Source organism: Lepus europaeus, chromosome 5, assembly GCF_033115175.1.
Source record: "Lepus europaeus isolate LE1 chromosome 5, mLepTim1.pri, whole genome shotgun sequence".
NCBI classification, from domain to species: Eukaryota; Metazoa; Chordata; class Mammalia; order Lagomorpha; family Leporidae; genus Lepus; species Lepus europaeus.
Genome location: NC_084831.1, coordinates 104,121,308 through 104,185,750, shown reverse-complemented (window position 1 = coordinate 104,185,750; position 64,443 = coordinate 104,121,308). Strand labels below are relative to the sequence as shown.

At 57.1% G+C, this 64,443-nt stretch overlaps 2 protein-coding genes across 2 annotated transcripts; both read right to left on the bottom strand.

Annotated features, from left to right (window-relative positions):
• Window positions 1–10,091: 10,091 nt before the first annotated feature.
• SLC6A17 (solute carrier family 6 member 17) lies at window positions 10,092–60,991 on the bottom strand. The gene is made up of 12 exons (XM_062191935.1): window positions 60,713–60,991; window positions 43,530–43,902; window positions 40,214–40,371; window positions 37,516–37,642; window positions 36,600–36,781; window positions 35,096–35,206; window positions 20,620–20,861; window positions 20,190–20,382; window positions 18,204–18,396; window positions 17,432–17,591; window positions 14,388–14,550; window positions 10,092–13,936 (listed from the first exon to the last, which is right to left on the bottom strand). The coding sequence occupies exons 2-12, from the start codon at window positions 43,813–43,815 to the stop codon at window positions 13,568–13,570; spliced, it is 2,184 nt and encodes a 727-aa protein (XP_062047919.1). The 5' UTR covers window positions 43,816–43,902; window positions 60,713–60,991; the 3' UTR covers window positions 10,092–13,567.
• Window positions 28,125–34,832, bottom strand: LOC133760504 (eukaryotic translation initiation factor 3 subunit M-like). The gene is made up of 2 exons (XM_062193038.1): window positions 34,789–34,832; window positions 28,125–28,741 (listed from the first exon to the last, which is right to left on the bottom strand). The coding sequence occupies exons 1-2, from the start codon at window positions 34,830–34,832 to the stop codon at window positions 28,180–28,182; spliced, it is 606 nt and encodes a 201-aa protein (XP_062049022.1). The 3' UTR covers window positions 28,125–28,179.
• Window positions 60,992–64,443: the final 3,452 nt, after the last annotated feature.

Sequence of the window (64,443 nt, the reverse complement as noted above, 5' to 3'; positions counted from 1 at the left end):
AACACGAGGCGGCGGCGGCGGCATGTGGCCTCTTCCCCCCATTCATAAATCCAGCGGAGGGCACGGATGCCGGGCGGGGCTGCGCCGAGCGCGGCGGACCGGCGGGCGGGGGCTGCGCAGGGCGAGGCGGCAGCAGGAAAACAAGCGCGCCCGCAGGAGCGAGCCTCGGGTCCTGCGTCCGCGGCGGGGAGCTGCGCGGGGCTGGGCGCAGCGCTGCGGGGGCCGCGCTGGGGCGGGGGGGCCTCAGACGGGGCGTCCTGCGCGGCGCCGAGCCTGGGGGGCGGGGCCGCTCCCGGGAGCAGGGCTCTGGGCACCGGCGAGGGAGTTCCTCGGGCGGCGGCCGGGCGGCCAAGGACACCTGCGGGCTTCCCGGGCCGCGCCGAACGGGAGGCTCAGCGCAGCGCCCCGGCGCCCGGCTCCTGCGATCTGGCCGCGCTGGGAGCCACGCCATCTACGCGTCGGCCCATCTCCGGGCGGGGCGCCGGTCTTGGCTCGCAGCAGGGGGCGGGCGTGAGGTGGCCTTCGGAGGGGGCGCCTCGGCGCCGCCGGGCTGGGGATCAAGGGGCTCTCCGTCTCCCTCCGGCGATGGCAGCCGATGCCACGCTCCAGTGGCGCCTTTTCCTCCCAGCCCCGCCTCGCCTGGGCGCGCCCTCCGCCGGGCGGGGTGGCACGGGTGCGGCGCGGAGCCGACCTGGCTTGCTGCAGGGCCCGGTGGCCGAGCTCAGCCTTCCTCCGCTGAGCCGAACCCCGCCGAGGCGCGTAACCTGCTCGCCGCCAGTGCCCGGCCGGGAGCGCCGCCCCCTGCGCGCCTCCGAACCCATCCCCTCCCGCCCGGTTCGGCCCCGCTCCCCGCCTCCCCTAGCCCGCAGCTCCTCCCACTGCAGCCCAGGCGACACCGAGGCGTTCACGACCTCTAACCTCTAACCTGCACTCGCTTCTTGGTGCTGCGCCCTCCCCGCCAGGCTGGTTGCATTGCTGCCATTTCATTGCGGATGACTGGAGGCCGGGGAGCAGGGAGCGTGGAGAGTTGGTGCCTCGAGGAGACAGACCCTGGTGGGGCCTCCTGACCACCGTGCCTCCATCCAGCACATTGGAGTCCCGGTTGAACCCTTCGAGGCTCAGAGCCACCAAAGTCCCCGCGGTGGAATGGGAGACGGTGGCCTTGGGCAGTGAAGCAGCTCCTGGGCTAGGTGGAAGGCACCATAGCTGTGGCGCTGTCCATGGTGAAAGATGTTACAGGGTGTGGGGCAGGTGGCCCTGGGCAAGACCCTTAGGCTGCAGCCGTCCCTGGTTCATAGTAGTCCTGGGGACGGCTGGGAAGTGCCCTTTCCTGCCCTGCAGCCCCTTCCCGCAACTATATTGCCCTGGGTCTCCCTCCTGGATCCAGCATTGCCCTGGGACCCCCTCCCAGATCCAGCACTGCTCCACTCATTGCGACTTGACTTTGCCTGTTTGTCTCCTCTTTCCCTCGCTGACCCCGAGTTCCTCCAGGCCTCAGGCTGCTTTTTCATTTCATAGCTCCCACAGTGCCTGCCTCCAAGAAACCTGTTTGCTAAGTGATTGAGAAGCTGCCATGCCCAAGACATTAGGCACCGGCCCGACTGCACTGGCCCTGGCCCAAGAGCAATTTCCAGATTCATTTGTTTTTAAGTCCAGAATGTCTTCAGCATCTTTAAAAATTGTTAACAGCTCCAGGCTGCTTCCATGTCTATCTGGATGAGGTAAGGAAGATTTGAAGGCGGAAATGCAATGTAACTGACACACCTGGACACCGGGGCACCCCCTGATTTCCAAATTAGGCAGTACCTCGGTGTCCAAGATGGGGGCTTGTGTGTACTCTCAGGAAAGGTCTAAAGCCTGTTGCAAATGCACAGAACTTTTATAAGCACCAATCTCATCGTTAATGAGGTCAGAAAGCCAAAATAATGATGATCTTTGATGAGCTGTACTAACAAGCAGGAAGGGTAGGGGTATCATTTTGGACTGTGGTGAGAAACACATGTGTTTCCGGGACCCCTTGTGTCCAGTCCTCCCCACTTCCAGGAGCTGATGTCTGCTTTTCAGAGTTACAGGCTTGGAGTTTGCTGCAGTACAAAGAAAGATCCCAAATTCTGCTGGGAAGAAGATACCCAGGACTGGCTGGAAGCTGGACAGTGGCTGACAGAACCCCGCCAAGGGTACTGAAGCATGCACTGTTACAATAGCCTTAAACTCTCCTCTGGACAAGTCCCAGCGACCCCCTGGGGTCTCTCCCCTGCTCTCCGTTCAGACTGGCTGGCCTGTCATCCTGAGAGAGGGGAAAAGTGGAGGGGGGATCCCACACCTGACTCATTTGTTCACTCAATGCATATTTATTGACTACCTACTACATAGGCACCGGAAATACATCAGCGACAAGACAGAGCCTCCGCCCGCATCCGTCCGCCCGGCTTCTAGCGTGCTGTACTTGTGGACGGCGATGAGCGCCTGGGGAACGGGTGGATGGAGAAGCTATCGGGGAGGAGGAAAGGAGGCCAGGAGGGAAGGGAGGGAGGGAGGGAGGGAGGGAGGTCGGAGGACCCAGGCTGGGAGGGGCAGTGGGGTAAAGGTGCACCAGGAGGAGAGGGGAGAAGCCTCCCTGCTTGCCAAAGTGCTCGGGGCTAACATGTCACCTGGGCCTTCTGAGGCTGGCTCAGGGTGTCGGTGTGCTGTGGTGGGCATCATGGGCTTGTCTCCATCAATTCTGTGTCTGTGAGGTCATGCTATCCCCCTAAAACAAGGAGCCCAGGAAGGAGAGGAGGGCCTCCTGCCTGCTGTGGGTGGGAGGGTGCTGCCCCCTGGTGGTGTGAGGAGGGCCTGGCTCTGGGCTGTGATGGGGAGGAGAAAAGGGCTGGTCTGGTTCCTGATTCTGGGTTTGCTGCTGGTTCTGGGGCCAGGGATACCTCCCCCAGCCCAGGGCTCCCAGGCCGAGAGGAGCTCTGCCTCCTCTCTCCTCCTCCATTCCTTCAAGACCTCTGTAACTTCACGAGCTTAGCCAAGGCCACAGGCAGCCACAGTTCCTGACTTGCTTCTTCGAACCCTTTCACCTTGTCTCCACCTTCCTCTCCTGGGTGACCTGGTGCCTTCTGGCTGTAGGGACAAATACCTGTCTGGGAACCAGTTCACACGAAGGTGTCAGCTACGATGGGCTTCCCCTCTTCCCCCAGGGATATGGCCAGGGGAGTGGGAGACAGGGCAATGTTTGATTCCAGAGAGATGCTGGGGTGGGGGACAGGGAGGAACAATGCTAAGCACCTAAGCCTTTCTGGAGACCCTCAGATAGGGACCCCACCCCCTGAGTGCTGAGGCCGATCCTGCCACTGTGACGCTGACAGCCTGGAAGTGAAGCCACTTACCCTCCATCTTTCCCCTCTGGGGGATTTATGTGGGCTCAGCTCTTTGAGGGGACAGGATCTATCCTCCCCCTTCCTTCTTTGGGACATACCTGCTTTGGAGGGCCTTCAGCTTAGGAGCAGGCTCCATGGCTCCCGAGGCAAAGTGCTATCCTTTGGTCCTCTTGTCCCCACTTTTGGCCTTCTAGCCCTTGCCAGGGACCAAACCCCCTCCCCTCCACCACCCCTGCAGGTCCCTGGGCCAAAGAGTCAGCATCCTTTCCCAGCATGCCCTGCTCCCTCCCAGCCCCAGTTAATTGAGTTGCTTTATCAGACATCACAGGGGTGGAGGGTGATAGGGCCTTTTCTCTCATGGAGGGGGAAGAGAAGGGACAGCAAAGAGGGCTGGAGGCTCCAGTTTGCTTATCAGCTCATTTTATCCTGCCTCTCACTGCCACCCCCAAGCAGCCTGCCAGACTTGCAGGCTCCAAATCCAATGTGGGAGCCTTCCTGGGAGGGCCCTTGGGGAAAGCCAAGCAGCCCAAAGCAGTCAAAGAGGTCAGGGAGAGCTGTGCTGCCACAGGCTGAAGGCAGGCCTGGGTGCTGTGAGGATCCCAGAAACTGTATTGGGAGCCCTGGGCAACACCAGAGATAGTCTTAAAAAAAATTGATTGACTTATTTCAAAGGCAGAATTGCAGAGAGGCAGAGACAGAGAGAGAAGTCTTCCATCCACTGGTTCACACCCCGGTGGGCACAATAGCCAGGGCTGTGCTGATCAGAAGCCATGAGCCAGGAGCCTCCTCCAGGTCTCCCATGTAGGTGCAGGGGCCCAAGGACTTGGGCCATCTTCCACTGCTTTCTCAGGTCACAGCAGAGAGCTGGATCGGACGTGGAGCAGCAGGGACTCAACCATAGCCCATATGGGATGCTGGCACTGCAGGCAGCAGCTTTACCTGCTAAGCCACAGCACCAGCCCCCAGAGATGATCTTTGATGGGTCTGCTCTGACACAGAAGATACTAGAAGGGTACCCAAGCTCTGGTCCGGCTGGAACTCAGGGCTTCATAAAGCAGACTGGGAGTCACAGTGCTGGACGGGACCTGAGTGCCAGCTCACAGGCACATTCTCCCCGAGGAGCTCCAGGCCTGCACACGTGCAGCGAACTGTGGGAGACTGAGCCGGGGCTGGGGTTGGGCCAAAGGCAGATGATGATGTGGGAGCCCACATGGCCTCCGCATGTAGAACAGAGTGCCTGGGAACCACAGGACCACAGCCAGCTCAGGGGACCCCCAGAGGCCACCTTGCTCAAGACTGCTGGGTCCAGGGAGTGTCCCACAGCCCCCAAACACAGCGCCCACAGCTGGGCGCCCGGCTGGCCAGACCCCTCGGCACCAACATGTCTCTGTCTAGACAAGCGCAGACTCCTCCCACCTGGGCCAACTTCCAGAAAGAGTGGTTCACTCCAGTGCAGTCGGCCCTGGTGCCCTCCAGCAGCGTCCTGGGGAAGGGGGAAGTGGCCAAGCTCTGGCTCCTCTCTGCTACTCACAGAGCCCGGGGTCCTGCCTGGCTTGCATCAGCCCTGGGCAGGGTGGAAGGAGCGAGACTCCCGCCAGCCTGGACGCAGAGGGCCCGAGGGCCACACCCACTGAGTCTTTCTGTCCTGAATCTGGCGCTGTGCTTGGCGGTGGAGCTCTTCCTAATGGGTTGGTTGTGACTGAGGGACAGACGGTCTTCTCCCCATCTCCTGGGTGTTTCCCCGCCCCACCCCTGGGGATACCGGTGGCCAAAATAGCAGCAGTGCGCCAGCCTGCCCTGACCGTGCCTGCGGGGGACACTCCAGGTCAGACTAGGATGCTCCCCTGCCTAACCTGACCCTTCTTTGCACATTCCTGCTGCCTAGCGCCATCCTGGGCCCCCACCCAGATACTGGACTCATGCTGGATGTGTGGAGTTAACGTGGCCCAGGGAGGGGATGGAGCCCCTTCTGTGAGTCCGCTGCGGAGTGGCAGAAGGTGCCCTGGGCTGGGAGTCAGGAAGCCGGGTTTTGGCCCCAGCTCCCCACTGTTTGGTTGTTGGGGTTCTGGGTAGCTCTCTTCCCCACTCTGGGCCTCAGGTTCTCCGATTGTTTTGCAAGGGATCTTCAGGAGATTCGTGGAAAACGTGTATTATGGAAAAACTATTCATGCATTTCAAAAAAATTTTTGCACCAAAATCGGCTTGTCTTTTCTTTCCAGTTCCAGGGACTCTTGCAAGTCCTCTCACATAGAAGTGCTGGGACAGACCATCGCTAAGGTCCGTATTCTGACTAATCTTGCTATGAAAAAATAGTCTCCAAATGCCTGGTAGTGGCATAAATCTAACAGACATTTTCTTTCTTTCTTTTTAAAGATTAATTTATTTATTTGAAAGTCAGAATGACACAGAGAGAGGAGAGGCAGAGAGAGAGAGAGACAGAGGTCTTCCGTCCTGTGGTTCACTCTCCAGATGGCTGCAATGGCCACAGCTGCGCCGATCCAAAGCCAGTAGCCAGGAGCTTCTTTCAGGTCACCCACATGGGTGCAGGGACCCAAGGACTTGGGCCATTTTCTACTGCTTTCCCAGACCATAGCAGAGAGCTGGATCGGAAGTGGAGCAGCTGGGACTTGAACTGGCGCCCATATGGGATGCCAGCACTGCAGGTGGCGGTTTTACCTGCTAAGCCAGAGTGTTGGCCCCATGTTTTCTTTCATTCATGATTTTATGGGTCAGGAAGTTAGAAAGAGCACTGTTGGACAGTTCCTTTTTTTTTTTTTTTTTTAAGGCTTATTTTTATTTATTTGCAGGCTGGGTGACGGAGAGGAAGAGGCAGGGATCTTTCCTCCAGTGGTTCACTCTCCAAATGTTCCCTACAGCTGGGGTTGAGCCAAGCTAAAGCCAAGAGCTTGGGACACCATCCAGGTCTCCCACATGGGTGGCAGGGACCAAGGTACTTGGGCCATCTTCCGATGCTCTCCCAGGAATATTCCCCAGGAGCAGGATCAGAAGTAGAGCAGCCAGGATTCGAACCAGTGCTTCAGTATGAGACCCCAGCACCTTCATGCTTGAGGCTGGGTGTAAACTGGAGCTGCAAACAGCTGGAGCTCAGCTATGCGAACCATTATTTTAAATTAATTTTTATTTATTCGAAAAGCAGAGAGAGAGAGAGAGAGAGAGAGATCTCACTGCTGGTTCACTCTCTAAATGCCCACAATAACCAGAGCTGAGCCAGGCCGAATCCAGGAGCCTGGAACTCCAACCAGATCTCTCAAACGGGTGGCAAAACTCATTTTGGGTCTTCCACATGGCAAGAACCCAACTACTTGAGCCATCACCGTCTGCCTTCCAGGGTTTGAATGAACAGAAAGCTGGGGTTGGAAATAGAGTTGGCACTCAAACCAGGTGCTCTGGTATGGGATGAGAGTGTCACAGTGGCAGCTTAACTGCTGCGCCATACCTGTCCCCAGGCTAGATGTTTGACCTGGTGTGTTCATGTGGCTGCCTGTCAACACAGGTCTCCCAGTCACAGCTCAGCACATGCAAACACACAGCCTCTTATGCCCAGCAGTCTCAGAGTGGCTGGACTTCTCACATGGTAGCTGGTGACTCCCAGAGCTTGTGTCCCTAGGACATTGCATGGCCTTTCCCATGTGGCCATGGGAGCCACTGCCACCGTGCTCTGTCAATGAGGGACAACGTTACTCATCCAGATTCAGATGAGGGGCACAGACTCCACTTCTTGATGGGAAACATGTTAAAAGAATCCGGGGCATTTTCTTCTAACATGAGACCCCAAAAACCAGCCACATCCCTGCCTGTGGTCTGTGGACTCCTTCAGCATTCGTCCAGGTCGTCATGGCTGGAGCTGGGTAGGATTGTCTGGCTGGCTGGCTGTGGTAGGTGGGGGGACAAGGCAATCACACTCCGAGCACCCCTGCCCTGCAAAGGGCCTTCTCACTTCTTCCTTGGCTTCCTTGGGTGGTGACTGAAACTGTCCCTTTTGGATAGCTCCTGAAGACATGCTTATCGCACCATGCCACCCTTTGGATTAGTATGGATGTTGAATGCCACTCAAAGGCCCTGGGTTGAAGATCTGATCCCTGAAGTCTTATGTTACTGCTACATAACTGGTCCAGTTATGGCGTTTGGCAGGGGCAGGGGGGAGGGCCTTCAGGAGGTGATTGGGTTATGTTGGGTCACTGGGATGGAGCCACATGATTATGTCCAGGTGGCTTTGTGAGACAGCTCTCTGCCCCTTGGGACTCAACCAGCAAGAAGGCCATTAGCAGATGCCCAACTAGTGGGGTCACTTAATCTTGGCCTGTGAACCACCAGAACCAGGATAAATCCCTTTCCCTCACAAACACCTTGACTTGGGTATTTTGTTGTAGTAATGAAAAGCTGACGCATCCCCTCATCTCCAGGCAGGAGAAAGGAAGTTACTGTTAATGAGCACCTGTTGTGATCCCATCTTCAGAGTTCTCTACCACATTCCAGTAGGCACTACAGAGGAAGTGCATTTTTTCCCCTCTACAACATCTCCTCAGAAAGAGATTATGCTGCCATCCTCCTTCCACAGGTGAGAACACAGAGCTTCAGAGGGTTAGATGGTTTCCCAAGGTTGGTGACAGACTCGATTCCAACCACTTCATGCCACCTGCCCCAGGGCTGAAACGGAGCAGAAGCAGCTGTCATAGCTCTCTCATCTTCCTCCCTGCCTGCTCCGTCCACCCAGGGCCCAAGTTTGGTTTTCTTGTAAATGTTTATTTATTTTCATCTACTCAAAAGGCAAAATGACAGAGAGAGAGAGAGGGAGGGAGGTATCTTTCGTCTGCTAGTTCCCTCTCCAAATGCCTACAACAACCAGTACTGGACCAGGCCCAAGCCAGAAGCCCGAAACTGCATCCAGGTCTTCCATGTGGTTTCCAGGGCTCAAGCACTTGGGCCATCATCTGCTGCCTCCCATGATGCACCAGCAGGAAGCTGGATCAGACGCAGAGGTGACAGGACTTGAACCAGCACTCCAATAGTGCATGCGGGCACTGCAAACAATGGCTTTATCTGCTGCACCACAGCACGTGCCAGGGCCCAAGCGTAGCCACTCATCACCCTATCAGAACTCACCTGTTGTATGTGTGGCCCCGTTCTGGGTCTCTAAGCTGATGTCCCATTAGGACCTGGTTTCCATCTAGATGCCAATGATAGATGACCCCCAGGATGGGCCCATCATATAGGCAGCCACAAATCTTTGCCCCACCCATCAACAAATGGCAACTGTTTACCCTCCCCTTCATTTGGGCTGAGGCTGCTGTGACCATTAGGTTATGATGGCAATGAGGCTGTGCCATTTCCCAGGCCTAGGCCTTAAGATTCCGGCAGCTTCTACCTCTTGTCTCTACCTCCACCAGTCTCTGGGCCCCCCGAGCCATCAGGTAAGAAGTCTGGCCACCGGCGATGAGCCCTGTGGAGAGGCCAGTCGTAGACACTCATGCTGGCTGGCAGTGCCTGCAGAAGCCAAGCTTGTAGTCTTTCTCCCTGAGGAGTATGAGAGGGGCGGGGCTGCCCTGGGCCCTCCAGCTCGTGACCCCCATTGCACTGAGGAGTTGTTCAGAGAAGTTCTGCGCCAACTCCTTGACCCCAGAAACATCAGATGTGATAAAACTGTTTTTATCATGATAAACATTGTGAGGAAAATGATTTTTATTACATTCTGTTGCTGTAACTATCCTGTTTTATTTTTAGCTGTTGTTGTTATCTCTTACTGTGCCTAACTGAGACATTAAAGTTCATCACAGTATGTGTATACAGGAGAAAACACGGTCCACGTGGCCTTTGGTAATCTCCATGGTTTCAGGCGTCCGTGTGGGCCTTGGAGCAGATGTAGGGTGGATTGGCAAGACTCCTGTCCTGTGTCTTCTTGGGTCTGTGTGCCCCTCCTGCCAGGAGGGTTGGCATTTCAACCAGAAACACTACCTGCAGCCAAAGGACTCACTGACCTGGAAGAGGGATTTTTCACACAGCAGGAAACTCTCTGGGAAATGCACAGGGAGATTGTGGGGAGATCTGGAGTCACGCAAAACTCAGGGGAGCGGCACCAACATGGCTGGCATGAAGCCTTCTGCAGAGGGGTCTTAAATAAATGTTTGTTCAACAAATGAACTAACCCAGGAAGGAGTAAGACAGGTGGTGGATTGGAGCGTGACTGGGTTAAAATTTGGAGAGAGGTTTTCTCGCCATCTGCTGGCTGTTCCTGGAACAACACTTTCATCTCCATGGCAGAAGATGGAGGTTCCTTTGGGGTGATGGGCTGTATGTGTCTTAGATGGGGCAGCACCATTATAGACTGGGGGGGGGACTCCCTCCTGGGGCCAGACCCCTGGAATCAGCACCCTCCCAGCCCTGCCCCCGAGATGCGCCTCCATGTACCCCTTCCTGTGCTCTACTGACAGGGGTAGCCATCCTCACAGTGGGTGGAGCCTCACTCTCCTCACCTAGAAAAATCCATTGCACAAAGGACGCTGCAAATGTAGTGGTCGAGCTGACATGTGGACTCAGACCTGCTGCAATGCCTGACTGGCTCCCATGCCCCCTGTGCCTCCCGCCCCAGCCCTGCACTGCCCAGCCTCTGCCTGCTCATGCTTTGCCCCACAGCTTCCCTCGGCTTCCCCCAGTCCCTCTGTCTTGGGCCCCAGGAGCAGGTAAGAAAGGCAAGTTTGAGTGGTTGGTAAGAACAGACACTTTATTGTACACCACGGTGAGGGAGAGAGGAAGGAGGACCCCTGGGGGTGACAGTGCCTCGTCCTCTCCCCTGGGCTGAGTGGTTCTGACCCAGGACTCTGATCAGCCATGGACTTGATCTGTTCTGAACCCAGAGTGATGGTCTGGCAAGTGTGCTTGGGTCTGTACAAAGCAGAGCTTGTGATGAGAAGGGAGCCCGGGCCCTCTGCCCCCAGTACCAGGCATCAGGCCCCAGTAAAGGGACACCTGACCCCTGTGTTTCAATGCTGCACGTGGGGCAGGTGCAGTCCCACCTGTTCAGTCTTGCTTCTCTTTTCCACAGTGGGGAGTCCTCGGGCAGGGCGTGTGCAGCTGGGAGCAAGGGCCGAGAGCAGCCCCCTGCCTGGGGATAATGCAGGCCTGCACAGGGCCCAGGACCCCCAGCCTGTGGCCTATGCAGGCTGATTCAAGGGGCGCCCACTGGCACTGGGAAAGCAGCAGTTCGTGCAGATTTATTGCTGGAGGGTAGAAGCCACCCTCCCTGGCATTATCTAGTGTGCCCCACCTGTCTACTCCCCTTACCTCTGGCTCCCTGGGCCAGAAGCTGGTGACTGGGGCTGGAGGGCAGGCAGGGCCAGGGGTCAAGGGTCGGGGCACCCTTTTAGTCCTACCCCTGTCCCTGCCCTGCCCATGTTGGGAGACGCATGGCCCTGGCGTCCCCTCTGCCTCCTGGTCTGCACTGCACGGACAGCACCAAAGCCAGTGGGGCAGGGGGGGACTGGGACAGGGACACAGGAGCCTGGCCCTCCCCAGCCACTGCCTGCCCCTCCAGGATCACAGCAAGTCGGGTGACCCTACCTGCCCTGGGCTCCCCTGAAGAAAGAGTGGCGCTGTCCACCGAAGGGTCAAGACCAACCCAGGACAGGGGTGCCTGAGAGGCCCTTCCCTCCCCGAGGGCAGCCTGTGAGTCCACTGGGAACAGCCAAAGGCATTTGGCCACTTCCTGCCAAGGCCCTCCTTCCGGTTTCTGGCACCTCCAGCGAGGTGGAAGGGGGCTGGGAGACACTGAGTCACCAGCACAGAGTTCATGCCTCTCCCCATAGCAGGAGCTCCCCCTGGGGACCCCACGCTGAGGCCTCACCCTACCTGGCTGAGTGGAGGAGGAAGGGCAGAAAGGTGGTGAACACAGGGAGTCACAAATCAGCACCCTACACGTAGCCACACCCACATATGCACACACCACACGCGCACACACACGCACGCACGCACACACCCAAAGCTCTGGGCCCTACGTCTAACACACAGCAAAAACACAGCCAGGACAGGGCCCGGCCCACGGCAAAGGCCTCAACAAGTGCAACGGAGCCCACAGAGAGCAAGCAGGTGGCCCCCACCCAGCCTCTCCTGCAGGCTGGCGACTGAGGCCCGGCCCAGCACACGCTACAAAATTAAAAATATATCAAATATACAATGAAAATAGATCTGTACAGCACTGAGGATGAAAATAGTTCACCAGCCACAGTATAATATTGGGTTTGTCATTTAACAGCATTTACACCCACATGTACAGATTGAATATACAATAGAAATAGAATATAGAGAAGAGTATACATAGCAGAGTCTCTCCCTCGGCCTTGCTTTTCCTGTTGCTAATTCTGCCGGGATTAGGCGTGGGGCCCAGTGGGAGGTGTTGGCAGGTGAGGGAGGGGCCCACAGCAGGAGACAGCGCTCCAAGGCAGTGTGGGGACCCTTCTCCCCCTCCCCAACACTCGGGATGGACAGGTGAGGCTGAGAGAGCTGGAGGGGGGAAGGAAGGTGTGGGGGAAGGAGGAGCAGGGTGATGGGGGGGGGGCACGAACCCTCCTGGGCTAGGCGAGTGGGGCAAGGGACTCTGGGCTGGGCCTCGTCTCTCCCTTCTGGTGCTGGCAGAAGTCAGAGCCACAGCTGTGCCCTTAGTGAGGAGCCCCGGCCTGGCACTGTCCTGTGCTGGCCCTGCCCACCAGAGCTCTCAAAGGTGGAGCTGGCCTGCCTCCCCTCTCCTCTCCTTCCTTCTTCCCTTTTCAACTTCTTTCCTTCCTGTCTTCCTTCCCCCATCCATCCATCCATCTACCCATTCATCCACCCACCTGTCCATCTGTCCATCCATCCATCCATCTGCCCACCCATCCGTCTATCCATCCATCCATCCACCCACCTGTCCATCCATCCATCAGCCCACCCATCCGTCTGTCCATCCATCCATCAGCCCATCCATCCATCCATCCATCCATCAGCCCACCCATCCATCTGTCCATCCATCCATCAGCCCACCCATCCATCTGTCCATCCATCCATCCATCTCCCCACAGATGCTTCCTCTCAAGTCAGGTTCTGAATCCTCCCAGACGCTCTCCAAGGGCAGCCCCTCCCCCAGGGGAGGCCCTGAAAGTATGAGTGAGTGAAGATGCTGCTAAGTGTAGTCCCCCGCAGGCGCCAGGCCTCGGGGTAGAAGCTGAACCTTTGGCCTGGGCAGCCTCCCGAGCCCACAGCACTGCCCAGTGCAGGCCAGGGAGGCTTGGGAGACATCCCCAACGTGCTCGTGCGTCAGGTGCACACCGGGGGACTGTGCTTGTACAACAAGAAGAGAGGACGGGACCCCAAAATCTGTCTTTCCCCAGGAGTGAGGCTTCCTGGGATGAGCCCCTGAAAACTCCAGGACTCCCTGTTCCAGGGGAAGCTGCCGCTAGAGAGAAAATGGGGCCTGGTGAGGGCAGGGGGCGTGTGCTTCACAATTGTGCTGCAAAACATCTGTGCTGTGCTCGGAACTATCACTCTGTGCTCTGGAAACCTCTCCTCTCTTGGGGCTCCAGGCTGGGGGCAGGGATGGGGAGGAAGCCAAGCCCCCACCGAGGTGGGCAAGGACAGAACTTGGCTTCTGCACTCTGGCTCTCCAGCCTGAGCCCCACCCCCTGGCACACTTGTCCCCACCCCCGGCCGTCAGTTAAGCAGCCTCTCGGCCCAGGAGTGATCCAGCCAGGTATGGGCAGGGTGATGGTCCCTGTGCTCATCCCGAGCCAGCGGACACCTCTCTGCCCCCCTCCATCACAATGGCAGCTCAGGGGTCCCCTCCAGATCTGAGAACCACAGGTGGCAGGTGCAGGGAGAGGGAGAGGGTGGCGTGGCTCCTCAGGGGCCACTTGGAGCCCCGCCCCCACCTCCACTGGGAGCCAGGACTGCTGGACTGCCCCCCTTGCATGGCTACAAGGTGAGAGGCCCTCAGCGGGGTAGATGGGTCGGGGGCCTGGATAAGGAATGGAGCTGCTCCCTGCCCCTGCTTGGGATTACAGAGCAGGGTCTGCCAGGGCTGGGGTGGGCAATGGGGCAGGGCAGCCCCCCTCTCCTTGGGCAGTGGGCCTGGTGCCCACGTTGGAGGAAGAGACCAGGCCCACACAGGTGGGCAGGTTGGGCACGAGGGGAGAGGCAGTGGGGGCAGGATGGGGCAGTGGTCACAGCTCTGACTCAGGGGTGCCAGCCAGGAGGTAGCCGCTCCCGTAGCGTCCGTTGGGGTTGCCGCTGGTCTCCAGGGGCGACGCGCTGCCAGGCCCCAGATAGGAGCGGTGGGTGGGCATGGGGGAAGGCGCCTCACTGGGCACCTTGCTGAGGATGAAGCGAGTCTCGTCGTTCTCCTCCAGGTTGGAGATGTCCTTCATCATGCGGCCCTTCTTGTAGGACACCGAGAGGGTGTTGGAGCCGTCGGACAGCAGGTGGAAGTGCCGCAGCACGAACGCCACGGGGATGGGCAGCGTCGCCACGACGATCAGGGTGATCAGCAGCGCCATGGCCCAGTTGGGGAAATACAGGTAGCGCTCGGCAGCCTGGGGTTGCAGGGGGCGGTGGTGAGGGCTGCCCTGCCCTCGGTGCTGGGCCGGCCTCCACCTTCCCAGCCCCTCCGTGACAGCCCCTCCCTGCCCTCACCCACGGCCATCCACTCCCCTCCCCTCTCGCCATTCTGGCCAGGCGCCAGCAGATGGCAGTCATCGAAGGGGACCACTTGAGTTTAGCTGGTCACTTTGGTCTCTACACCTGTAAGACAGGCAGGCAATTCCTTTCTCTCTCTCTCTCTCTCCCTCCCTCCCTCCCTCCCTCCCTGTGTCAATCTTTCTGAGCCTCAGTTCCCCCACTGGAGCTACAGGAATAATGCCATCTCTCTGTGAGTTGGTAAAAGGTCACAGATTCGGTGCACAAAGCCTCCCTGCCATGTGGCAGCTGCCCTGTCCCTGCCCCCGTCGCGGAAAAGCCTGGGAAGACGAGGGCCCCGGTCCTCACCTCCTCCCTGATCCAGGCACTGTAGCCAGGGGGTGTGACGCCCAGCTGGATGATGCTGGCTGTGGTGAGCACAGCCATGCACAGTGGAGACACAAACTTCCACATGTAGTAATAGAAGCGGTAGGGCCGGAAGCCCAGCATCTCCGTCAGCTCCTGCATGAACCTGCCAGGCACGGCACAGGGACCAGCAGTCAGCATTTCCACCACGCACCTCCCTCTTCCCCTACAGCCTCCTCCTGCTGAAAGCCTTCAGTGGCCTCGTCTGTTCCTCGCAGTCGAGTTGTAGGGCCTGGCCGGCCCCAGAAGGCTCTGCTATCCTCCCTGGCCTTCTGTGACTACATCACACCCGCTCTACCCAGAGATGTGATAACCACAGGTCAGACCCACCAGGTAGACAGGCTCCCTCACAGCGACCTGGTGCGAGACTCCCCCTGCTGGAGAAGGGGTAAAAGTGCACCTTCCAAGTCTGCAGTGGTTTCTAACCATGGGGTCGGAGGGAAAAGTCCTGGGGGAGTGCAGGCTGTGTGCACTTGAAGGACAAAAAAAAAAAAAAATAATAATAATCATCTTTACCTCAATTACAGCTAACTGAAATCTAGCACTGCTCTCCATACTATGTACAGACAACCACAGTAGTAGTAACTGCACATGCAACTTTGTCACCAATACATCAAATCACAGGACAATTGTTGAACACCTAGAGACATCATGTATGCACATCACTATTTCAAAATCCCCATTGTTATAGACCCACACCTACAAATTGCCGCTTTAGGCAGTAAAAATAAAGTAGCATATCTGGGTTTTAAAGTGGCATTTTGCTACTCGCTTCGTTATGATTGGTATCCATGGGAGTTGCTTCTAGAACCCCTAGAGGACATGAGAATCTGAGGGTGCTGAGCCGCTGTGCAGACCCCCACACGTCCTCCCAGACACTTAGTTTAAACCGTCTCTAGGTTGTCTGCGGCACCTGGCACAAGGCCAAGGCTCTGAATCGTTTGTTCTGCTGCGCTGTCGCAGGAGTGGTGACCAAGCAAACAGTCCGGGCACACTCAGAACAGACGCAGCGTTACGATTTGGACCAGAGGACCCGTGGTTGGTTGGATCCATGGGTGAGGAGCCTGTGGATGGAGAGGGCAGGTGCAATTCTCTGTGTACTCCTGCATACTGTGTCTCGCGCGTTTACCCTGGTGTTCTGAGCACGGGGACTAGGGCTGCAGCAGGTGGCTGAAGGTGTCTTTCGGGGAGTAGGAGCCCATCCCGGCAAGGTGCTGCCCCCCACCCTGGCTCTCAGGGTGCACTCAAGGGACAGATGGTTTTCTTAGCACTCCCTGTCCTGGCTGCTCCCTCCCGGGAAGCAGGGAGCTCCCATGGCCAGCCCTGATTCCAACACCAGGTTCAGACATCCTGGAGATCAGACTGGGCCAGTGAGCAGAGACCCCAGGCCAACAAGAGGCCAAGGACAGCCCAGGCTGAGTGAGTTGGTGAGTTGGAGGGGCCTGGGCCTTCAGCTTCCAGAGGCACAGATTTGTCCTTGAATGAGGCCAGGAGCTGATGGCGAGTGGAGGTCTGCCCAAAGCTCAGGCCGTGAGAGCAACCCCTTCTTAGGGCTGAACCCTCCTAGCTTCCATGGCCCCGAACCTGGGACAGAGGCCACGCCTACGAATTGTGACTCGAGGGGCAGGTGCTGCTTGAGATGCCAGCATCCTACATTGGATTCCTGATTCCTGGCTGCTCTGCTTCCAACCCAGGTCCCGGCTAATGTCCCTGGGAAGGCAGCAGAGGATGGCCCAAGTCCTTGGGCCCCTGCACCCATGTGGGAGACCTGGATGGGGTTCCTGGCTCCTGGCTTTAGCCTGGCCCAGCCCTGGCTGGTGTCGCTATTTGATGAGTGAACCAGCAGAGAGAAGATTCTCTCTCTCTCTCTCTCTTTTAAATAAACAAATGCTTTTTAAGAATTGTGGGGGCCAGCGCTGTGGCAGAGTGGGTAAAGCCACTGCCTACAGTGTCAGCATCCCATATGGGTACCAGTTCGAGTCCCAGCTGTTCCACTTCCACTTCTGACCCAGCTCTCTGCTATGGCCTGGGAAAACAGTAGAAGATGGCCCAAGTCCTTGGGCCCCTGCACCTACATGGGAGACCTGGAGGAAGCTGTTGGCTCCTGGCTTCAGACAGGCACAGCTCCGGCCATTGCAGCCAATTGGGGAATGACCAATGGATGGAAGACCTCTCTCTCTCTATCTCTCTCTCTGCCTCTCCTCTCTCTGTGTAACTCTGACTTTCAAATAAATGAATAAATAAATCTTTTAAAAATTGTGAATCTCTGGGGTTGGCTCTGTGGCATAGTGGGCCAAGCCTCCGCCTGCAGTGCTGGGAACCTTTATGGGCTCTGGTTCAAGTCCCAGTTGCTCCACTTTCGATCAAGCTCTCTGCTGTGGCCTGAGAAAGCAGTGGAAGATGGCCCAAGTCCTTGGGTTCCTGCATCCATGTGAGACCCAGAAGAAGCTCCTGGTTCCTGGCTTCGGATTGGCCCAGCTCCAGCCATTATGGCCATTTGAGGAATGAACCAGTGGATGGAAGACCTCTCTCTCTCTCTCTGCCTCTCTGTAACTCTGCCTCTCAAATAAAATAAATTTAAAAATCTTTTTAAAAACTTGTGAATTGCGCTGCTGACGTCTACAAGACCTTTGAGGGCAGGACCCTCTTGCGCAGCTGCCAAGTGCTTAGCGAGCGCTACAGGATTCTGCAGGGAGCTGGCACCTGGGGCAGGTGCCCGGTTACCTACAGTGATTTGAGATGATGCCAGAGCCAGAACCCAGGACTCCCAGGCCCTCTCGCTGCCTCTCCTTGGCCTTGGCCAGTTGCGTCGACTCTCCAAACCTCAGCTTCCCGAAGTGATCTAGAAGGGCACTTTGGGCTCGGCCTCTCTGATTCTATGATGCCCGTCCCCTTCAGAGGCAGCCCTGTGGACACAGAGCCCACCAGGGAGTCCTCACGGGACGACCCCTCCACCGGCCCCTCTCCTCGCTCCCCGCGCCCCTTACTTCTTGGTGCCGTAGATCCAGGCCACAGCGATGTTCTCAAGGATGACGATGACGGTGAGCGGCAGGGTGGCCGAGTAGTCGTCAAACATGGTGACAAAGTAGTTTCCGGAGCGCTGGACGAACAACAGCCCCACGAAGAATGCAAAGACACAGCAGCCCACTACAGAGAGCCGGGGAGGCCGGTGTGGGGGCAAAGGTGCGGGTGGGTGGGGCCCCAGGACAGCCCTCCCCCTGCAGGCCTGCAGCCCACCCTCCAGCAGCCCAGCCCTGCACAGGAGGTCCCAATCGGCTGGGCAGAGAGCACCCTAAAGAAGGCATTGTCTCTCCAGTCTTCTCCCATCCCCTCTACCCTAAGCACAGGGCCTGGCCCGTAGCAGGTGCTCCACTTCCGTGCTCCATTTCATTTAAATGATTCATCTGATGGTTTCCAGTCTTTTTCTCCACCTGGAGAAACCAGTCCCTGACACAGGTGAGGGGCAGCCCCACCTGGAGCCCAGATCAGCCCAGGTGGGGCTGCCTAGGTCTGGGCGTGATACAGGTGTAAGGCTGGTGCTGAGACAGGGCACCATGCCCTTGGAGAGAGGGCGAGTGAACCCTGGATCAATCCCTGTCTCCTAGCTCCGATTTGGCTCAGATTTCCAAGTGGCTTCCTCCCCCTGGCTCTGCAGGGCTCGTGCCAAGGGGACACATGGCCCAGTCAGAACCCAGTCTTTCTACAGGGAGAGCTGGAGCCTGGCCGTTGCCCAGGGGGCAGCCTGCAGGGAGGGGTTACCTGTGAACATCTCCTTGGGCACCTTGAAGGTGTCGATGATGGGCGTGGTGATGCCCGCCATGGTCCCGATCATGCTGCCCAGGCCCAGGTTGATGAGCATCAGGAAGAACATGACCGACCAGAACGGGGAGGCGGGGAAGTGCGTCATGGCCTCAGTGAAGGCGATGAAAGCCAGGCCTGTTCCCTGCACGGACTGAGGGCGTGGCAGAGTGAGGGCCGCCCCTCCCCAGGACCCCTACCCCCCTTCCCTCGGCCCTCTGAGCTTCAGAAGTCAACATTCCCTCCTCCAGAGGGAGCCCCAGCTCCACCTGAATCCCATTGGTTTTGGCCAGTGGGTCTCAAACCCCAGCGGGCAGCAGAACGCCCTGGGGAGAGCATGCCCCCAACTCAGGAGTCTCCCAGAGGGGCCGGCGTTGTAGCAAAGGAGGGCAAGCAGCATCCCATATGGGCACCGGTTTGAGTCCCAGCTGCTCCACTTCCCATCCAGCTCCCTGCTAATGTTCCTGGGAAAGCAGCGGAGGACGGCCCAAGTGCTTGGGCCCCTGCTACCCATGTGGAAGACCTGGATGGAGTTCTGGGTGCCTGACTTCTGCCTGGTCCAGCCCTGGGTTCTTGTGGCCATTCGAGGGAGTGAACCAATAGATGGAAGAGCTCTGTCTTTCCCTCTCTCTGTCGCCCACCTTTTAAGTAAATAAATAAATCTTAAGAGTCTTCCTGGGGTATCTGGAATCTACAGGCTACACAAAGACCCTGGGATGACTCAGAAACCTGCTCAGCTCAAAATCTTCCTCCTCCAGGATGTCTTCCATGATTGCTCCAGCCACACTGCGCTCACTCCCAGCTCTGAGCTTCTGAACTCCAGACAGTACAGCAGTGATAGCTCCAATAACTGGGTCCCTACCACCCTTGTGGGAGATCTGGATGGAGCTCCCGGCTCCTGAGTTCCAGCAGCCACTGGGGCCCTGGGAGTGAGCCAGCAGCAGGGAGCGTGTGGTTGCTCTCTTTCTCTCCAGCTCTCAACTAAATCCATCACACTTGAAAAACAAAAGTGATGCCTGGGTCTCATCCCTCGAAAGCTGATTTGGTGGTTGTGGGTGCTGGGGCTGAATAAAGCACAGGCAAGGTGGACGGCCACGGCTTCAACACTTGGGCCACCACGGCCCTCCCTGCCGTCCCTTGAAGCCAGTGACCTTGGGGGACGGTGTCCCGGCCAGGTGAGTGTGGAATTCCCGAGGCCTTGATGCAAAGCGAGGGGACCCCGGGATGGGCTCTTCTGCTCTCGATCCCCTGGGAAGGCGTCAGGGGCTCCGGGTGCAGCACCCCAGCACAAGGACGGTGCTGGGTCAGTGGAGTTAACTTGTAACAGCACTCAGGCTTCGGCTCAGGGAAAGCAGATTTCCCTGGAACCATGGAGAAGGGTGGGGCTGGCCCAGGCTGCTGTGAGCTGGCTCCGCCCCTGTGGGCCCTGGCTCCAGCCAGGTCTCCAGAACCTTCCGGCTACAATACAAATAGCAGGTGGCCACAGCTGCACCTAGCATGAAAGACAAGGCTGCTTCCCCTGGCCCCAGCTCAGGGGCTCAAGGTCACTGGGGCAGTGGGTACAGCTGGGGGAGGGGCAGAAGCATGAAGGGGACCAGACTGCCTGGCCTTGAACTCCGGCCCCTCCACCACAGACCGTGATCAAACCCCTCCACTTCCAGGCCACTCATGTGTCAGACAGAGCTAGCCATCATGAGGGTCAAAGGGCAGACACTCTGCGCTTAGTGACCATGGCAGTGAGTGACAGGTGCACAGGAAGCCAGTTCAGTGAAAGGGGCGTTCACTGCATGCAAACTGTCACTCCTCATGAGACCCATGCCTACCTCGGGCTGGGGCTTTGGCTCGCACCTTGCCTTCCTTCCCCTCTCTTGGGACACACAGCAGTCCCGCGGGACTCCCTGTGTGTCAGCCTTGGCCTGTCCTGGGAAGTGCGGTCTGTCCCCTCACCTTGTCCAGCTCGTCCTCCAGGAGGCAGGGGTCCAGGCCCAGCGCTGAGAACTGGCCCTCCTTCACGGTCTTGATGACGTTGTACATCTCCGCGTAGTCCTTGGTGGTCAGGTGCGAGAAGTTGACGTGGGGCGGGATGAGGTCCCGGCTCAAGACGTTGGAGTTGAGGTACCCCAGGATCTTCTCGGCGTTCCTGCAGCACAAAGCGGGACAGAGCCAGGTGAGACGATGCGGGGCCGGGTGAGGGGAGGGAGGTGAGCCACCAGAGGTACCCCCACACACCCAGGCAGGACCCCCACGGGCCAGGCACTGGAGACGGAGGCTGCTCCTGCGACGTCTACCCATCAGCCCCCCCAGGGGGTGGGGGAGGGCTCCTCCCTCCACGTACCGCCCACCTGAGTGCGGGGGTGGGGGGGTGGGGGGCACCTACTCGACCACACACTTCTCATTCATGATGTTGGCCTTGAAGCCCAGCACGGCAAACACCACGAGGGTGGCCAGCACTGAGGTGAAGAAGTTGATGAAGGACACCAGGGCGGCGTCGAAGTGGCAGTTGTTGTCCTGCTTGTTGTAGCTGGAGAAGGCGATGACGCCGCCGAAGCCCAGCCCCAGGGCAAAGAAGACCTGTGTGGCCGCCTCCCGCCACACCTGCGGGTCCAGCATCTTGTCCAGCTGGGGGGAGGGGGAGGGAAGAGACACAGAGGTGACGGCTTTATCCCGCTGGGGTGGGGGTCCCGCCACACCCCCTTCCTCAGCCTCAGCGGGGTTCAGAGGCAGCCTGGCAGAGCACTGAGCTCCGGCTGTGTGACCCCGGCCTTCACCTAAGTCCTCAGCTTCCCCCTGTGAGAGACACAGGTGACAGGAATGCCAGCTGCAGACGCCTCAAGGTGAGGCCCAGGGAGGAGGAGATACACGCCAAGTGTGCACGCGGTGAGATCTCCACGCATTTCAACTGCTGTCATTGCTGACTGTGAACTTGCCGCCCAAGGACCATGGTCAAGGCCATCACCTGTGGCTGAGCAGTGCACAGCTCTCGGGAGAGCCTTTCTCCTAGACTGTGTCATGAATGGTGCCTCCTGGAGTTGCACAGTGAGCAGCCCGCACAACAGTACATGACAGCTCAGAGCCCAGAATCTCACTGGCACCTCCCTGCCCCAGATTGTGGGGTACACACACACACACACACACACACCCTTCTCCCTTCTGCCAGTCTCATCTCTCTTTTCCTGGGACAAAAAAAAAAAAAAAAAAAGGCCAAAGATTCATTCTCACATGTCCACATGCTCCAGGCCACAGACTGGCCCCTCCGACGCTCTGCTCCAAGCACAGAACCCAGACACTGCCAGAGAGAGGCGGCTGCCGGCCAGGCCCCCACTGCCCTCAGACCTGAAGACAGCTGGGGCCCAAGCGTCTGTAGCGCGTGCAGCAGCTCCCAGAGCCCTTTTGCATCCACTTCCTTTTCCCTGCTTGTTCCTCGAGGGGAGCAGAGGCGGGCAGGTGCCAGTGCTCCGGGAGGTCAGGTCTAGCTGGAGAGATGGACGCTGCTTAACGATCCCACAGACACTAAGTTGTGACAAGGGCTGTAACGGCCAAGCACGCAGTGCCCATTGTGGAGAGCCTGTCCGGGGCTCGGAGAGGAAGGATCCTGGAGCTGGCACCCGGCAGGCGATGGAAGCTGGGCCACCAGGGAGGGAAGAGGCAGGGGCCGGTGTGGCTGCAGCAGTGAGGACGGGTGGGGTGGCACAGAAGAGGCAGGGGAGGTGGAGGGAGGGCTTGCATGGATCCTTGTCTCAAAAAGACCACTTAATCCAGGAAACCAGCGAGGGGTCTGAAGGAGACACACTCAGACGTGCACTTCCTAAAGCGGAGATGCAGCAGGAGCGTGGAGGGAGGGGTCCGGGGGGGAGATGATGGTGGTTTTGGTTTTGCCTAGGGTCCGGCAGTGCTGAGGGAGGGGCTTTATCAAGAAAAACCAAGAAGGTAAGGACTGGTACTGTGGTGTAGGTTAAGCCTCTGCCTGCAGCACCAGCATCCCATATGAGCACTGGTTTGAATCCCGGCTGCTCCAGCTCTCTGCTAGGGCCTGGGAAAGCAGTAGAAGACAGCTCTAGTGCTTCGGCCCCAGCACCCAGTGGGACACCTGGAAGAAGCTCCTGGCCTCTGGCTTCGGCCTGGTCCAGCCCCGGCCACTGTGGCCATTTGGAGCATGAACCAGCAGATATAAGATATCTCTCTCTCTCCTTCTCCCTCTGTATCTCTGATTTTCAGATAAATAAATCTTTAAAAAGAAGGTCTTGGTGATGGGCTGGAAGAGAGGGATGCTGGGGAGGGAGGGGTCGAGGTGGTGGTTGCATTGCTGGCCTGCACACCTGAGCAGGTGTCGATGGGTGTAGTGGCAAAGAAACAGGTGTGTGGACTTGCGAGGGAAAGATCAAGACATTAGTTCTTGGGACCAGCGTTGTGGCATAATGGCTTAAGCCACGGCTTACAACTCCTAGCTGCTCCACTCCCACTAATGCATCTGAGAAAGCAGCAGAAGATGGCACAAGGACCAGGAGGCAGCCCCTTGGGGCTGCGAGGCGGGAGAGGCAGGGCTGCTCAGGCAAGAGCCACAGACCGCACAGGAGGGAGGGAGGCAGCAGCCAGGAGGTCGCGGGCGGGCTCAGCGGAGGGGCCACGGGTCAGAAGGGGTGAGGAGAGAAGGGCAGCAGGGGGAACAGGGCGGAGGCCCTGTGGGCCAGTGCTGGGAGACGCCAGCCTCGTGGTGGGAGGGAACTGGGCGTGGTCAGGAGGCGGCTGTGAGACCCAGGAAGGGCTGCTCTGGCTGTGTTGTCTTGCTTTTAGTGGGGTGACAGGGCCACATGCAAACACGGATGGAGGACAAGGACATGGTGGCGGTCAGCAGTGGTGGTGGGGGGTTGTCTTCCACGAGAGACCCTGGGGTTGCTCATGTGAGAGAGGTGGGGGCGGGGACAGGATGGGGCATGTCTGCATGTCTGGATTCTGTCTGGAGCCTGACTCTCAGGAGCTTCCGCTTGTGGCTTCTGTGTCCCCGTGAAGCAGGAGGTGGAGTCATGTGCTGGGACGGGGTAGAGGGGTGGGGAGGGGGTCAGGGAGCTCAGGCCACAGTGGCCATCTGAAGGGTCCAGCAAAGCCTGGGAGAGCCCAGTGGCCAGGGAAATGCGGCCGGGCTGACCCACGCCACTGTGCAGGGCCTGAGGCCCCATGGCCTGCACAGGGAGAGCTGGTGTTTAAGATAAGGCGAGGGGCTGGTGCTGTGCTGCGGTGGGTTAGGCGGGTGCTGTGGATACCCACATCTCATATCTGAGAGCAGGCGGGAGTCCTCGCTGCTCTGCTTCTGATCCAGCTTCCTGCAATGCTCCTGGGAAGGAAGCAGCTGATGGCTCAAGTGCTTGCCACCCACACGGGAGACCCAGGTGGAGTTCACACTTCTGATTGCAGCCCAGGCCGCTGTGGCCATTTGGAGAGTGAACCCGTGGATGGAAGATTCACTCTCTCTCTCATTCTTTCTCACTCTCAGTCTTTCAAACAAACAAATAATCAATCTTTATAAAAATGTGTAGTCTCTGGCTTCACACAGAGCAGGATTGTACATTTTGATTTTTTAAAGAACTTCATCTGGGTCTCCCATGTGGGTGCAGGGGCCCAAGTACTTGGGCCATTTTCCACTGCTTTCCCAGGTGCATTAGCAGGGAGCTGGATTGGAAGTGGAGCATCCATTTGGACTTCTGGCATCACAAGTAGTATCTTAACCCATTACACCACAGTGCCGGCCCCAGGGCCATGCTTTTTAAGGTAAGATGAAAGCTATTGTCTTTACAAAAGTGACATGGGCCACAGTTCCTTATCTAGAAGCCTGGGAGCCAGACTGGCTTTGGAATGCAGGCTTTTGTTTCTAACTTTATTTTAGAAAAGATAATATGGCTCATATGCCACCTGATGATGTAACACCCCCGGCTTGCCCTGGGGCAGCCCCCGGTTATCAAACACATCAGGATTTTGCTGCAGAATATGAATATTCACACCCAGTGCAGCAACAAACTCCACAAATAGCTGCACATCTGCACAGGTCATTTTGCTTCCAAATGAGTTCAGGGGTGGAGGGGAACCAAACCAAGCCAACTTGCGTTTTTTCAGGGTGATTTGGATTTGCATTTGGATAAGGAACCAGGGGCCTGTACTGCATCTAATAGAAATGTGGAGACTATAGAATAGGAGACAATCACAGTCCCACCAGGACAGAGATTCTATAACTTCCCTAAAAATTATGCCCCCAGAAGATCTCTAGAAATGGGTGGAGGAGCAACGCGTGCCTGGGAGGCATGCCGGCCGCCACTGGTCATCACAGGTGCCAATCACGGCTGGGTCCTGGCCACTTCTCTCAGCCTGGACACCAGGATGCGATGGGAGAGCTCTGGGCAGCCGGGTGAGTCCCACCGAGCAGGAAGTACCGGAACTGGGAGGAGGACAGGTTGAGATGGACGAGCTCTGATCACGTCGCTTGCACGATGAGAGTGACGGCTCCCCTCTACCCTCTGGGAAATGGCTGGCACTCTTCTGTGTTCTCCACACTCTAAAGGCAGGAGCTTCCTCCTCTTCAGAGGCACCAGGGTCCTGCACACGACTCGCCTCTGCCCAGGCTGTCCCCTCCACCTCGAATCCCCTTCCTCCGGCTCACTTCCAGTGAACACCTCTATTTCTCAAAACGCAGCGGACTATCACCTCCTCCTTAAGGCTTTATTGCCCTGTTTTTGCCGCTTTCGCGGACGGCGTCTGGCTGAACTAGTCCTGGATCCCGGTCTCACCCGGCTCGACGTCAGCACCTACAGCACAGGTTTCTGTGTCTGACTTTTCAACACTGTGCTTGGGGGTGGGGCTTCTGGCACATGGAGGAAGAGAAGAGTGGGGAGCTAGAGAGAGAGACAGACAGACAGACAAAGACGACCTGTGTCCTCAAGGTTTGAGCAGAGCAGGAAGGATCAGACAATCGGCAGTGAGGTTGTACACGTGCTGGGCTAAGATCTGATCTTTTAGAACAAGATCTATAGCGTTCTAAAGTTCTACTTTCTGAGGCCAGGGCTGTGGCATAGTGGGCTAAGCCTCCACCTGCAGCACTGGCATTTCATTTGGGTGCTTGTTCAGGCCCCCACTGCCCCTCTTCTGATCCAGCTCCCTGCATATGGCCTGGGAAAGTAGTGGAAGATGACACAATGCTTAGGCCCCTGCACCCACGAGGGAGACCTGAAAGACGCTCCTGGCTCCTGACTTCAGATCAGCTCAGCTCCAGCTGTTTCAGCCATCTGGGGAATGAACTAGCAGACGGAGGACTTTTCTCTCTGACTCTCTCTGTGTCTGTAGCTCTACCTCCCAAATAAACAAATAAGTAAATATTTTATTTAAAAAAGTTCTACTTTCTAAAACATGAATACTTTAATGCTGGCTTCTCTCTCTCTCTCCTCTCTCTGGTAATTATTTCTTTTTTGATGTACATCAAACACATTAGAATCCAGACTAGCTGTGTGAGCCAAACACTTGCCATCACTGGGATTCCTTTTTTTTTTTTTTTTTTTTGACAGGCAGAGTGGACAGTGAGAGAGAGAAAGGTCTTCCTTTTCCATTGGTTCACCCCCACAATGGCTGCTGCGGCCACTGTGCTGATCCGAAGCCAGGAGCCAGGTGCTTCCCCTGGTCTCTCATGCGGGTGCAGGGCCCAAGCACTTGGGCCATCCTCCACTGCCTTCCCGGGCCACAGCAGAGAGCTGGACTGGAAGAGGAGCAACCAGGACAGAATCCGGGGTGCCGGTGCCGCAGGCAGAGGATTAGCCTATTGAGCCGCGGCGCCGGCCGCCATCACTGGGATTCTTAACACTGCCTGAACCTAGAGCCAGGACGTGGATCCGATCCTTGGCCCCACGGCTGCTCAGGGACAAAGTTCAAACATGGAGGCAGCCACCCCAGGGAGAGCAGCACAGCCCCAAACCACACCATCAGAGCTGGCCCCGCAGCCTGGGGGATTTCTCAGAGGACAGGGCAGAACTGCCACATTGGCAACGACATGGGGTGGAAACAAATGGTTTTCGTTCAGACTGTTTTTCCACTTTTAAAAATTATGGACTATTTAGTGTGAAAAGTGAAACACGGCAAGGAGAAGGTAATGAAGTTGCATGGGCCCATCACTCAGCTTCAACACCTGTCACACGTGGCCCACCTTGTTTCTGCCATGTCCCACCCCAGACTATTATGACGACTGTTTGGATCGGATGTGAGATTAGTGAGGCCCCACCCAGGAGAGCCCCCAAGAGTGCCCGCGCTCGGTCTCTGAGCGCAGCCCCTCGCTTCCCGCCTGCATCTTGCTGGTGGAGCTGAATGCAAAGACCCAATGCAGTGGTTCTGGGGAAAACGGAGTCAGGCACCCCTTGTTCCTCAAATTTAAAGGGGGCTCTTCCCAGGACCCCTGGGGGCAACGGTGCACAATATCCACAAGCGTTAACAGAGGATGAACCCATGGCCAGACGTCGTGCTGCACGTCCCTTCCAGACGTGAGGCTGTGACTGCAAGAGAAGCGATGGGAAACCAGCTTTGCCCACAGAAGGTAAGACGCAGGGTGCCCGCTCTGGAGCACAGCGGAGCTTCCTGCCATTTCTGGGGTGTGACGGCTGAGTCACTTCCTCACGCGGGGGAGCAAGGTGCTCCACGCCATTTGACTCACGGGCCCGAAGATGCTTTTGGGATCCACCAGCAGCGGCTGGGCCCTCGCCCGAGCCGGCATGTGACGATGACACACACCTCACTTCTCGGCACTGCTGCAGCGCCTGCTAACATACAGCCTTGGGCCACGAGACGCCAGACGGCACTGCAGTGCCGGGCTCCCGCTGCCCTTCACAAGGGACAGGATAAGAATAGCAAACGCTCACCACGCACCCTGCTGACAACCGCGCCAGAGGTGCCAGCGCTGCCATCCTGCACCTGAGGAAGCTCAAGCCCTGTCCACCGCCCAGTGCTGAGTGATGAGCTGGGCTCTGAAGAGGTGGGCTGGGCCGCCTTCACCCTCCTGCCCAGAGGCCCTCATTCTGCCAGCTGGGGGTCCCAGACGTTCCACCAGTAACCCCCACGCCTGAGGGAACTCACCTTTCTCTCCCAGGGTTAACGCACACCTGGCACCTTGCCCCTTGCCCCAGACACCCCATGCCCCTTCCCAGATAGAACCAGGACATCAGCGAAGCTGCACATGCCAGCAACAGACCACATACATGCACTACACACGTGTGTGTGTGTGTGTGTGTGTGGTTGCCACCTTGGGGGTATGTCTCCAGCCTTGATACTTTCTCACATGCCGAGTGAAGGATGCACAGGGCCCCAGAGCTCCGGCAAGCTGCCCCCTCCGCCCTTGCCTCGTCCCTGCAGCCCGACCTCTCTGTGAAACAGCCATCATACGAATGCCTGCCTCTAGGTTTAAATGAGCTAATATGTGGAGGGTGCTTCTAACAGCCCCTGGCACACAGACAGCTCTATTCATTGTAAAACTGACGAGTGTCTAAGTACCTCACTGCTTTCAGGGATGCTCAAATGTGGACAACTGGGGCCAGGGTTGTGACACAATGGGTTAAGCCTCCATACCATATATCAGAGAGCCAGTTTGAGTCCCAGCTGCTCTGCTTCTGATCCAGCTTCCTGCTATTTTGCCTGGGAAGGCAGTGGGAGATGCCACAAGTATTTTTTAAAAAAGATTTATTTGAAAGGCAGAGTTGGGGCGGCACTGTGGAGTAGTGGGTAAAGCCGCCGCCTGCAGTGCCAGCATCTCATATGGTTGCAGTCCCAGCTGCTCCACTTCCGATCCAGCTCTCTTCTATGGCCTAGGAAAGCAGTGGAAGATGGCCCAAGTCCTTTTTTTTTTTTTTTTTAGTTTATAATGTTTTACTATGATTTAGGTTTTCTCCCCCAACAGAACAAAATTATATGCATAAAAAAATCAGGTATCAGAAAGACTCAAAAGGCTGTTTTTCACTTTGTTCAAGTTTTGTTTCCAGGCATTGAGTGTATCATACAGTTGTTGCCACTGCTGTTTTCCGAATGTCCGATGTGTGCTATGACTGACAACTACTTTTCTCTGAGTCTGATCAATTTTGCAGTAGACCATTTTAGTTCTTACCGCATCAATAACAAATGCTTCAACATCATCAGCTCCAATCTGCAGTTCTTGCTGCATTGTATCAAAAGAAATTTCCTTGTTTTCTACTGCCATTCCCATAAAAGTAAGTAGTCTCATTTTTGCCATATTCTGTTCGTGTAATAGCCCAAGTGAATCAATGAAGTCTTTATTATTCTGATAGAACTTGACATATGATGCCAATTTAGCACTGACAAAAATGGTTAAAAGATCATGAATAAGCTCGCCTTCCAAAAACTTCACTGGTTTCAAAGTAAGAAGATGGTCAAAAAGAAATGCATTTGGGTCTTTCAGTGCTCGTACAATACACCTGTGGGCATCAACTCGAGCCTGGGAAGCACCCACGTGCACCCACGTGGGAGACCTGGAAGAAGCTTCTGGATCCTGGCTTCGGATTGGCCCAGCTCCAGCCTTTGTGACCATTTGGGGAGTGAACCAGTGGATGGAGGACCTCTCTCTCTGCCTCTCTGTAACTCTGCCTTTCAAACAATAAATAAATATTTTTAAAAAGAACTGATTAAAAAGATTTATTTGAAAGGCAGAGTTATGGGAGCCAGGAGTTGGTGGGGAGAGATCTTCCATCTGCTTGTTCACTCCCCAAATGACTGCAACAGCCAGGACTAGGTCAGGCTGAAGCCGGAAGCCAGGAGCTTCATCGGATCTCGCCGCACACAGGTGCAAGGGCACAAGCAGCTGGGCCATCCTCGGCTGCTTTCCCAGGTGCATTAACAGAGAGTTGGATTGGAAGTGGTGCAGCCAGGACTCAAACTAGTGCCCATAGGGGGTGCCTGCAATACAGGTGGCAGCTTTATCCACTACACCACAGCACCAGACCCAATAAATCTTTTTTGTTAAAAACCTGTCATTGGGGCCGGTGCTGTGGCATAGAGGGTAAAGCTGCTGCCTTCAGTGCTGGCATCCCATGTGGGTACCAGTTTGAGGCCCGGCTGCACCACTTCTGGTCCAGCTCTCTGCTGTGGCCTGGGAAAGCAACAGAAAGAAGGTGGCCCATGTCCTTGGGCCCCTGTACCCGCATAAGAGACCCAGAGGAGGCTCCTGGCTTCTGGCTTCGGATCGGCTCAGCTCTGGCCATTGCAGCCAATTGGGGAATGAACCAGCAGATGGAAGACCTCTCTCTCTCTCTCTCTCTCTCTCTCTCTCTCTCTCTGCCTCCCCTTCTCTCTTTGTGTAACTCTTACTTTCAAATAAATAAATAAATCTTTAAAAAAAAAAAAAAACAAACAAACCCTGTCCCTAACGTGTTAGCCATGGCCACACAGGCTTTGCCTGCAGACTCTCAACCCCTGACCACCTCGGGCCCTGTCTCCTTGTCCCCTAGTGTCACGATTACATCATACTCACTCACCTGAGGCCCCCAGCCCCTCCCCCTCCACTACTGCCCTCAGCTGATTGTCTCACGTCCTACTTCTTTGAGAAAAATGACGTGATCAGGCGAGAACTCCCCAATGGGAACTCCTCCCCAGAGCCTCTCTCAGGCCAGCAGCGTGCCCGGGACCAGGTCTGCCCCAGCCCCTAAGGACCACCTGAGCTCCCAGTCCACGCCACCCTCTCTGATGGCATCAAGTTCCTCCTCTTTTTTGCAATTTAAGTTCACAATTGAATTATTTTGAGTGTATCAAAGAGATATAAAACTGTCACCACTATCAATGTTATAGCTTCCTCAGCACCTCAAAAAGGAAGCCTGCACCCGTGGACAGCCATTGCCCTGAGCTCCCCACTATCCCCTTCTGTCGCTAGGGATTCAGCTATTCTGCACGCTCCACATGGCTGGAATCCTACAGTGCGTGGTGGTCTCCTGTACCCGGCTTCTTTCACTCGGCTTAGCGTTTTCCAGGGCTCCGTACCATGGCACGCACCCGTGCTTCACTCCTCTTCATGGCTGCGTGATATTCCACAGAGTGGACACAGCACATCTGCTTATCCACCCATCAGGTGACCAGCTGCTGGACAGCTGGGTCATTTCCACTCTGGGGCTGTTGGGAATCACGCTGCCCTGTGAACATTCGTGTTCAGGTGTTGGTATGAGCCCGTGTTCTCAGTTCTCTCGATGTGTGCAGGAGTAGAACTGCAAATTCCACCTAACCTGCGGAGGAACTGGCGGCTACTTCCAGTGCCACTCACCATCTTCCCTTCCCGCCTGCGGTATACGAATCTGAAATCCTAAAAGAGCATCCAGACACCTCCCGGCCCCTGCAGCTACCAGTGCATCGCTCATTTCTGTGCTCAATTCTCAGCAGAACTCCCAGAAATACGTGGTCTCTACGGTGCGAGTTAAAGCCTCACTTCCGGTTTTCCCTTCAACCCGTCACTCTCATGCTCGTCCCCAGCACTCTCCCCGAACAGCTCCCTCCCGTCACGGTCACCAGTGGCCCCTCTGTTAGCAAGGAGTTGGTCACTCTCAGTCCTCCTCGCCTGGCTTCCAGCAGCTTTGGGGGCAGGTGACTACTTTCTCTTTCTTAGTGAGTTTAAGCACTCCGCCTCTGGGATGGATATGCCCTTCCTCCTCCTCCATCTCCCCCCCCCCCACTCCTTCCCCCTCCACCAGCCGTCGCTCCCACAGCCTCTGAACTCTGAGCACCCAGAGTTCAGTGCTCCGTACTCGCCTCTGGCCCGTCCACTCTGTGGTGGTTATAAACCAGTGCATGGCTTCCCATTCTAGGAGAGGGAGCTCCTTCCAGGTCATTTAGCATACTTAGCGAAGAGTCTATGCTTTTCCCACACAGGTTTGGAGATGCTCTGGCCAAAAATTTGCTTGGGCTCTGCCTGGGCTACCAACTAGAATGAGCCCTAGGTATGGCATGCACACTGTGGTCCATCTGAATGGACAGTGCACAGCCTGGGCAGCTGTGGGCAATGACCTGCCTTCTATAGCACATTCTAGGGAAAATCTTGAAACGGCTCTCAGGGCCCTTCCTCCCTCCTGCCTCCTGTGCTGGGGCAGTCACGGGGCTGCAACAGTGCCGACTGGCAGACCACTGCTTTGCAGAGTGGAGTCACACTTGGTGCAGGTGACGTGGGGGACGGGTGAATAAGAGCCTCCCCCCAGCTTCAACACTGGCCTCACCAGCCTCAAGTGACGAGTGGCGTAAGTGGGACAGAGGTTCCTTGGTGGAGGAGCTGGGCCTCTGAGGCCCCTTTAGCCTCTGTCCCTGCTCTAAAGGTCAAGAGCAGGAGCTCCCCCATGGAACTGCCCAGTGAACAAGGTCTCAGTGGCTGTACCCAAACCTGAGCCTCAAAGAGCTGGACAAGCCTGGTGACCGGACCTCTCGAGGGCCTTGGTTTTTTGCAGCCTCAGCTCCTGAAGACTCTGGCCTCTGTTCAGATGCTAAAGAGGATCCACATGGCTCCTGGGACATCCAGGAACAGCTTTGGAAAGAAGTGCACATCAACCATTTTGCATCCACCTGACTGGTAAAAATTGTCGGACAAAGGTGAAGCAGCTGGGACTCATATAAACTGCTGGAATGTTAACGGATGCAACCACTGTGGAGAGAAATTTCGCCAACATCTAGTAAAACTGCATACCCTATGAGACAGCAATTCCATCCTCATATGGGTGTGTGTGTGTGTGTGTGTGTACCCTAGTGACATTTGTGCACATGACACACTGTGTAACAACGTTTATTGTGGCATTACTGGCAATGGTGAAAACTGGGGACAATGCAAAGGGTCATCAGCTAGAGGCTGAATAAAGGAATTTTAATTTAGTTTTGGAGTGGAATACTATACAGCAGTGACCTGGCATGTTCTAGAGCTATGTATATCAATACAGGTAAATCTGAGAAAAACAGTGCTAAGCAAACTAAAATTAGTCATGGAAGGGTCCACACAATATGACAGCATTTACGTAAAGTTGAAGAGTTTACACAAATGCTGTTTCTTGCATATGGATACACATAAACGTGCAACAAATGTCAAAATGTATTAGCAGGATAAATCTCAAAGTCGGGATAGTGCTGCCCATGGCCTGAATGTCAGTGTCTCCCTTCAGGAGCTAATATATGTATGACAGTACGTGATGGTGTGAGGAGGCGGGGCCTTGGGGAAACGAGTAAGCGAAGAGGGTGGAGCCTCATGGATGGGGTGAGTGGCCTTATGAAAGAGGTCCAAGCCAGCTCCTGTGTCCCTCAGGTGGAACAAGAAAGTGCTGCCATGTAAGCTTTAGTATTCTTATTCTTATTATTTGAAAGGCAGCACGAAACAAAGAGGAAGAGGGCAGGAGTGGGGAGATCCTCCATCTGCTGGTTCACTCCCCAAATGCCTGCAACAGCCACGGCTGGGTCAGGCCGATCCCAGGGCGCCACGTCTCCACGTACTTGAGCCATCATCTGCTGCCTCTCGGGTGCGTTAGCAGGGAGCTGGGTCGGAAGCAGAGCAGGGATTTGAACCCACACCCTCTGATATGGGTTGCGGGTGTCCCAAGTGTCTTTGTAACTGCTGAACTAACCCTCACCCCAAGAAAGTGCCGTCTCCAACACGGGGAGTGAATCTCTGACACTGGCCTCCCCAGGCTCCCGACCTGTGAGCAGCGCATGTCTACATCGCCACTATTTATAAGTGGTGCATGGTAATTCGGCTACAGCAGCGGGAGCCGACCCAGACAGCGGCCCCACAGGCACTTCATCGGCATCTGTACTATTTTGCTTCAGAGTGTTTCCTGTATGACTAGATATGGTTTTATGCCTGAGATATCCCATAATTGAACAGGTGTTTAAAGATCTGAAGCCAGCAGGGGCGGGGGGTGGGGGTGAATCTGCTCCGCTTGCTCCTGCAGTCACATTCTGAGGACTCCTGACAGCACAGGGGGCCCATCCGGACGCCACTGTGCTTCTGTACTCCCGTGGGCACGGCTGGAGCGCGACCCACAGGCCCAACTGGACCCTTCAGACCCATCACGACTGCAGGGCACAGCCGAAGAGCAGCTGGCTTTCCACTCACAGCTCTCTCCCCCCAGACAGACCCAGGGTGCCTTTGTCCTTCTCTGCCAGACATCACGTGTCGACAGCAACCCCACGGCCGGCCACGGGGCCAGGGATTCCCATGTGAGCCTCGGGAGACTCACTGAGTGCGGCACAAAGTGGATCTTTGTGATTGCTCACGAAGAAACTCAGCTGCTCCGCCCAGGAATGCCTATGGCCAGTTCAGGCACTGTCTGCTGACCAGGGCGTGGTATGCGCCAGGGCTGCTGCCGGCCCCCAAACACCAGGCGCCTACACACAGCAGCAGAGCAGGGCAGCCAGGAGGGGACGGGAATTCAAACTCTGTTCGATCTGTTTCCTCTCCCAGTGTCATCCTGGGGGAGCTCTGTGTGTGTGTGCTATGTACATGTGTGTGTACATGCACGTGTGTATTGTGCATGTGTGTGCCATGTGTGCACATGTGGGTATATGTGCCTACGTGTGTGTACATGTGTGTGTTGTGCATGTGTGCGTGTGTGTGCACTCACAGGTGATATGACACTACTGAGCACCGAGGCCTCAGGCTGGCCTGGCCGAGCTCTGACCCCACGCCCGTGAGCTGGAGACCCCGCAGGTCCCTGCAGGTGGCTTAGTCATCAGCTGGCGTGCAGAGGTGGACTTCTCAGCCTGAGCAGCTGGGGCTGCCAACGTACACTGCCTGGGGCAACGTGAAGGGCATGTGGCTCTGCACTTGAAATTCTCTCATTTCTCAGGAGATTGATTCACGGCAGCTGTGCTCAGTGGTCTGTGGGTCCTGGGGGTCAAGGCCTTGGAGAGGGACAGACTCCTTGGGGAAAGCTGGGCACACAGCTTTGGGACACTTGTGCCTCTGCTGTGCCCTCTGAAGCATGAACAGAGATCCTGTTCAGCTCCCTCACTGGGCTACTAAGACAGTTGATGGGGTCGGTCAGGGTAAAATAAAATCCACATGGGGCCAGTGCTATGGCATATTGGGTAAAGCCACTGCCTACAGTGCCAGCATCCCATATGAGCACAAATTCGAGTCCCAGCTGCTCCATTTCTCATCCAGCTCCCTGCTAAGGCCTGGGAAAGGAGTGGAAGATGGCCCAAGACCTTGGGCCCCTGCACTAATAAGGGAGACCTGGAAGAAGCTGCTGGCTCCTGGCTTCAGAATGGCACAGCTCCAGCCGAAGCGGCTATTTGGGGAGTGAACCAGCGGATGGAAGACCTCACTCTCTGTGTGTCTCTCTCTGCCTCTCTGTAACTCCGCCTTTCAAATAAATAAATAAATCTTAAAAAATCAGATTCACATGATTCACCACTTCCCCCAGACTTGGGTACGAAGTGGGAATTCCAGGGGGAGCTTTCTTCTCTTGGGCATTTTCTTGGGTCCTGCTATCACAGGTCCACACAGGAAACCCCATGAGTGAAGCTCCCTGCCCCCACGTGCCAGCCACACTTGACTCCTCACCATGGCCTCAAGCACATCCAGTACTTTTCCACACCCTTGTTCATGTGGTCCCCTTTGATGACCACATCCTCTGGTGCTCACTGAGCTCCTACCTGCTCCCAGAGGCTCATTTCAGAAGTCACATCCCCCTGAAACATTTTCCAGTGTCACTCAACTTGCTGTGTGTCCCTGTCCTTGGAAACTTGAGGGCAGGGCCCGTGGGAAGCCCAACACACAGGTGCTGCATGTTCAGCACATTTTGTGGGACCGGCCTGGCCCGTGGACCCGTGCATGGGCCCTGGCGTGTGCGGGAGTCCCAAACGCTTACCTTGGGAGTGAACATGTGCAGGATGCCGTCTACCGCCCCTCGCAGCAGCAGCCCCCGGACCAGAAAGCAGGCCAGCACCACGTAGGGGAAGAGAGAGCTGAAGTACATCACCTACAGAGAGCACAGGGACCCACGGTCAGCAGGGCCCCTCCTGCAGCTGGCACTCCCTCACTGCTCACAGCCGGGACCCCGGAGCCTCCTCTGATGCCAGGCAGCAGAAATCAGAGCCCTGGAACCAGCAGGCACAAGGCCAAACCCACCACACATCTGGGCGTCTGGCCCTGAGCCAACACAGAGACAGGAGCAGGACACACTGGAGCCAGCATGGCTGTGCCTGGGGTGTTTCCCTCTCCAGCTCCCCTCCTCCAGGGGCTGCTGACGGGGTGAGGGAACACTTGGCTCTCCCCTCCTCATGTTCTCCCTGCAGGTCCTTTCCTGTCCCCAGAACTCCTTCAACAGAAACATGTAAGTCATGGAGTCAGGGCTGCCCAGCAGAAAACACCTAGAGGGTCCCAGCCCCCGGGGAGCCCAGAGCATGTGCTGTGCCCCAGCAGAGGCGTCGTCTGCAGCCCAGGTGCCTGACCCAGAGCCGCACACGCAGGAGGTGCTCACAAAGTATCTGCTGCACTGGGACTGACCCGGGGGGCTGCTGGGGCAGGATGGCGCCGAGGTGTGAGCAGGCGACCAGGCTCCTGCCTCCGCCAGCTGCCAGCCATGTGGCCTCAGGCTGTTAGCCTCGATGTGCCCCCAGCTCCTCATCTACTAAATGGGGGTCCTAATTCCTAGCTCTCAAGGTCAAAGTGGCCCAGATGTGTTCCCACATGTGGCGGAACCTGCAAAGCGCCACAATGTGCCAGCTACGACTGGGCCCCTGGAGAGAGCAAGGCTGGTCGCTGGAGGTCCCTATCTAGCTTGAGTGCTGTCAAGCAGCTCAGACAGCCGCAGTCTCCTGCCAGTGTGACGTCAGCACAGGGGCTTCCTCGGCCCTGGGCCTCGCCTTCCTCCTCCGTGCAAGGATGGGTAGGCTGTGGGCCCTGGGGCAGTTGGTGACACTGGTGAGTGACAACCAAGGAAGGGCCCTGTCTGCAGAGGAAAGGCAAGGGGGGCTTGACAGAGCCCCCACAGCCGCCCCCACTCATAGCCCCCTGTTGCAGGCCTGGGACACTGACGGTTTTCCCCACAAGGTGCTCAGAGCAGGCTCTGTAGAGCTTTGGCTTGGGAACTGAAGGGGCTGGAATCCACACAGACGTGCCTGGGTCGGTACTGCTACTTGGGAACGTGGACAGAGCAGGCAGCTGGGGGCCAGGGCAATGGCTTCCCAGCAAAGCCACTGCGGGTGGGGCAGCCATGCTCCCTCCCAACCCTCCCTCTGAGAGCCTGTGTCACCGCCCTGAGCCACCAAAGGGCCCTGCCGAGGGGGGCCCAGAATTCTCCGCTCTCTGCCGTCCGGGCCTCCGAGCCGCCCCTCCCCAACGTGGGTCTTGGGCGCGCACTGCCCACTCACCTTCCCCGAGGACTGGATGCCCTTCACCACAGCCATGCCCACGATGCTCCAGGCCACGAGGAGGCACAGGGTCATCTTCCAGTTGAGGCCGCCGCTCTCGGAGATGGAGTTGGAGATATCCAAGGCCTCCCGGTACCAGAAGTAGGTGGTGGCTGAGCTCTTCTCACACTCTGCCTCCACCACTGAAACACCAGGGCCGGGGCCTCAGCACATGTCCCGCGGGGCCGCCTTCCCAGGCCGGGGCCTCAGCACACATCCCGTGGGGCCGCCTTCCGGGCAGCAGTGGGGGAGAGCTCGGGTGGACCGCTGGGAGGGCTGTGCTCACTCTAGATGACAGCCCGAGGAATCCACGGCTCCCCACGGGGCCTGGAGGCTTGGGACACACTGACCAGGCTGAATCTGCACCCATGGCAACCCCCCAGGCACCCCCTGCCACTGCCCATCACCGGAAGGTAGGAGGGATTAGTCTGAGTTGGCCTCAAGGTCCTTGGGGAAGGTCTTAACCTGGGAGCTGGAGACCTGGATTCTCATCCCAGATCACCAGTTAAATGGGTAGCGTGAGTGTGGGTGATTGCTTCTGGGCCTCAGTTTTGCCGTCTGTGAAGTGGACAATCAGCCAGCCCTCTATGGGCCTGGCACGCATGAGAAGATTGTTCCCAGACAGCACAGTGTGAGAACAGCACGGAGTGCTTCGTAACAATTCAACAAAAGTGACAGTTTGCAGGGTTCTCCCTAGGCTAGCGATGTTATCCAACCCTGCAGGAGCGCAGGGAAGCAAGGCTCAGGGATGCCACGCACGTACCCAAGACAACACAGGCCATGAAATCCCGCGTCCCCGGGCTATGCCTGCCAGGCTCCCTCCTGGGCCAGGGCTGGCGGAGACACCCACTGGGGTCCCTCAGGCCCCCCGACTTGCCTGCCATGGTCCCGTTCCTGACAACAGGACACTCGCTCCAGGGCAGCGGGTACTGGAAGGACTTGAAGAAGTAGAAAATGCTCCAGCCGATGATCACGTTGTAGTACAGCCCGACAAAGAGGCAGACCTGAGGACACGGACCCAGGCGGGGTCACAGCCGCTGCCGGCAGCCCCAGCCCCCAGCCCCACCCGTGCCCGGCTCTGCAACCCAGGCCCAGCTGCCCGGCCTTGAAGGAAGCTGCTGAGGGCTGCACGGAGCCTCCAGGCAGCCCATAGAGGAATTCTTCAGATACTGAAGTTCTGTCCCTTAAGCTACAAACGCGTACAATGCTAAGCCCTTCCTGCTGGAAAGGCCGCTGAGATACCCGAGCGCTGCCCCAGCATCCCCTGATGACTCAGGATGGTGGTGACAGCGATGCCCTCCGGACCGCACCTGCCTGCACAGTGAGCGGCCAGGGGCTGCTGGGTGATTTGAGATTTGGGGGCTGCTGCTTCCAATGTTCTGGGTCCTCCCTTCTCAGGATACTACTCTGTCTTCGGTACACTAGCAGCCTACCTCAAGAAAGACATCACTTTCATTTCTTGGCTCTGCAATAGCTAACACTGATAGAATTTTAGTCAAAATAGGAGTACATGGGGCAGGTGTCTGGCACAGTAGCTAAGATGCCAGGTGGAGGAGCTGGTGCTGTGGTGTAGTGGGTAAAGTTGCCACCTGCAGTGCTGGTATCCCATATGGACACCGGTTCGAGTCCCAGCTGCTCCACTTCCGATCCAGCTCTCTGCGATGGCCTGGGAAGGCAGTGGAAGATGGTCCAAGTCCTTGAGCCCTACACCCTCGTGGGAGGCCCAGAGAAAGCGCCTGGCTCCTGGCTTCAGATGCACCCAGCTCTGGCTGTTGTAGCCTTCTGGGGAGTGGACAAGCAGATGGAAGACCTCTCTCTCTCTCTCTCTCTCTCTCTCTCTCTCTCTCTTTCTGCCTCTACCCCTCTCTGTGACTTTGTCTTTCAAATAATTTTTTTTTAAAAAGATGCCAGATGGAGACACCTGCATCCCATGTCACAAGACCTGAGTTCGAGTCTTGGCTCTGCTCCCAATTCCAATTCCCTGCTAATGGGCATCCTAGGAGATAGTGGGTGATGCTCATGTAGTTGGGGCCCTGCCACTCATGTAAGAGACCTGGACTGAGGTCCCGGTTCCTGGCTTTGGCTGGGCCAGCCCTGGAAACTGTGAGCCTTTGGGGAATGAATCAAACAGTCAGTCTCTGTCTCTCTGTCTTTCCCTCTCTTGCAGATAAATAAATATTTTTAAAAATAAGATATGAGTACATGGAGTCTGAGAGTTCACGGAGCTCTTTGTTAATTTATTATTTTATTGTTTATTGAGAGAGAGAGTTCCCATTTACAGATCCACTCCCCAACTGCCCCCAATGGCCAGGGCCGGGCCAGGGTTGGGGCTGGGAGCCGGAGCTCTATCCAAGCCTCAACATGGATAGCAGGGATCCAACTACTTGAGCCATTGCCCCTGCCTCCCAGGGCCTGCATCGCAGGAAGCTGGAGTCAGGAGCCAGAGCTGGGGATCGAACCCAGGCACTCAGGTGTGGTATGTAAGCTCCTCGGAGAGAGATTTGCTGCCCCCACCAGGGATCCTGAGAGCTCCCCCGCAGGGGCCCGGCTGCCTCACATCCCACTGAGACTCCTGCACTGTGACAGCCGGGAGCCCTGGCTTCATCCGTTTCCCCCGAGCACCTGTGTGCAGGAGCAGATGCTCCAACATCAGTCCTTACGGGGAGTACAGACAGAGAGAGACACCTGCTTCCTGTTCTAGGGTACTTTCAGTCCCCCTGGGAGGGCAGGCACTCTCCTGCACAGGCACACACAGCCAGCCCTGGCACAGTGCACTGCCTTTGGCAAAGGTGATGCCTTGCACGAGAGCAGAGGGCTGAACCCCTTCTCCCAGTCGCTGCCTGGGGCGGCTGTGGGCTGGCCGGGCTGCCAGGCCTGATAGCACTCCTGGTCTCTTTCAGGAGCAGATGCCAGTCTTCATCCCCTCGGTGTGAGCATGGGTAGTTGTGGTCTCTGTCCCAGCGGGTACTCAGTCACCTCGCCCATTGCTCTAAGCAGGGCTTCCTCTACCTGTGCCCGGAGCTGGAGTTCCCAGCCAGGGCCAGTGGGTCACCCTGTCTCCCACTGTTCTGAAGCCCCCACCCCTCCTGGGGTTGACCTCCTGGGTGGTCTGAATCCTCCAATTGTGCTCATTCCCACAGCAAAATGTCAAGGAGACCCAGGCCCCAGGACTGCCTTTACAAATAGAATCACCTACTTGCCCAATTAAAACACCCTCTGCCCAAGGAAAGAGGAAGGACGTCCCTAGTCGGAGAGCCAATAGGCTGGGACACAGAAAGCGGTGGCCACAACGGCCCCAGGGGAATCCTAGCTCAGTAGCCCTGGGCCTCCCTCGAGAGCATGTCCCAGCTCTTCCTCCTCACACCACCTGCCAACATCACGCACCCTTGCAGGCAGTGCAGTCAGCTTGCAGCCTGGAATAGGTGACTGTGGCCCCGACACACCAGCTGGAAGCGAGTCTCACGTTGAGGGTCCCTTGCTGCCCCTGTCCTGGCCCAGCCCCCAGGCCCATACACTGGCCACCCTATCCCTGGCAGCCACAAGGGGCCTCACCTCCCACCCAGCCCTGGACTCACAATGCAGCTGGAGAAGCCGATGCCACCCAGGCGGGGGCACACGTAGTGCCACACCCCGATGCTGCCACGGCGGATCCTCTGGCCCACGGCCAGCTCCAGGAAGAAGAGGGGGATCCCGATGATGATCAGCAGCACCAGGTAGGGCACCAGGTACGCACCTAGGGGAGAAGGGGGGATATCAGAGGGTGTCTAGAGCACGCAACAGGGCAAGGGAGGGGTGGCTGCACATCCTGCAGTCTCAGCCACATCTCTGATTATCCAGCCATTGTCACCATCCTGAGGCTCCTCCGTGACAGAGCTGGCTCACACATGTGACCATGCCAGCCTGGTCCAGGCAGACACTCGTCTCTCCCATGAGTCCCCTGACACGAAATGCTAAGGAAGGAAGTGATGACCGCCAATGGCTCCTGCCCGCAAGGCTAGGCTCCAAGACAGACAGACAGACATCGCACTGCCTCTGGAACCCACACGTCAGATCCCACGCAGGCAGATGTGGTAGTCGGTGAACACCTGTTCACAGCCCCCAGCCACCCACAGAGAAGCAGCCCCAGCTGGCGTTGGCCTGGCCCCTGCCCCCGCTGGCTCTGGCTCTCCCACGTCTGAGCGAGATGCTCACGCAGCAGACTGGGCAGCTCCTCGGGAGAGGGGGTCTGACCAGCACCACCATTAATCCACAGCTAATTGGGAGGAACGGGCGAGACATTAGCGGTGCAGGAAAGCATAGCCGGGAGGATCATAAAGGATAAAACGGATCTCACTAAAGATTCCGGGTGATAAATGAGTCTGTCCTGAGCCTCACTGAGACACGGTCTCGAGTCCTAGTGACAGGCCATTTAGCAGGAGAATTAAAGCCACGCCTGGACACAGACGAGTGCGCCCCGCTGACAGCTGTGCCAACAACCTAGTCCCGTTAGCAACACTGTCAGCACGGCCCTGCCTGCCTGTCAAAAGGCCAGCCCTGGCCACCGGGGCCCCGAGGCTCACCCAGCACCCCCAGGACAAGGCTTGCAAGTGTGGGGCTCTGCCATACTCTCCAAGCACCAGAACATCACATCCCACATGTCCCCAGGCATTCCTGGGCATGAATCCTGGCACTTGGCCACAGTGAGCTGTCCACTGCAGGCCTGCTCGTGTCAGACAAGGGCAGCAGCGACAGAAGGCACAGCCACCATCTGGGGGGGCTCATGATCTTCTGCGGAGGCAGACCCTCAGCCTCCCACGAGCAGTACGCCTGCACCACACCCACGAACACAGCCGAACAGGGCGACTGAGTGCACGGTGCATGCCGAGGGAGGGGCTGGGCCCAGTGGAGCTGAGCAGGAAGGCCTTCCAGGGGGAGGCAACCCACCAAACCTCACACCGAGCTTACTCCCTAAACGCACATGCACGGCCCGGTTCAATTTGTCACTCACAAGCAGTGCTCAGAGAGCGAGAGCCTGAGAGACCACACGCTTAGACCCCGGGGTCTGTCTCTAACTCAGCCTCCCTGTCTCACATGCAGAGAAATGTAAGAGGAGAAAAGTGATCTGCTGCAGGGAGGTGAGAGGAGACAGATTCGCTGGGTTTGCATTTTGCCTGTGTCCATGGGTGGGGCAGGATGCACAGGCAGATGGACATAGGGCGTCGGCAAAGCAGGTTGGCATCTTCTGTGAATGCTGCTCCCCTCTCCCCCAGAGAACCCGGGAAAGCCTCCAAGCAGGTGCAGCCAGGCAGGTGCAGTCAAGAGTGATCCTGGGCGATGTCCAGGTGGGGCAGCAGCCACTGGCCCCATCCACAGGGCGCTGGCTGGACAGCAGTTTGTCAACTAGACCACGGCCAGGCTAAGCAGTGTTCAGGGGTCTGCAGGCTACACGAGCAGGTTGTGTGCTTAATCAGAGGCAGGAGCGCGGAACAGAGAGTCCAGAGCCTGAGGGTGGATGAGGCTTTCCTTGTAGGGTTCGTTTGTGGTGTCCGATGCCTTGGCAATGGCCTGGTGACCCAGTGGCCGGGCAGTGTGCGGCAGGAACACTGCCCTGTGTGTGCATGTGTGTGTGGGGTAGAGAGGGTGCTCAGCTGATCCTGAGCCAGAGAGGATGAAGCCAGAGGTCGCTGTTAAGTCCCCAAATGTCACACGTCCTCAGGCTGTTCCGTGTGCCCTGGCACGCTCCTCAACACCTCACAGAGCTTAAGGAAACCACACGCCTATGTCTATGCCTTCGCTTCGGTGGGTCTGACAGCAGCTCAGCAACCATGCTGTGCAGACCAGCAGCTCTGATTGGCAGTTACTTATTGGGGGGGCGGGGCGGGAATCCAGCAAAGCAAGGTGCCCATCTAACAAACACCATGCTACAGCAGAGAGACGGAAGCCCCTGGCCTCTTGATCATGCAGGCTCCCTGCTCCTCAATAGAAACTGGGGAGCAGAAGCCCCAGGCAGGAGCATCTCTGAACAGGGCTGTGTCTTTGGGAGCCCCGCAGAGCAGGGAGGGAAGCAAAGCCAGGGCCCGGCCACAGGCTGGAGTGTGGTGATCCCAGGGCACAGAGCTCTCTGCAGCTTTCCCAGGCCCACAGGGCTGGGCTGGCAAACCCCGTCTCCAGCCTGTCGGGATTTTCTTTCTTATTAGTGGTCCCCTGGTTTCAGAGCCAGTTGCCTTTGCAAATTCCAACCTACCTCAGAGGTGCAGGGGAGACATCCCTGGGGGGCTTCTGCCCGCCGTGGGGGCTGCAAATGGTGGCAGCAGTTTGATCCCGGGCAGGGCCCCTCCCTCAGGGAGCCACAGGGCTGGTGAAGGCCCAGGGGCCAGGCTGGAGCTGGCTTGACCACCAGCTGTTGACCTGGATCACACACAACCTTGAACAAGGCACCCAACCAATGTGTGCCTTAGTTTACACTCAAAAAATGAGAGCGAGAACGACCCCTCCCTCACCTAAGGTTGTGGGCAGACTTGAACGTGGGACCAGATGAAACTAGTGCTTTGGTTGTCTGTCCCGAGATGCTCACCTCTCTGCACTTCCAGATATTTAACATCCGTCAACTGCTCAGAGCAATTCCTAGCACCTCGAAGGTATCTGATCATAACGGCCAACGTCACCTTTACTGCGTCAGCCGTTCTAAGGGTATAGCTCGTTTACCCCTCCCAGCCATCCCGTGAAGCAGGAGCTACTCTTACCCCCATTTCACGGATGAGGAACACAGAGGCTTCCTGTGGGCTCTCAGCAGTGGTTACAGCTCTTCCCAGGCAGTTCTACCCTGGAGTCCTGAGCTGCAGCTACAAGGGCTCCCATTCTGCCCGCCCCACTTCCAGGGCACGCCCAGGGGCACACAGGGCCGGCACTCACCTCCTCCATTCTTCTGGCACAGGTAGGGGAACCTCCAGATGTTCCCGAGGCCCACAGAGAAGCCAATCTGGGCCAGGATGTACTGCAGCTTGCTGTTCCAGGCCGGCCGGTCCTCAGCGTCCAGCTCCTCCTCCTCTGCCTTCTGCTTGCCGCCTGCCTCACCGGCCACGTTCAGCACGCTCTGCTTATAGTCCACGGGCTCCTCGAGGGCCAGCAGGTCGGCCACCGACTCGGTGACATGCTCGTTGCTGTGTTCCCGCTGGGTCACCTTGCTGTTCTTCGGCATTGGTGTCACCTGGGCCACACAGCCCTGCTCCCCCGAGCACAGAGAAGGTGGGACCCAGCCGCCGTCAGCTCCTTCTCATCCAGGGACCTGCGAAGCCAGGTGAGCAGGGGTTGCAGAGCTGGCCACACTGGGGAGGAGGGGAGGCCAAAAGGGACCTACCCCAATCCACTCCCTGTGGCCCACCCCGAGGCAGAGCAGGGGCCTCAAACGGTGAGCTTGCCTTCCCCCTGCAGCCGGGATACCTGCTTGGGAGTCAAGGTCTACAAACTCGGTTCTCCCAGAGGCCTGACCTTCACAGCCACAGAAAGGTAAAGCCAACAGAGAGAAAGAGGCAAAACCCTACGCCACCCCCAAGTGACAGGCCACCTGCTTCCATGCTGCTCTCTCCCTGTCTGCAGAGCCCAGAGAGTTCCCAACCCTCCAGAAGTCCCCACGGCCCTCCCCTTCCAGGGCAGCCAGGGCTTAGTGGACAAGACCAAGCCCCTTGGGTTCTCTTTAGCCCAGCCACTTGGCAGGACACAGAGAAGCCAGCGTCTGCCTGCCCTAGGGTCTCTCCATTAAAACCGCGTTTGTGTCCAATAGCATCACCGGGAGCCTGTTAGAAACGCAGAATGTCAGGCCCACCCCAGGCCTACTGGACCACTCTCCACCTTTTTCCAGGGTCCTCAGGGGCTTCAACAGGACACTAACATTAGCAGAAGCTCCGGAGCCCTCCTGCCCGTGGGCCTCCTTCCCCCTGGCAGCAGCACGCTGACCAGGCTCAGCTAACTCAGGATTCTGGCAGCAGCCGCCTAGAAAGGGCTGCTCAGTGCCAACGGATCCCAGGCCATCGCTCAGCGCTGACATTATCTGAGGGCCACTGCAGCCAAGAACCGGTTCTCCATCCTCCAGCGACAGCTTTACAGCAGATAATGTCTGCACAACACGGGCGGGGGAGGCAAAGCCGCCCCTGCTCCTGCCACTCCTCATCTCTCTCCTGCTTCCCCTTAAAGAAATAAAGCACCGAGAAAGCGAAGCCTTTGAAGAATCCCAGGATTCTGTTGTACTTCAAGGCACCTCCTCATTAGGAGGAGGTTGGAGGAGTTAAAATTAAACACACGCACACCCCGGCCTGCGGTTGCCCCGCGTCTTTCTAGGGATGCAAATTAGCCAGCTCTGTAATTACTTTATTAAGGGAAGGAGCTGCCTCCGGAAGCCAGGCTCCCTGCTTGCTCCCCTCCTGTGTGTGTCCCACCTGAACGGCACGGGCAAGGCCACCGGGCAGCAGAAGGGCTCAGGGCTGCCCTTCCTGCTGGGTTGGACCCAGACTTCCTGGCTGACTCCAGCAAAGGCCTGACCTTTGAGGGGACTGGGCCAGCCAGATGCTCTCATACATGCCAGGAGATGGGGAGGCCGAGCGGATGGGCCTGGCTGACCTCACTGGTGTGTGGGGTTGTCTAGCCCTTCCCAGGCCTTGCAAACCCTGCACCAGATGAGTGCCTCTCCCCCCCACCCCACCCCAGCCTCATCCCAGGCGGCCAGCGTCTTCAGTGACTTCCCTCTCCCATGCCAGGAACACATCGGTCCTGGGCTTCGGAGTAACTAGGACTGAGCCAGCCTGCCTAGGAGACCTAGGGTCCCCTACAAGGTGCTCTGTTGGGACTCCACTCTGCAGCGGGTCTGCTGAACAGCCCGCTGGGTCCCGGAGGCACCTGTGTGTATGTGGACCCTTCGGCTCCCGGCTTCCCCCTAGGAGCTGCTGTGTTGCTCATGCTATACAAATGAAGGGTGAGAGTGCTGCTTAGCCTAGCAGTTATTACACCACTTGGGACACCCTTGTCCCAAATCAGAGTGCCTGGGTTCAATACCTGGCACCAGCTCCTAACTCTAGCTCCCTGCTAATGCAGACCCTGGGAGACAGCAGGCAATGGCTCAAATATTTGGGTTCTTGCCACTCACATGTGGAACCTGGATTGAGTTCCGAGCTCCTGGCTTTGGCCTGGCCTAGCCCCAGCCCTGTGGGCCAACTGGAGTGAGTAAACCAACAGATGGGAGCACTCTCCCTACCCCCTGCCCCCACCTCTCAAATAAATGAAGAAATAAACTTTAAAAAGTTGTTTCCTTTCAGAGGCAGAGGGACAGAGAGAGATCTTCCATCTGCTGGCTCACTCCCTTAATGCCTACAACAAAAAAACAGGGTTTGGCCAGACTGAAGCCAGGAGCCCAGAACTCCATCCACGTCTCCCATATTGGGGGCAGGGACTCAAGTTCTTGAGCCAACATCCTCTGCCTCCCAGGATGCACATAGCAGGAACTGGAACAAGGCACTCTGATATGGCATGCAGGCGTCCCAGGCAGCAACTTAACTGCTGTAAAAAACTCCTGCCCAAAATAAATACTCCTTTAAAATCATAAATAAATGAAGGGTACCCCCTGAGCGTTACGCAGCAGGAAGGTCGGTGTCCTTGCCTGGGCCACCAGATGAGGCTCTCCTGGCCCTCATAGGTCTCTGGAAACCCCAGGTGCATGTACTGGCTGCTTGTCTAGGCCAAGGCACGTCATCTCCCCTACAGCTCACATTAGGAGCTTTTGCTAAAGAACGGAGCTGGGCAGAAGGGTCAGGGTCCCCGTGAGGACAGGAAGCACCAGGGCGCCTTGGCCCAGATCCTCTCTCCAGCTCCACCACCTACAGCAGAATTGATCAGAGCAATCAGAATGTATTAGGGGTGACTTACTGATCATCAGGTCACAACTGGAGAAACCCACAGGGATGCATCTTGATGCTGTCCGGCCGGGGCACGCATTTCCCCATAAATAGCCCAGGGAGTGGCAGCTCAGGTCACCAGCATGAGAAAGGGCTCAGAGGACAAAGGCATCATTTCAAAAGAGGAGAACTCGGGGACACAGTGGGCACTGAATGGTAACTCCAGAGAAGGACACGTCCAGCAGCTGCTATCCAGAGAGGAGGTGACCCTGTACCTCTGGCGAGTGCTGTCAGGGGAACAGCAGACACAGGGCTCTTGGGAAGTCCAGGAAGAGCAAGGAGGCCTGAGAGGCAGAAGCAGAGCAAGAGAGAGGAGCCAGTATATGGGGATGGGGGTGGGGTGGGCTCAGGCTCTAAGGCCTCGGGCTGGCACCGAACAAGGTGCCGGCCACCTGAGCACTTGCCCACACCCTGGACAAGGCACCTTGACCATGTGAGCTGCCGCCTCCTCTTGGTAACAGGAGGAGGGCAGCTCCCGTCTCGCAAAAGGGCCGCTGTGAGGAACTGATGGTTGCCACGCAGGAAGGGTCTGCTGTGGGGCTTGGCACCCAGGGAGGAGCCGAAGGGCAGCAGCTGTGCCCAGCAAGCCTTGCACTGCTTGCCTTTCGCATTTCACAGCACGCAGGCCCCCAGGCTCACATTTGGTCCCCCCCCCCCCCACACACACACACCCGTTTCTCCTAGCGGGGAGCAAAGTGAGCTCTGGGCAGAGTGCTAGGGTGGGGCAGACAGGATCTTTGGCACCAGCTCAGAAAGGACTCCGGGATCCCGGGCCATGCCACCCTGAACACGCCCACTCTTGTCCGCTCTCATCCAGCCTGGTTAGTACTTGGACAGGAGACAGGGCCCCGGAAGAGGCTTCCTCCCAAGGCTGCTGTGCGGGGCCCCTACTCCCATTCCACCCCCTTGGCCCCGCGCTCGGCGTGCTCAGAGTCCCAGGAAGCCAGGAGAAGGCCACATGGCTCCAGGCTTGGGTCCAAATGCCCAGCAACATCATCTCAACTTACTGTGATATTAGTACTCCATCATTTTACTTATTAAAAAAGTCAAGGCCATGAGTGGACAGCTTAGCACTACTGTTAATATGAAATAGAGCTCTGTGAAGTTGGCGCCGTCCGCAAGCGTGAAAAAACACTGCCTGGTAATTGCACTCAGGAGGCGGGTGGCCCGGGATTCAATGCCGGCTTCCCGGCCCCTGGACTGCCCGCCGAGCTTCAGCTTCCTCACCTGGCAGGGCTGGGCGCCGACAGCGCTGCGAGGAGGGGAGGTCCTGCCGGCCTCAGCCCTCATCGGCCCCAGAGGCGCTCAGAAATGGCGCCTCAGCTTGCGCCCCGCCCAAGGCAGTGAGTTGGCAGCTGCCATTCCTCCAGGTTGCAGATGGAGGCCCCGAGACCCAGGCACGGCTTCTGGCCTCCCGGCCTCTCCACGCCCCTGCACCCTGCAGGCTAAGGTTTTCCTGAAGAAGGGAAGTGACTTGGAGCAAGCTCCCCTCCTCCAGTCCCCTGAGGTCCGCAGGCAACAGGCCAGCTCGCAGACTGTGGCGTGGGAGCCCACGGCAGACCCAGCCACGACCCCAGAGCATTGCTCAGATCAAGAGCCAGGTCCAGAGACGGACTGAGGCGGGGGCCGCTCCCCTCTGCCTCTGCCCGTGCATCCCATGGAGCCCAGCATGATCCAGGCATCGGGAGGCTGGCAGGTGCAGGTCCCCCACCGACCTCCAGACAACTGCAAATGGGTGCCACTGCCCTGGCCTCCCTGGGTCTCCATGTCCCCGGGTGTGAAGCCCCTTGGTCTGGATCATCTGTGAGACCCCTCTGAGCCTGCTCACTTATCCAGCAAGTGGGGTGGGCAAAGCATGACCTGGCGCAGGCACCAGCGAGGCACATCCTGCAGCCTGCGGCCTGCCACCTCCACCAGCCCAGAGCCTGCAGGGCGACTTGGAGATGTGTGAACAGACAGCCCAGCCGCACTCTATGCATCGCCCTGTAGTAGCTGCGGTGGGCGGTGACGCTGCTTTCGTGAGCAAACGCAGCAAGTGACGAAGGTGCACGCTGAACCTGGAAGGAGGGTCTCGACAGCTGACAGCCGGTGCCGAGGGGCTAGAGCGCAGAGCTGGCCCTGGGTGCCCGCCCGCCTGTCACTTAGCAACGCAGGCAGCTTTGAGCTCAGAATAGCTCATGTGAAAGAAGTGAGTGAGGGAACCGGGAATCTTCTTAAAAGGAGAAAAAAAAAATTAGTGCAGCTAGGAGGCAGACAGGTAAAAATATCTCCTGCCACACTGTGGATGGCTCTACCAGGATTTTTCCAGCAAATAGAGCGGCTGGCGATGAGCTCCAGGGCGGGGCGTGTGGCTCTCACCCTGTGACCAGGGCTAAGCCTGGTGCCCCTGCATGCCACGGCGGCCGGAGAGGCAGTGAGGGGCCCTGCCTTGATGCTGAACTCTGCGGTGCCAAGCCCCTGCCTCTTGGGTCTGGGGGGGCCCTCTTGCTCAAGTAGGTGGCCGTAGGTCACTCGGGGACAGACAGGAGTCAGACCCCCAGGGGAGCCAGTGGAGAAGCGTGTGTCTTCGGAGAAAGAGCAGTCATGTGACTGCAGAGCCCGCGCTGCCCTGTCGAGCCCCGGGATGTGCCTGGCTCGAGGGTCTCGTGGCCCAGAGGAGCCAGGAGGAGCGCTGTGACCGAGCCCTTCCTTGCAGAGAAGCCTCTGGGATGGAACAGCCCCAGAGAGGCCCCACAGAGGAGCAGAGGAGAGTGCCCAGCTCCTAGTGATTCCACACCACGGTCATGTTCAAGAATCACTGGTGGTGAGAACACCTGACAACTTCCTGGTCTCCATGTGACAAGGGCGTGGCCCAAACACTCCTAATTACCCCAGGGCCTCTGGGCTTCCACTGAGCCCAAAACAGATCTGACTCTTAGCAGAGACACAAAGTGGCCTTCAAATCATTTTGAACTTCTTTAAAAAAGATTTAGTTATGGGGGTGATACTGTGGCATAGCAGGTAAAACCGCCACCTGCGATGCTGGCATTCCATTAGGGCGCCGGTTTGAGTTCTGGCTGCTCCACTTCCGATCTAGCTCCCTGCTGATGCACCTGGGAAAGCAGCAGAAGATGCCAAGTCCTTGGGACCCTACACTCATGTGAGAGACTCCAAGGAAGCTCCTGGTTCCTGGCTTTGGCCTGGCCCAGCCCCTGGCTATTGCAGCCATTTGGGGAGTAAACTAGTGGATGAAAGACCTCTCCTCCCTCTCTCTCTCTCTTTCTCTCTCTCTCTCTCTCTCTCTCTCTCTCTCTCTCTCTCTAACTCTGCCTTTCAAATAAATAAATAAACAGGCAGAGTTACAGAGTGATGCAGATGGTAGCTTAACCCACTGTGTCACAAAGCCAGCCCGTTATTTTATTAAAATGTCTGACGGTCACCTGGGCAACCACTCCTGCAGGGCCTGGCCTTGACTTGGCAGCTGCTCTCCTTGGACTTTCCAGCCCAGGACACACAGGCAGGGGGCCCAGCATCATTCTTGGCCATTCTCCCCTTCACCCCACTCAAGTGCCCTGGAGCCCTGCGACCGCATCCAGCTCTGTCTTACCCCAACCCCTCGTGCTCTGGTCCAGGCCTTCTCTCTGGCTAGACACCCACAGCAGGCTCCCAGCTCATTTCCCCTGTAGGCCAGCCAAATGTTGCCTTCAGAAATACCAGGTCTCCCCACGCCTACCACTTATTGCAGAGAGCCCGCAGTGACCTTTTGCAAGGCCTGTGGGTTTTCTCCACCCCCAGAAGCCTTGTGGGCTCATCCCCACCTCTGGGATGCCTCCATGATTTCTTGAATATTAATGTCCCTCCCTTTTCTCTCCCCTCCTCAGCACATCCCTGCAATATTATTGGACTCTTTAACCATCTGGCTGTCTGGGATCACTGGTTGTTCACATGCCGGATTCCCTTTCTAAACAGAAGACTCCCTGCAGGCAGGAACCTAGGTGTAGCAGGGATCTCCCTAGTCCCTTCCCCACTCTCTGCCCAGCCAGAGCTGGGCACACACCAGGCACTCAACAGATTTCCATGGACAGATCACAAGACTCGTGGATGTTCCAGAGGCCCTGCCTTCCCCACCATCCGAGAACAACCTGCTTCCCATGCTGAACTCCTAAACACCTTCGCTTTGAAGCAAAGAGCCGGGGTGGGAATCTGAGCGAGCCGAATGCAGAGACGCTGAAGCGGGCTGCGTGCCCCAGCTGGGGCTCTGAGATGGAGCAGCCCTGCAGCCCTGCAGCATGCGTGGGGAGGAGCCAGGACCTGCACGCCAGCTGGCTGCTCCTCATTTGTCTGGAGCAGCGCTTCCCTACCTGCTGCATCTGGCTACCATGGGGCCCCACGAGCAGGAGAAGAAAAGTTTAGTGAGAAGTCAGATAAGCAGGGTGGAAATTTTCTAACTCCAACTTGCAGCCCTGTTGGGTTGGGGTTTTGGTCTTTCACTTCACGCCTCAGTGGACGCCAGCTTGGCCTCTGCAAGGCCTTCCTGGTGCCTTCCTATTTCATGCTATCGGTCAGTAACAGAACACGAACGCACACAACAAGTATATGGGTGGATGGATGCATTCTGAGCCCTCCCCCCAAATATTTAGAGTCTCATGTATTCTTCCACCTACCAAGTTCTCCTGACTTCTGGTTCAGCGTGTCTGATATTCACAGGACGCCACAAGTGACCCTTGGAAAACTGGGGATCACCACAAAGCCCGACCAGTACTCGGTGACTCTGTCTCTTAAGGAAAGCCGGGCTTTGTCCCCCACGTCCTGGCTTCGCCGCAGGGACCCGCCCTCACCTCAAGGACAGGCGCTGTCTTGGCACAACGCACGCCGTGGCACTGGTGGCAGCGTTCTCAACCACAGATCAGGCCCAGGAGCCTTCCCGGTGCCTGTGCTGAGCGTTTGTTTTCTCCGTCAGGAGGGAAAAGCAGCAGGAAAGGGGGCAGATGGTCCAGAACGGGAGGAACTGGCCCTGCAAAGTGTGGGCGTGGCCAGTGCAACCTGCTCTTTCGGGTCTGTTTGGCCATTTCCCGTGAGGGAACAGGAGGGTACAGTGGGTGATAAGCAAGGGCAGCACTACGGCCCCCACACCCAGCACATGAGGCTCCCTTGTATGAGGATTCTGGGGCTGGGGGATCCCCTGGGGGGCGCTCTGAAGGCAGGTGGGGTGAAGTAATGATAGCAATGACAGAAAGAGCCTCTGGCCACTGCTGTGCTAAGGGTGTTCAAACAGTAGCACCATCCATCCCATCAATAATCGCACTGGATTGGTGCCACGATTATCCCCATTTTACAAATGAAGTGGAGGCTCAGGGCGATTCATTACTCAGGTATATTTCAATGAATTCAAGATCCTTGGATCAACAGCTGTTGATTGCATACAAGTCTTGATTTTACAACAAAGGCAACGTGCAAAAATATGCATTTTGGAATCCCTGTATTAGGTAACTCATGCATGCATACGTAGTCAGAAAGCAGACACTCCTGGATCCATGACAATGCAGTTTTCCCGGGGAACCTAGTGCTCAACCCTGATGCGACCTGTGCTTGTCAGCTTTTCCTCTCTACAGCCAAAGCCCGAAGACAAGCTATCTCTGAAGGAGGCATTTATCCCAGCTCGTGGCTCACAGTCTGAGGCTGGGCAGGCCCCTGGGTTCAGCCATCTGGTGAGGTCAGATGGAAAAGGTGGAGCATGTGTGGAGGGGAGGTCGCGTGGTAAGCGCGCAAGCAGAGAGGCTGCACCCGACTCAGGCTTCTATAACCAACCCTCATGAGAACAGCCGTCCAACCCAAGGACCTCCCACTGGCCCCACCTCCAGGACACTATAATTGGATCAAGCCTCCACCCTCTTTGTACCATCGGTTCATGACTCTGGGGCTTAACCGTCTGCCTGAGTTCCAGAGCCACGTCCTATTCAAGCCACAGGAGCAGCGTGGAATGAACAAAGGCTCTAGGGTCCGGACCACCTGAACGTGAGTCCTGCTCTGCTCTCGGGAAGTCTTTGGGAAACAGACAACCTCTCTAGGTTTCAGCTTCGGGACCTGGGAAGCTGGGGATGCGGGCCCTGACCTCACGAGTGTGATATGAGACAACACGAAGGCTGCACTCAACCCGGGCCAGGCCATGACGAGGCACTCCGTAGAGCCAGCTCCCCTCCAAGGAACACAGAACACGAGAACGTGGCTCAGGCCGAAGAGCGGTGCCACAGCTGCTGTCCGCAATACTCTGGGCCTGGTGTGCAAGGAGCACACAGAAGCCCAGAGACGCGGTGGGATGGCAGATGGGGGGGGGGGTGCAGGTGCTTGGCATGCCAGGACACTCCCCACTCTCCTCAGGGGGCCACAAAGGAGAACAGAGCCTAGACTCTCGTGAACTGCAGACACACACGATAAAATGTGGAAGTCTAAGAAATGCCTCTGTCTCATTGATTTCCTCTCCCCACATCCTTCCTTTTACTTCCTTCAACAAATTATCTACCAAGCCCTGTGTGCCAGGCCCCGTTCCAGTGCAGCAGCGCTGTCCTGCCCTGTGGTGGTGATATTGTCCTGCAGGGGGGCCAATTCAGAGCCAGAAAAAATACATAATTTGCAGTAAAGTGTAGACATATCTACATGTGTATATCCTATATCTATAATCTATGATAACATACCAAATACATATTTAATATCTAGTTAATACAAAGTATGAGAGGATGGAATGAGGCAGGGAGGTTACAATAGCTGGGAGGCTAAAGAAGCATCCTCTGATAAGGTGACACAAAAACTTGAACAGAGTGAGAGAATGAGCCAGTGGATGCCCTGGGAAGGCATTCGGGGCAGACAGAGTGGGAAGTGCAACGGCCCTGAGGCAGGATCTGCATGCAAGGAGAGTACAGGGAAGAGGAAAAAGGGCCACCTGCCCAGAGCACCCTGAGCAACGAGAGGTGCTCAGGTCCACAGCCAGCAGGACTCACAGGCCACAGAAAGCAGCCTGGGTTTTCTTTCAAGGCTAACGGGAAGCTGTTGGGAGCTCACAGACACAGAGTGAATGATCTGTTTCAGAAGGGCCCTGGGCTGCCCAGAGGCCATGTGAGGAGGTGGGGAGGGCAGCTCACAGCAGTGCTGACCTGGATCAGGCTGCTGGGTGGGGATAGACAGACACAGAGGAACCCAGCAACCTGAAAGTTCACCAGGTGCACCTGTGAGAGTTTGCCGATTCGGAAAAGGGACTCGTGTTTTTTAAGAGTCAGATTTGAAAACTAAAGTTTGGAGCAATGGGCAAAGGCTTCACCCCCTTCTTTTCTCACCCATGGGTGCTCAGGGGTGATGGACAGATCCTCCCAGCATCTGCCCACATCCTCTGAGCTAGGTTTCCTTAAAGCCACTGTTTTCTCTTGTCTCACAGACAGATGGGGGAACCAAGAGGGCCCAATTACCTGAGTTACTGAAGGCCTGCAGCAGAGCGCTTGAAGGCGTGGCAATCAGAAACCCTTCATTACAGCCCAACAGGACGCCACTTTCCACAGAAGAGGATGGCTGGCGTCTTTTTCTCCCCAGCCTTCACTGCTTCCGTGGAGGGGAGGGCTAGGCAGAAAAGCTCTCCAATTGGCAACAAGTCACAGCGACTGCTCCTCGCAAAGACCCTCTGGTTCTATGAGCACAGGGTATGCCGTCTACGCTCCAACAACCCGAGGTATGATCTAATTCTCACGGCACCGATGGGCTAGGAGGACATAATGATCAAGTACAAGATGACCCAGTCACAAGGTGGAACAGTGGGGACTCACACTCGGCAGCCTCTATTCCTCCCAACGCCCTGGGGTTTTCCAAGCATGTCGTGACACACAGAGAAGCTAACAACAGTGTGTCGTCCAGGGACATCTGGGGGAAGGCTCCACCACCCAAGGCCACCCAGGACACTCGAGGGTGCTCGAGGGATGATGGCATTGTGATCTGGGGCCCACACGCTGCCCCATCTGTGGCACAGGTTGGGAAGTCCTGCCATATGCCTTGCTGCCTTGCAAAATGATACACCTGAATCTCATTCAAGTCAGTGGTGGGACAAGCCCACCCATCACCACTTCAGTCCCCACTCAGCTGATGCCTCCCTCGGCCAGGTCCTTTCCTGAAACTACCAACATAAAGCAATTTGGGAGCCTGGTCAAGTGGATTCCTTCCAGCTGTTCCAAAGGAGGTCCCAAACTACTAACAAGTAGGCAACCTCCGTGGTGTGGCAGGACCGCGGACAGCACCCACTGCGCCATTCCAGGAAGTAGCAGGGCTGCCCCGCATCTGGACATCTGCTGTCTTCCTCCCCAGAACATGCGCCAGGCAGCACCTGCGGAGGAACCCCCCACTTGGTGACTGCTCACATCTCTTACAAGGTAACACTGGCAAACAGCACTCCTTCCCTGTGTACAGCTGGTGTGGGCTCTAAAACCACAGGAGTCCAGGAGTTTCATAATTAAAGAAAAATTCAAGTGGCAGGATTTTTGGGGTGTGGATGGGTGAATTCCATTTACAAGCAAAAGGTGGTAAATTAGCAGTGCAAAGAATCCAGCTGAAAACCTAATTAAACCACTAATTAGAAATGATGGAGTAGGGCAAGAGGCAACTTGTTGCCTTCAAATGAACTGCTCGGTAGGCTGTGGAAGGCAGAGTGGCAGCTCTGTGGGACAAGGGCAGCTGAGGAGATGACCCCAGGGCTTTGGAGATGGGCCCTTAGCTCCTGGCTGTGTGCCCCACTCCCACCCCACAAGAGGCTGCTGTGCAAACAGGGCTGGAAGTCAACTCCGACACTGGGGACTCAGGTAGCTCAGGCTCACCTGACCCGGAAACACTCTCTAGCAAAACATACCTAGTTCTGCCCATGAGAATAATTTTTTTCTAGAAATTGATTTCATTTATCTGAAAGACACAGTTACAGAGAGAGGGAGAGAGAGAGGTCTTCCACCCGTTGGTTACTCTCCAAATGGCAGCAACAGTTGGGGCTGGGCCAGGCCAAAACCAGGAGCTTCTTCCAGGTCTCCCACGTGGGTGCAGGGGCCCAAGCAGTTGGGCGATCTTCTACTGCTTTCCCAGGCCATAGCAGGGAGCTGGATCAGAAGTGGAGCGGCCAGGACTCGGCACACTTGAGCTTCTGGTCTCACATGTGAGAGTCTTCTGCACAATGAATATCTAATTATATATTTTAAAATAACTGGATTTTCCCATAGATTAACAATGCTTTAATAAATTTTCATTTTATTCATGGGAGGAAATAAAAGGGAGAGAATTATCAGAGAACTAGGCACAAAATGGCTGCTTGTGGAGCAAGGGCTTCTGGGAAGGCCTCTCAGCCCGCTGGGGAGTGGGAGCATTGGTGCTGCTTTCCAGTCATCCTCCCCACTTGCAGGAACTTCCCCCACCGAGATCTGGGGTGGCTTGGAGCCGGCAGGCAGGCGAGGACAGCATGGGCCTGTTCCTCGGGGGAGGAGGATGTCTCAGAGAAAGAAGAGCCAGAGAAGCAGGAGGAATCAGACGCCAGGGTCCCCAGAGCAGCCTCGAACACAAGCGGCAGCGCCCGGGAGGGGAGCAGGCAGGCTCTCCTCGGGACAGGCCCAGGGAGCAGGCAGCAGCCCTCCAAGCGGCCCTGCCAGCAGCAGCCGTGCATCGCCTCTGAGGGATGGCAGGCAGCTTTGCTCTGGGGCCTGGGGCCTCCCCAGAACCTGCGGCAAATCCCTGGCTCGCCCTCTCAGCAGAGAAACCTGACACAGCAGCACAGCTACCACCACCTGCAATGGGCCGTCCTCGAGTCTGCAGAAGTGGAAATTCTAGGGGCAACACCAACCTGTGCTGAGACTCCTCTCGCGGCCCAGGCCCCAGCCCCTGATCTGGACAAACGTTCAGGGGACGAGATCAGAGGTGGCAGGGGTCAGGAAGAGAAAGGCCAGGGCAGGACAACACAGTGCTAAGATGGGGCCTGGGCTCTTCTGCCAGATCCCAGCCCAACTGGAACCAAACACATTCTTCAAACCTTGGCAACGTGGCTGAGTTCATTTTCTACCAGTTTCCCACTCATAGAGCCCCACCCCCACCCCGTTCCCAGGCCACTGGCTTAAAGAGCAGGACCTGCAGGTTCAGACAGCTTCATTTGTGTAAGTGTCTAGACCAGCAGCAGAGATTCGTTAAGAACTTATTACAGAAACATATCACACAGTGGGGCCAGTGCTATGGCGTAGTGGGTGGAGCCACCACATTCAATGTCAGCATCCCATGTGGGCACCAGTTCGAGTCCTGGCTGCTCCACTTCCAATCCAGCTCTCTACTATGGCTGGGAGGGCGGTGGAGAATGGCCTGGATCCTTGGACTCCTGCACATACATGGGGAACCTGGAGGAGGCTCCTGGCTCCTGGCTTCAGATCGGCACAGCTCTGGCCATTGCAGCCATCTGGGGAGTGAACAAGCAGATGGAAGATCTCTCTCTCTCTCTCTCTCTCTCTCTCTCTCTCTCTAACTCTGCCTCTCTGTAGCTCTGCCTTTCAAATAAATGAATAAATCTTTTAAAAAATAATCACACAGTGGCCACGATCATGAAGCTGGGCATCTGGCAGGACTGAGTTCTGATTCGCAACTTGTTACCCAATGCCTGTGTGGCCTTCAGCAAGTTACTTAACTTCTCTGAACTTCAATCTGCACAGTTATAAACTCCACATCTGAACCACCAACTGCTACGGATGGCGATAGCTGCCTCCTGGGGTTGTAGTGAGGATTAAACAAGATGGTCCGTGAATACAGCGCCTCACACAGGCCTCCGTACAAAGCTGCAGGTTATCACTGAGCACCAAGCATGGTGTGAGCTGCTGGAATCCAGAAGTGCACAGGTCTCCCGGGGAAAGTGGGAGAAACAGGCCTTTCCCCACCAACACTGCCCTGCTCCGGGATCCACGTCTACCCACGGCACTGGCTTGCCGGCCTGACTTGGAGTTCCAGATGTTGGGCTGTGGGACTTCTGCAGCCCCGTCTGGGAGTGCATGATACTGCAGACCTGGTTCCAGGAAGTGATGCTCAAGTCTCTCCTCCCTTTAAACCCTTCTGCAGCTTAGCTTAGCAGCTTTAAGGGGATTTATGACAAACGGCCCTGCTGTGGTGAAACTGGACAGAAAGGAGTACCGGGTTGGGCGGGAGGTTAGTGCAAGGCAGAAGGGCTCTGCTTCTCCGGCGTCCGCTCATCTGTGTCTCCATCATCCTTGGACTGTGCTCCCAGACACAGCTGGGGAGGGCTTCCATTCCAGGGTGAATGGTGAATGCAACACACACACACACATACACACACAGCCAACCTGAGCCAATGTGGCCTCTTTCTTGTAGCATTGGAGACCCCCTCATTTCCTGCACTCTGGAGACCCGGACATCTGAGCCCGGCATTGTGTCCATACACAATGCAGAGGAGAGAGCAAGGGGCTCGGGGTTTTCAGCCAGGCAGCACACACGCTCCCTACTGTCTTCTCCGGGAAGAGCTGGCCTCACCCTGCCTGGACACTCCCCTTGGTGGCTTCCAACTCTACTGTGGGTAGGATGAACAGGGAGCAAGGTAGCAAGACCTGGTCACAGGGAAGGGACCCAGCAGGTGCCATGGTCATGAACAATTCCAAGGAGTCAGGGTCTGTGCCACAGCCTCACCTAGAGCTACTGCAGGTGGCCGTGGCCACCCAGCATAGCCAACCCCACCTGGAACACTAGCCCTGCTCTCACCCTGGCTTCCCCACTCAGGGTCTCACGGGGAGACCTGAGGGCTGGGCATGGGCTCCTCTGAAGCTGGGCTATGGATCCACCTTCATCACCTGGGAAACCCCATCACCTTCCTTTGTCTCCACACCCTCCTGGCACCCCAGGAGAAGGGACAGGGAGACAAAGAATCGCCTCTGCTCAGGCCCACACAGAAGAGGCAGGGAACTAACACCTAATGAGCACCTGCTACAGGTCCTGGGCTCAAAGCGAGCTTGCAGGAACAGCCCTTTGGCCTGGTGGTTAAGATGGCATTAAGCCGCCCGAGTTCCATATCAATAGAGCGGCCTGGGTTTGATACCCAGCTCTGGCTGCTGACTCCAGCTCCCTGCTAATGCAGACCCTGGGAGGCAGCAGGGAATAGCTCTGTGCTTGGGTTCCTGACACCCCTGTGGGAAATCTCGATTGAGTTCCTGGCTCCTGGCTTCAGTCCCTCAACCATCACTGGCATTTGGGGAGCAGATGGTATCTGTGTTTCTTTGCCTCTCAAATTAATGAATTTAAAGGATGAGCCTGCAGCAAAGGTACCATAGATGCTCCTATTCTGCAGTCAAGGAAATGGAGCCCCCAGGGGATGAGGCGACGCCCAAGGTCACCCTGCGAGCCTACGACAGATGCTGGGCCCAGCTGAGACCACAGCCACAGGGCATCTTCCCAGCCTCCACGTCAATGCCCCTCCTGCCTCCAGCCTGTCCTGCTCACTCTCTTCAGGGGGACCAGAGCTCTAGAACCCTTACCCAGCAGCCAGGTGGCCTGAGCTCTGTTTGGCTCGCTCTGAAGATTGCCCACCTCTGGTCAGCGGCCCCCAAACACTTGGGGCTCAGGTCGCTCCTGCCCACGCGTCCTACTAAAGCACTCCATTCAGCTCACAGAAAGCCGACGCACGACTCTGCACGTGACTCAGCGCCAAGCAAACTCACTCCAATCAGAGCCGGTGGGCACGATCTGCCTCCTGCACTGAGTCACCTCCAGCCGGGCTGCACAGAGCGCTCAAACTCAACCACCTACTTAGCCACAGCTGCTCCATTAGAGGAAAAAGCCAGCAGAGGAGCTCAAGCCTCTGCCCGTCCCCACAGATGGGCCACGGCCAAGGGCATTCAGGCATGACCTCGGAGCCCTTGCTGCCCAGGAGATGGGCCCAGTGCGAGACACAGGATGCCCCAGCTGCTGACCTCAGCACACTTGGACTTGTCCCCAGATGCCCATCAGCCGGGCGGCACAGCCTAACAGACTCTCAGTCAAGTCTTGCTTGCATTTGCTGGGAACCATTACAGGATTCTATTAGTTCCCGAAAGTTCCTGTTAACACAGGCAGTGCCTCCCGAAGCATCTTCCTTCTCTACCCCACTCCTCCATTTCTCCAGTCCGACTCTACCTGCCTCGTGTTCACAGCTAACTTGCCCTAAAGGTAGCTCTGGGTAGAAATTTCCTAGTCGTCCCCTCCCCCCAAAAAAGCCTGCTTAAATATTTATCAAAGAAATAAAAAAGGAAAAAAGGAATGGGATCAAACCTTTAAGAAAATCCCACTTGACAGCAGTCATGTCCTGTAAGGTGACCTCGGGATTTCTGAACTTGGAGCCCTGACAGGGCTGTTGGGGCTTTAAAAGGAAACACCAGGCTTCCTTCCAGGGCGCCTGGGCCCCTGGGGGAGCTGCCCTCCCCGGTGAACAGCGAGCATCGCTTCAGAGCTCGGGCAGGCGTGCACAGGTATAAATGTGGAAGAAGCTACTGTCCCCGAGCGGTGCCACCTCCGGATTCACACCCTATGCACGCCGTCCCCTCTCTCTGCTATCCCCGTTCCTAGACGCGCTTCCATCGAGAGTGGAAGAGCTCCTCTCCAGCTCTGAATTCGGTGAGGACTAGCCCCAGGACTGGGAATTAAATCTTCATCTCGGGTGTGAGCGCTCTGCTTCTCTTGCCAATGTTACTGTCAAGGTCACGGGCCTGAAGCCGAGCGGCTGGGGCTAGGGTCCTCCCCGGGGGAATTGCGCCCTGGGCGCGCTGCTCCAGACCGCGAGACGGAGCCGGAGGGCCTCCTCCCCGGGCCGCCGCGGGCGCTTGCCTCGGCGACTCTGCCAGGTTACCTCCAGAGTTCTCGGGCCCTCCTGAGCCCCAGAAGCTGAAACCAGGTGTCCAGCCCGTGCACAAGCCGCAGGGAACCCGGGATGCGCCGGAGGAGCGCCCGGCCCCTCCCCACCCCGCTTCGTCGCCAAGCAACAGAGGCTGGGCGGCGGGAGGAGCCCCGAACCCGTGTAGGATCGGGCGGATACCAGGGCAGCGTCGCCTCGCACCTCGGTCCTTAGGCCTCCCTGGCTGGGGCGGGGCCGGAACAGGCAAAGTTGCGGCGGCTGGCCCGATAGAGCCGGGCGGGGCGCGGCCGGCGACTCACCTGTCCCGCGTGGGCCGCCGCGCGAACTCGGTCCCTGCGCTCCGGCCGAGTGGCTGCGGTTCCCGACGGGTCGCGGACGCACAGCCCGTCCCACGGCAGTCCGAATTGGCAGTGGCAGGCCCCGGCCGAGGTTGTTGTTGTTGGAGGGGGGGACCTGGTGCCGCGCGCCGGCGCACGCCACCCCTCTTCTTCCTAGGTCGTTCCTTCGCTGCCAGTCCCGAACCGGCTCCCAGCTCGCCGCGCCGCGCGCTCCGGGCTCTGAGGAGCGGCCCGGGGACCCTGGTCCCGCGGCTGAGAAGGCCCGCACCGAGTGCTGCCCTCCCTGCGCCCTAGCCGCGCCGGCTCTGCGGAGCGGAACGGAGCTGGGCGGAGCGCGGCGCGCACTGTTCCCTCGCTTTCCGAAAGGCCACCCTGGCGGCGGGGCGCCGTGACGCAGGCTTGACTCACGCGCGGGCCCGCGTCAATGCGAGGCTCTCGGGCAGTGAGCGAGGCTCTGATGGCCGACGAGGACGGGGATGGAGTGGGGGACGGGCAGCGGGGGAGGGCATTGCAGGGGACACAGCTTCTTGAGGCTTCCGGGGAGGGCACCCAGACCCGGGAGTACTCACCAAGGTTCCAGCCTCAGAGGGGCTAGGGCCCCAGTAGCCAAGGCCCTCCGAGTCCTGGACCTCGCCTCTTTTCGAACTCAGCTCTTGGGGCCTCCTTCATGCTCGCGGTGCCACCCAAAGTGGTTACTTGCCCTGCCCTAGATGTGCCGCATACTCGCGTTTGTTCTCTCTGTGGGGTGGCTTGTCCACTGTGCTGTCCCCCCAACTCTAGCACCCTGCAAGACCATGCCTTGTGTGGCTCCACTCCTCTGTGGAGCTCCTGCTGTATGCCAGGTCAGGGGAGGGAGGAGCAGACACTCTGGGAGAGGCAGAGCGGCCTTCGCCCAGGCAGTCACAAGTAGGCGGAAGGGACAGAGAGGGGCATTGTCACTGGGCTCTGGACAAGCATCTGGGAGGACACCGGCCTCTCAGGATGCACAGAGAGAAGGGGACAAGGACGGCCCCTGGGCGGAGGACAGCATGGTAAGGGCAAGGATGCAACAGAGTGGAGGAGAGGTGCAGCTCTGGAGGTGATGAGAGGAGACGGTGGGGAGCCGGCGCCTCCTGCCAGGGCCTTGAGGCCGGCTGGGGAATCTGGAGTGAACTCTCTCTGCTCTGAGGGATAGCAAGGGAAGCCTTGCGCCAGAGGCAGGTGCTTGTGGGGGACAGGAGGTAGAGGCCATCTCAGCTGTCCTGGTGAAAGTTTGTAAGATCTCCTCATGGGCTGGGACTTTACCCTTGCAGTTTAACAAGTTAGCCTGCCACACTTTCATGGACGCTGGCAGGAGACAGGAGACTCCCCGGCCAGAGACAGAACTTCTATTACCCATCGCACAGCAGGCAGCATGAGGTCCATAAGATCCAAAGCGGGGGGGTGGAGATGGGGCCGGACCTGGGTGACACTACGTGTCACAACTGGAGACCTCCAGGCTCAGGAAACCGCAACCTTTTACAAAGCACTGCAAGAAAAACTGCCCAGTGTTTGCTGTAGGCGGTACCTTTACTACAATGCACAGCTAACGAAACTGCCCTCCACCAGAGGGAGGCACTGTCTCCACCTTCCAAGGCTGATCGCTATGCCTATGTCTCCAAAGGAGAGTTTGAAACAGGAAGCATCCGTGCCCCTGCCCACAGCGCTGGCAGAAAGGCAAGACAGTGGCCGGCGCCGCAGCTCACTAGGCTAATCCTCTGCCTGCGGCGCCAGTACTCCGGGTTCTAGTCCTGGTTGGGGTGCCGGTTCTGTCCCGGTCACTCCTTTTCCAGTCCAGCTCTCTGCTGTGGCCCGGGAAGGCAGTGGAGGATGGCCCAAGTGCTTGGGCCCTGCACCCGTGTGGGAGACCAGGAGGAGCACCTGGCTCCTGGCTTCGGATCGGCGTGCGGCCATTTTGGGGGTAAACCAGCAGAAGGAAGACCTTTCTCTCTGTCTCTGTCTGTCTCTCTCTCTCTCTCACTGTCTAACTCTGCCTGTCAAAAAAAAAAAAAAAAGAAGAAAGAAAAAGAAAGAAAAGCAAGACAGCACAGAGAATCCTCTCCTGTACACAAGGATCCTTTCACTCAACAAGCGTCTAGCGAGCCTGGTGCTTACGTGACAGTGTAAGCCCTGAGACCCCGGCCTGAGGGAGCTTTCACTGTGGTGGGCCCAGACTAGGAAGCAGCCCGAGGTAGAGAGGTGTGGCAGGAAGGGGCCAGGGACGCAGGAACCACGACGGAGGTGAACAAGCAGAATGTGACAGCTGACGTGGTACAGGAGATGGTCAGAGACAGGTAGCTTTAAGGCAGGGGAACTTGAAGTGGTGTGATGATGGGAAGGGGGTGGGCTTCGGGGCCTGACACACCTGAGTTTTCATCCTGATGGCCATTTCCTGGAGATTTTGAGCAAGTTTCATAACCTCTCTGGGCCTCAGTTTCCTCATCTGTACAATGGGTAACATATATACCCCTTCTGTTGTTATGATCAGAGGAGGATTCTTTTCTGATATCTGGTACCATGTCTTACATAACATGGGCTAAATAAATGACTGATATTAGTGGTATTATTAGATGCTATTTATTTTTTAATATTTACTGGCTTATTTTCATATACTTGAAAGACAGACAGAGAGAGATTTCCCATCTGCTGGTTCACTCCTCAAATACCTGCAATAGCCAGGGCTGCAATAAACTGATACCAGGAGACTGGAACTCCACCCTGGTCTCCCACAGGGGTAGCAGGGGTCTGAGCACTTTAGCCGTCATCTGCTGCCCCCCAGGATGCATTCACTGGAAGCTAGATTCAAAGCAGAGGTGCTGGAACTCAAACCAGCACTCCGATATGGGATGTGGGTGTCCCAAGTGGCAGCTTAGTCCACTGCGCCACAAAGCCTGCCCTTGTGTTGTTATTAAACAAGACAGGGAGTCCAGAAAGAAGAGCAGACTTGGGTAAGACGACAGAGACAATGGATTCGGAACGTGTTGAGAACGGCAAGTCCACGAGACACCAAGGCAACCTCCAGAAAATGGCCTTGCCCCTCTGCCCTCGGGTCACATCTGCCCAGTGAAGCCCCAGCCTTGAAGGAACTCAATACCTGGTTTCTCTGTGCCAAGTTCTCTAGAGAAAAAGGCATTGTGGATGGCTCTCCATTGGCCTTCACGGTCAGAAACCTCAGTGAGCTCCTCACGCCTCTGGCCAGTTTGATTCCCCGCTCTGATCAAGGCCCTTCCAACTCTGCTGGACTCAAACACCTGCCCTGACAGCCCCACCCCGTACTCTGGCTCCCTGGGGGGCCGCCTTCCTTCCATCAGAAGTTCCCTTGGTTTCCCCTGAGAACAATTACACTTGTCCCCATTGGCCCCTACGTCTGCACCTGCACCCTCTCCCTTCCCCCCCAGTACAGTCGGGGAGCCTCTCCTGCTTTCTGAGACCAGCCCCCACCCTGTTCCCATGGCCCCCCATCTTCCTGAGAGCCTCAAGCACCAGCAGGTACCCCCGCTTCTCCTGTCTCATCAACCTTTCCCTCTCTCCTGGGTCCTCATAGCAGCTTCCTTTACAACAGTTGCTAGGCTCTCATCCCCACCTTCCCATTTCCTCTGCCTCCATCACACACACACACACACACACAGAGAGAGAGAGCTTAACCTGCTCTGCCCCACTGTGCTGCCAATATG

Bases quoted from the DNA above. Each gene is read 5' to 3' on its own strand.
- LOC133760504 (XM_062193038.1), bottom strand. From the start codon at position 34,832: ATGAACAAGGGTGTGGAAAAGTACTGGATGTGCTTGAGGCCATG. The intron at 28,742-34,788 runs GTGAGGAGTCAA...AGCTTCTTCCAG, and splicing joins TGGATGTGCTTGAGGCCATG to GTCTCCCACGTGGGTGCACG.
- SLC6A17 (XM_062191935.1), bottom strand. From the start codon at position 43,815: ATGCCGAAGAACAGCAAGGTGACCCAGCGGGAACACAGCAACGAGCAT. The intron at 36,782-37,515 runs GCAAGTCGGGGG...CTGGTGTTTCAG, and splicing joins CAGGAACGGGACCATGGCAG to TGGTGGAGGCAGAGTGTGAG. The intron at 13,937-14,387 runs GTGAGGACCGGG...CTGCAACCCCAG, and splicing joins GTGCCTGGATCAGGGAGGAG to GCTGCCGAGCGCTACCTGTA.